The 72,089-nt window shown below is 40.3% G+C and overlaps 2 protein-coding genes across 2 annotated transcripts; both read left to right on the top strand.

Annotated features, from left to right (window-relative positions):
• The first annotated feature begins 26,202 nt into the window (after window positions 1-26,202).
• Window positions 26,203-30,238, top strand: C1H4orf36 (chromosome 1 C4orf36 homolog). The gene is made up of 4 exons (XM_010983121.3): window positions 26,203-26,322; window positions 26,712-26,848; window positions 29,586-29,740; window positions 29,972-30,238. Exons 2-4 carry the CDS (start codon window positions 26,784-26,786, stop codon window positions 30,103-30,105), a joined length of 354 nt encoding a protein of 117 aa, XP_010981423.2. The 5' UTR covers window positions 26,203-26,322; window positions 26,712-26,783; the 3' UTR covers window positions 30,106-30,238.
• SLC10A6 (solute carrier family 10 member 6) lies at window positions 30,227-68,004 on the top strand. Its single transcript, XM_010983120.3, is given in 8 exon segments — window positions 30,227-30,312; window positions 47,938-48,388; window positions 58,725-58,843; window positions 60,394-60,482; window positions 62,967-63,142; window positions 64,465-64,622; window positions 65,732-65,887; window positions 65,890-68,004. Coding segments are annotated over 7 exon segments (1,122 nt in total). The 5' UTR covers window positions 30,227-30,312; window positions 47,938-48,011; the 3' UTR covers window positions 65,937-68,004.
• Window positions 68,005-72,089: the final 4,085 nt, after the last annotated feature.

The raw sequence follows: 72,089 nt of genomic DNA, 5'->3' as shown, positions 1-72,089 counted from the left end.
ATAATAAGTCCAAGATGGCCAGGTAGCAGCCTCATCTTCCCATTCAGGGCACTCATTGTCGTGTCCCCTGGTGGAAGAGTTTCTCCCTTGGGAACAAAGACCTTTAAAGCAGCAAATCTCAGAGTCGCCAGGGTGGGAAGCAAAAATTTGTGAGTGGGTTATTTGATACAGTAGAGAGAGATGCCACTCCTATTTACACCCCTTGGTTCTGAATCCATGTGTTCTGGGATGTGGAGGCGATACCACAACATAATAGTCTCTGATTCAAAGCACATGCAGCCCTAATTACTTCCCCTTGCAAAATAAATAAATAAATAAATAAATAAATAAATAAATAAATAAATAAATAAATAAATAAATAAATAAATAAAATAAAATAAATAAGTGAAAAAAGCACACGCAGCATCTTGCAAAACAGAACCTGTCTTTAAAGGTGTTTTCTCGCAACTGGCACCATCACTGAGTTTTCAGTAAGCAATTCCACCTTTACAGCAACCACTTCTAGATGATGGAGTGTGGTAAGACCAGTTTATTCTATAGGTGTCAGTTCACTACTGCGTTTCTATGGCTGTGAAATGAATTTTCTAATTAGGTTTATTTATTTATTTATTTTTAGCGGAGTTACTGGGAATTGAACCTAGGACCTCAGGCATGCTAAGCACATGCTCTACCACTGAGATACACCCTCCCCTTGAAATCAGTTTCTTGATCAGAAGCAATGCCCTGTGGGATACCATGATGGTGGATAGGGCATTCTGTGACTCTACTGATGGATGTCCTGGCAGAATGATTATGGGTAGACAAGGCATTTGTACCCAGAATATGTGTCTATTCTAATGAGGATGTTTTTTCTGTCCTCTCAACAATGGAAAAGTTCCAATGTAATCGGCCTGCTGCTGATCAGGGTGGCTGCTGATCACCCTGAGCAATGGTGCCTTATCAGGGGGCCAGTGATGGTCTCTGCTGTTGGCAGATAAGGCACTCAGCAGTAGCATTAGCCAGACCAGCCTTGGTAAGGAGAAGTCCATGTTGTGGACTCCATGGCTAGCCTCCATCCCTGACATGACCATTTTGTTCACGGGCCACTGAGTAAGCATTGCATGTCTGCAGAAAGAGGTTGTTTGACATCCACAGAGCATGTCATTTGTCCTCTGGATTATTAACAGCCTCCTTTGCAGTGAATCTCCTTTGGGGAGCATTCACTTAGGTAGACACAAATATCTTTATGATCTGTCCTTTACAAGAAGACCATCAACATTCCTCTTCTCCATATGTCTTTGTCACCAACCTTTCAATCCGTTTCCTTTCCTAACTATCCAAACAGTTAGCAACCACACATGAATTAGTGTACATACATCTGTCTTCTCACATCAGACAAAGCAGATATATTAGCTTCCTAGGGCTGCCAAAACAAATGACCACAAATCAGGTGGCTGGGAACAACAGAAGTTTATAGTCTCATAGCTCTGGAGGCTAGGAGTCCGAAAACAAAGTGTCAGAGGGCTATGCTCTCTCTGAAGGTTCTAGGGAAGGATTATGTCTCACCTCTTCCTAGCTTCTGGTGTCTGCTGGAAATCCTTGTGTTCCTCGACTCATAGATGTATCACTCCAGTCTCTGCCTCTGTCATCACGTGGCAATTTCCCTGTGTATCACATCTAAATGTCCCTCTTATAAGGACACCAGTCATTGGGTTAGGGCCCACCTTAATCCAATAGGACCTCATCCTAACTTGATTACATCTGCAAAGATGCTATTTCCAAGTAAGGCCACGTTCACAGGTTCTGGGTAGACATGCATTTTGGGGGAGAACACTATTCAACCCAGTACAGCAGACAGTCCTACTGGGAGGGTTTTCCTTCACCACTGTCCCTTAGAGTCATTTCTGTGAGGAGCTTTGTCTAAGCACATTACCATGAAGTTAAAATTTAATTACAAAAGGATAGATGCAATTTTACATATTTGAAACATGTATTTCTGAATAACCTTCATGTTAAAAAGGAAAATGCAAAGTAAATTAATACTTGGAAATCAGTAGCAATGAAAATAATACATGTAAGTATATATATTTATTAAGAAATAAGATAGCTTTAAAATGAAGCAGCTAAGCATTTAACTATGATATTTGAATAAAAGTAATATCCAAGGAAACAGAAAGGAAGCAAAAAATAAAAATAAATAATACAAATAAAGGGAAGAAATAAAAGCAACAATATTTTTTAAAAGACAGAAAATATTAAAGAAATATTAAATGAGAGGCAAGTCCATGGCAAAATTGATGAAGAGAGAGAGAAAGAAACCACAAATAAATAATAATATGAAAAAATGGAATTAACCACAGTCTCAACAGAAATTAAAACTTAGCAAAGCAGTATTATGAATAATATAATATGAAAATAAATATGAAAACCTAAATGAAATGGACAAAACTGAAGAAGAAACACAAAACTGCAAAAATATTGCAAGGAGAAAAAAACTTGACTCGATCAATAAATATTAAACAAAACAGAATAAAACCTCCAGGCCTAAATGTTTATACAGAAAATTTCTACCCAAGTTTTAAGGTATAATTAATGTGTAGTTTATTCTTATCAGCAAACATGAAAACAAATGGAGAAATCTTAAATATATTCCTTTGAGATCAGGAAAAGGGAAAGAGTGTTCAATATTCCTGGTAATATTTAGTATAGAATTACTGGTCTTGACCAATGCTATTAGGAAATTTTGTAAAAGGTGAAGAGATATAAGAGAAAAGACTAAAATGTCATTTTTCCAGATAATATGATTATTTATAGAGAACAACCAACAGAAACAAATCATAAACTTATTAGAATAGGAAAGTTGAACAATATTTTTGATACCAGCACAACAGACACAAATTAATTGCTTTTCTCTACAGCAGCAATAATGAACTAGACAATGTAATTTAAGGAAAGATATCATTTAAAATAGCAGCAATACATCTATGAAGAAAAATGTAAAACTGCAGTAGAGGACCCAGAGGATGACCGGAACAAGCGAGAGGACATTTCATGCTTTGGGGTGAGATAACAATATCACAGATATTAATGTTCCCCAATTAGCCTATAAATCCAATATAAACCCAATCAAAATTGTAGTTGAAAATTTAAGGAACTTGATAAACTCACAGGGAGGAGTAAAAATTTATAAATACCCCCTCTCCCATCACGCACTGCACGTTCGTGGGGAACCTGGCGCTAAACCATTCCTAGACTACCTGCTTCTGGGCTGGGGTTTCTTACATAGCAGAGCATCTCCCTCAGCCCTTGACACAAGGGTTTGAAAAAGAAAAAAAAAAAGAAAAAGAAGAAGGGGAAGGGGAAGGAGGAGAAGAAGAAGAAGGGGAAGGGGAAGGAAGAGAAGGGGAAGGGGAAGGAAGAGAAGGAGAAGAAGAAGAAAGAAAAAAAGTCAATTTAAAAAATATTTTAAAAATTAAAAAGGAAAAAAATTAAAGTAAAAAACAAAAAAACAAAAAAAAGAAACAACAAGGTTCATAAATAGCTAAGTCAACTTTGGAAAAGTAGAATAAACAGTAGGTTTTGCCCCGTCAGATATTAGGGCATATTACAAAGCTATAGTAATAAATACTGGGTATTGTTGGTGTTGGAATAGACAGACAGATAAATGGGCAACTAGACCACCATGTGGAGACAATAAAACTGGATTCCTTCTTAATACTATGTACAAAGGTAAACTGCAGACGATTTATGAGCTTAAATGTGAAAGACAAAACTGTATATTAATGGAAGAATATGTAGGGGAATTTTATTTTTTGAGCAGGGAACTTGGAGGGTGACAGCCAAACATAAACAGTGATGGTGAGGATGAATGGTCAGAAGGAAGCTATTAAGGAAGTTACCACTGACAGACTCCTTAACCTTCCCTTCCCACGTTTAGAGGAGACAGGTGAAGGGGTATAAAATGCACACACATTGCTATATATTATGTAGTTACGTGTCATAGATTTGTGGCACAGTGTTATAAAGGGGACAAAATTTGGAGCCAAAACCCAAGTTTAAGTCATGGCTCTTTCACTTACTAAGTGTGACCATGAGCCTTAGTTTTCTTATCTCCATAGAGTGCATGGTCAAAAAAGATAAAACTTGCAATATACAGTATGAATGTAGTGCCCAGCACCCCCCCCCTTTCTTTTTTTTACTAGCACATCCTCCTTCCTGTTACAGTTGATCGTTGGTCTATGTATCTGGGAGTCTGCTTTCTCACTTGCTGTAGATAGGCCAGTTCAAACAGGATTAAACAAAACAAAACAAGAAGAGAAAGGGGGAATTACTAGCTCTTGTAAATGTCAAGTCCATGAGTAAATCTAACTTCTGGCGGGGCTGAATTCAGGTGCTCAAACGTGTTTCAGGAGGCTGTCCCTCTCCATCTCTTGGCTCTATCCATCATAGGTCTGGTGTGCCCTGTCTGGTGTTCCCAGCAGTTTCATGATATTATCTTCACAGTTTCAAGAAGAGCCTCTTTTCTGTAAATTCTCACAGAAGTTCTGGGATACGTAAGCTGGTTGGGTTAATGTGTTTCCTTTTTCATCCTTGAGCCGATCGCTGCAGCCAGGCAAGCGGCACTTGTTTTGATTAGCTTAAGTCAGTATCACGTGGCCATTCTTAGAATTTAGAATGGAGTCAGGTGCACCCAAACTATGAGTACTAAATGTGGGTTGGGGTAGTTTCCCAAGGAAACACAGGCTTCTGTAATAAAAGAGGAGAGGAGGAGGTGCTTGGCAAAGAAAAATAAGATATTTATTGTAATATTGCTTCTCTTTCCTTTGTCTTTATTGTTCATTTTGACAAGAGAACCAGAAACCTGGTGATTAGTTCCTCAGGGAGGAACTTGACTTGAATTCAAGGATGGCTGAGTACATAAGACACCAGGTTGTGTAGAAGAGTAACTTGGAAACTGGCAAAGTCACTTCCTTGCCTCCTTATTACACAATCAGAGGACTTAAAATTTTTTTATTGAGATACAGTTTATAACATACAATTCACCCATTTACAATGCACAATTCAATAGTTTTTTGTAATTCAGAGTTGTGCCACCATCATCACGATCAATTTTAGAACATTTCATCATCTATGTACCCTTTAGGAATCACTTCTCCCCTTAATTCCCCCACCCCCACCAGCCTTAGACAGCCATTAATTTACTTTTTGCCTCTATAGATTTTCCTATTCTGGATATTTAACATAAATGGAATAATGTAACATGTGATCTTTTGTGACAATATCTTTCACTTAGCACAATATTTTCAAGGTTCATCTGTATTGTAGGACATATCAGTACTTCATTCCATTTTATGGCTGAATAATATTCCATTGTGTAGATATACCACATTTTAAAAAGTCCCATTCATTAGTTTATGGACATGTGTGTTATTTCCACATTTGGGAGTTGTTTTTAAGTGAAAATAAGTTTTCATTTCTAAGGGTAGACTTTCTGGGTCAAATGGTAACATTATGATTAATTTTTTGAGGAACTGCCAGACTGTTTTCAGCAAGGGTGTATAAAGGTTCCAACTTCTCTACATCCTAGACAGATCTTTCTATCACCTGTCCTTTTAAAAATTACAGCCATGTAAGTAAATGTTAGGTAGTATCTTGTGGTTTTGATTTGTATTTCCTTAATGGCTAATGATGTTGAGCATCCTTTCCTGTACTTTACTGGCCATTTGTTTATCTTCATTGGAAGAAGGTCTTTGTGGATATATATATAATTTTCAATAATTTTTTCCCATTCTGTGGGTTGTCTTTTCGTTTTCTTGACAGTGTCATTTGAAGTACAAATATAAAATTTTGATGAAGTCCAATTTATCTATTTTTTTTTATTACCTGATTTTTTTAAAATGCCACCCTTGCTGCTTCTAAACCTGGTACTTTATACAAAAGCTTATCTCTGTTTATTTTATACATAAGCTCTCACAAACACTTTAGGCAAATCCTAAGAATATTATTTAAAAAATATGACTCACCAGCACGGGACAGCAGAGCCTGAATAAGGTGAGGAGGACATCCATCTGGAAGTGGCCAGATGTGAGGTGAAGGCTCAGAACCCACAAAGGGCTAGGAGGACATCCATGCATGAGGAAGGCCCAGCTCTGAGTGCTGGAGCCCAGAAAAGGGAAGAAAGCATCCACGTAAAGGAGCAGCCTGACATAGGGAATCAGAACTTGACTGAGCTGTGAGTTCATGCAGGGGACAGCTCAGCGCATGTGAGAGGCCAAAAGGAGAGAGAGGCTCTCACACAGGGTGTGGGGTGGCCTGGCATCGAGTACTGGAACACAAGTGAGATGAGAAGGGTTTCTGCATGAGGAAGAGGATGGCGTTGGTGATGGGAGATTGATTATATTCAGGAAGAATTATCAAATATTAAGGATAATGAAGGCCAAGTTTGTCACTACTGGAGAAAGGACTAAAAGTATAGAAAGGAAGAAAAGTATAGAATGAACCTTATGGTGTGAATTAGAATTGGAGTTATTGGTGAGAACTCATGGTTTTTAATATTTAGAGATATAGAAATAAAGATGTAATTAGGTATATATACACTTACACATATGTATTCTTATATACATATTCATACATACATAAATACATACATACACTCGTGTTGATTAGATCTGTCCTCTGCAAGAACCCGGAAGCAGTGACATCTCAATAGCAATGAGCAACACTTGTACCCAGATATTGGTTTCTAAATACCGTCTGAGAGCAGGCAAAGCAGCTGGCTTGTAGATGAAGGAAGAAACCCGTTCATTCCAGGACGGCAGAGAGTGAAGTCACAGTGAGAGGCCAGGGGCCTGCAGTGGTTTGGGGACCAAGCTTTGGGTCCACACCAAGAGAGAGGAGGATCCTGGCCCTGGATTTGCAAAGTGATGTATCGGCATCAAGTTCTTAACATTTCTGAGCTGCAGCTCCTCATCTATAAATAGAATAGCATAAGGGTAGGAAGGGAGGATGTGAGTGAAATGCCTGGCATGCTGTGAGCACTCAGCATTCTCGCTGGGAACACCGGGAAGGTATACTGTAGCTGCAAAAGTCAATCAAAGACATAAACAAAAAAGCAGAAACTCTGTGAAAACTTTCCAAAATCTTCATCTAAGTTCAGGCCAGGAAACGGGTGCAGTTCCAGGGGCTTTCCAGTCCTGTATACCAGCCTTGAAATTAGTATGTATAATTGCTATTAATCCTTTCATGTTAATTAAGCCTATTAATACAACTTGTCACAAGGCACCTCACCGGTGTGGTGGAGAGTCCCAAGAGTGGGGAGTTGGACAGGGGTGGGATGGGAGGAGTCATGCCAATTTGATTTCATTCCACGAAACTAATGCGCTGGGGAAATTCCTGTGAAAACGGGCTGCCGCTGGGATCTCACCACTGCTCAAACCAGAGTCTTCTCAGTTTCCTGCCTCTCCCAGCAGTGCTTACATCCAGTGAGTCACCAAGACTTCCTTCCCAGTTTCCCCACAGCTGTCCTGTTTCTCTTCACCTCCACTCTTTGGTTCCAGCCCTCAGCTCTGACTTACGTTGTGCAAAACTTTCCAATTGGTCTTCCTGCCCCTAGTTTTGATGTTCCCCAAACCATTCTCTTTCCCCCCATGTAATGATTTCCTTTTTTCCAAGGATTAATCGGATCATGTCACACCCACATGGAAACTCCCCAAATCCTATTTCTTCCAGAATAAATGTTGCACTTCTTAGATATCATTCAAGGCCCTCCTTCCATACAATCAGCTAAAACCAAGGTCCTCCCTGTCTGTTCTTCATGATGTTTTCACATTTCCACCTCAACTCTACCTATCTTCCTTCCTTTTCCTTTTTGCAATGACAATTCCTTTTTATATCCTGCTGTCAAATATCTTTAATCACAGTTTAAAGTGCCCATAGGAAAACAAAGAGTCTAAGAGACTGTGATGTAAGCACAGGCCCCTGCCCCTGCCCATCACATTCTCCCCCTCCTCAGGGTTTGCAGCTTTTACTCTTGTTGGTTTTTTTTTCATGCTTCTTCCATATCGCTAAATAAAATGCTTATGTTGCTACTCCATTTTAAAATTTAAACTTTCTATTTCAGAAAATTTTGCTCTTTTACACACACACACTCTCACCCTTCCTGACCACACATTTTGCCAGTAAAATTATATTACAATTTTGCAGAAATAAATATTCATGTAAATGCTAATCCAAGTTGAGACGTACTATATTATGACAACTTTTCCTTTTCTGCTTAATTTCTCCCTTTCCTCAGTTTTCTGTCAGTTCTGTAAAACTCCTCCCACTATATTCAGAGGCATCACTTTTCTTTTTGGTTTGTTTTAAATCATTTCATCTCCTTGTGCTTTGCCTCTTACAGAAGTGCCCTCAAAGTTTGTCTGCAGGTCTCTCGATTTATTGGCCTGTCGTGCAGTGAGCAAAATAAGAGCTTGGACTTGGTAGCATGTTGATCTTAGGCCTTTGTTACAGGCCATTCATGATGGTCTCTGGGAAGGAATCAATAAGATGAAGGGGCCAGTTTCACTAGGGGTGGCTCATTCACATCCACGTTCCCCGGAAAAACATGGACCCTGAATTATCAAATTCAATAGTCTGTGAATGAGCATCAGGGAGGTGCAGAGGGGAAACTCTGACATGACTCATCAGGCTTATTATGGTCGGGGTGCTCATTTGTAGATAGGCCACAGTGGCTTATAGGAAAGAATGCTCTACCACCTGACCGTGAACAGAGCAGGGACATTAAGGGACTGGGTTTTTCATGGGAGGAGAGTGACAGGTCACTAGGGACTGATTATCCAGGAGAAATAATGCAGGGGGCAAGTTGGTCACTTTCTCCATTGGATGGCAATAGCGGTTGTATATATTTATGTTCAGAGAAAAAATTAGTCTTATTCTTGGAAACTGAAGAGAGTCCATTTATCTTGAGAGGCAAGTTTAATCAGAAGAAGCAGAATAGCATGTGTATGTGTATGATTCACGTAAAACTACTGCTATCAGCTTTTGCTACTGTGGTATCCAGAATGTATCATACGGCTCCTGCTTTAATTAATAACATTTAATCAATTTTGTCACCCCCCAAAAAAGTTTGTCTACAGCTATTATCCTGGGACCTCTCTTCGCTTCTCATGATGGAGGGCTTGTCTAGTAGATCACATGTCATCTTCTTTTTTGGTTTACTCCCTCCTTTTGGAAAAGCACATTATTTTTCGTTTCCTAGAGAGAATTCAGTGTAGGTATATATTTTTTAAACAATTGATTTTTGGGGTTGGGGGTAATTTATTTATTTATTTTTAAATGGAATTACTGGGGATTGAACCCAGGTCCTCATGCATGCTAAGTATGCGCTCTACCACCGAGCTGTGCCCAACTCCACAGTGTAGGTATATTTTTTGAAACCTTGTGTGTATTAATATATTCTCATTCCACTTTCATGCTTGAATGATCATTTCACTGGGCAGGAAAATTTTATATTAAAAATATTTTCCTTCATAATCTCATCATCTAGCTTTCAGGGTTGTTGCTGAGAAGTCTGATTCCATTCTGACTCCTGATTCTGTATGTAGGGTCAGCTTACTTGACTTTGAAGCCTTAATTCCCTCCATAGCCTGTTTCAGTTAGGATGCCTTCAGCAGTAAGTGAGTGAAAATCAACTCAAGGTGGCTTAAAAAATAAGAAAATGTATCTCATATAAGAAATCCAAAGTAGGATGGCTCCCAAGATAGTTGATTCATTGATAAACAGCATTATCCTTAAGCCTAATCTTCCCATTTTCTAGCTTTTCCCTCCTGTGTTTTCTCCTTAGATTTACTCTCCTTCTGGTCATGAGGTGGCTCCACCAGTTCCAGGTGTAGCAAATGTCCAGACATGAGAGGATGTATAGGAGGAAAAGATAATCCCTTCACAGTATCCTTTCTAGGAGTGAGGAAACCTTTCCCAGAAACTCCTAGTCAATTTTACTTCATGTCTCATTGGTGAGAATGTTATCACCTGCCCAAGGGAAAATCAGTCAGTGACAAAGTGAACGGAATTACCTTGATTGATTTTGATTAAATCAGGATTCACTCTCAGGAGCTGACGGAGTAGCCAGCATCCACACAAGACATGACCAAGTGGAGGAGGGTAGACGCCCCACCAGAACTGGAGCTGCAACAGCAAGGAACAAGGGGAAATGGTTTCGGAAGACAATGTCTACTACACTCCGGGATGCACTTTGTTTCATTGATCCTGATGTGATTACAGTTCCTCCCGTGCTCATGTTTTTAGGCTCTGATTCTGCATTGGCTCTTGCTGTTTCTGTCACTGTCTTCAGAAAGCTGAGGGGTAGGCTTGATATTTGGAGTCTCCCTAGGAAGGCATTTATCTCCATGCACTTCACCGGCATTAGTCTTATGTCCCCTGTGAGTGTTGATATTGGGTGCTTCCCTATTCACTGAGTTGGGGCCCTGGCTGCAGGTTTGCACTGAAGCTCCTCCAATCACTACCAAAGCTAACTGGTTCAAGGCGAGGACAGGGAACTCAAATTTAACCAATCAGATTCTCTCCATACTTGGTTTTAGAACTGAAGTCTCCATTTGCTTCAAACTTTAACTTCAAACTCAAGAGGGGCAGCTGTATTCCATCTTGTGCTTTGAGGGGTACAAAAATCAGCTTGCAGGGAAGGGTGCGAATGCACAGAGAGAAGCAGAAACGCGATGGAGTGGAGTGCTCCTGGCTTTCCACTTCTTAATTTCAGTCCTCGTCTGAGGGCTCGCTGCATTCCTACACTTGGGTCTCATGAGATAAGCCAATATCTTCATTACAAATCCCCCTTTCAATTTAAACTAGTTCCCTGGAAGTTCTGCTATTTTTAACCAAATTACAACTAACAGGATGTCCAGTCTTTCTGAATTAAGGCTAAAAAACCTCAGAGCTTGTGACTTTATCATGTGGCTCAGGGCCTCTCTCTGCCTTATCACCAGGTTTAATTTATTGTTACACTTTGTGGGGACTCTGGTATGGTTGGGAAGGGGATCTGAGATTTTGTAGGCAAGATCTGGTAGAAAGGGTGTGTGTCTGGTTCATGCAGAGACTAGTAGATGTTTCCTTTTTCCTTTCACGCGGCACACAGTAAACATTAATACATATTTGAACAGACGAGCATTCTATACCTCATAAATCTGAATCTGATGAAAGATTAAATTTTGAAGCGATTGTTAACAGCTGTTGTGTTACATGATCTAAAAGCTCAGCAATTATTCTTACCTGTTGCACCTGTGGTCTCTGTGTTGTGGTATTGGCCTTGCACCCTTGGGTTATGCAGCCAATTTGCCGTGGGGGGGACAATCCTAGGGCTGACACAGGAGACCACTGAGAGAAGGCCTGAGGAGTTACGAACAGCTTGGCACCCATCTGAACAAGCACTTTGGTTCAGAATCTTGACATAGATTTTGCCACCTCTGATCATGTGTTTGCCTTCTGGCGAACTTCCATTACTTTTTGACCCAACTCTTTATCTACATAGTGTTTTGGACAAGTTACAACTATGGTCCCAGGATCCCTTTCCTTGTGTGATCTGTGTTAGAATTAGAAAAAAAAAAAAGCTGGCATGAGATTTGGGATGTAGCAGTGAAACCAGAGCCATGCTCTGGGAGAAGTATGCAGAGAGGCTAGCACATCCCAGCTGGTCGCCATCCTCCACTAGACTGGTGGCAGGTCCAGAGGTCCTTGTTATCCCCTGCTCCACACCCCAGTCTTCTCTCAAGTGCAGACCTTGCTGGCCAGCAATGACTCCAGGCCAGGTGGTTTCACTCTGACAGCTGAAGTGCCTGGCTTTCCAAATGAATTTGCAAGCTCCATCCTGCCCACCTGTACCAGCACTAACGAAGGCTGGTTAGTGACTTTTCCCTGATCCTTCAACTTCTGCTTTCAGACTCTTCATTTCCCAGCTTCTCCAATAATGTGGGTAGTAACTATGTCTTGTTTGCTATCTGTGAGCTGGTCTTGAGATGAGTTAAGGCCGTGGGACCCAAGGCCACGATCGGAGCATGTTTGTAGGATGCAGTAAATAGTTGCTCCACGCATGCGTCAATTATATAAGATTTAGAACAAAGAAAATAGAAGTACGCATGTGCTAGAGATGTTCTGTAAGCCTAATGAACAAAGAAACTCAGACCACGCATGTGCTGACAGAAAACAGATAAAAGCAGGACAGGTGCATCAGAGAGGCACCTCCCTGTGGCAATAAAGTGTTGTTAACCCCATGGTGTCTCCGGCTGAAGTCTGTCTGGCAGTATGGCAACTCCTCCTGCATTTTTTCTTTTGGGCCGCTCACCTCTTAGAACCCCACATCAGCCTCCCTCAGCTGACACTATCCCACAAGTCATTCTAGCGTCTAGTATATAATGAACCCTCAGTGTACATCTGCTAAATAAATGATCTTTAGTTTGTAGGAAGAAGGAAATAAAAAAAAGAAGGAAAGAAAAGGAAATTACTTCTCTCATTGAACTGGCCCAGATGGTGGAGATTCTCTTCTGAATAATTTTGGCTAGGAGGAAAAGGGGCTTTCCAATCTCTTCTTACTTCTTAAAATAATTCCACAAGGCATATTCCTTAGGAAAAAAAAAAAGGCACAGTTGAAAGAGAGAAATGAAAGTAGCTTGCTTGAGATCCTGGGGCCAGAGAGGAAGTAAACCAAAATTAGAACTTGTACTTACGTCTTTCCTAACTACGGCTGAAGTCTACTCAGGAACCCTTTAAGTTTTATCTCCCTGCCTTTATCAAACCCACTTTTGTTCACCACCCTTTCCACCCCCTTGCCCACATACACAAGTAGACATGTTCAAACACCACCACTAAAAAGCCTACGAAAGTATGACTCTCCCAAGTGGAATACATTCAAGTCATTTTCATGGGTATTTATTAAGCATCTTGAAGTGGGGAACCTGTGCTGCAGGCAAAGCAATGAAGCATAGAGGGCAAATGTGGTGTGCTGCTCCTGCTGGAGAAATTTGACAAAAAAATCTTTGATGTGGAAACATTGTCGGTTGTTACTTAATTCCTGTTCTCAGCACCGTGTCTCTTTCTCATTCCTCACTTGAGTCTTGGGGTTGTGGTTTCCTCATGAACAGACATCCAAAGCAGCTTAATAAGATTTGGCAGAAAGAGGTCCTCCAGCCTGAGAGAACACTTCGTTATTCCCTAGGCAAGTGGTTCTTAAAACAAGGTACCAGTAAACCTTCACCTGGGGAGCCTCTTTAAAATGCAGATGACTGGCTTCCTTCCTCGTTTTCCTCCTCTAACTCTGTCCCTGCAGATTAAAAATTCAGGATATTCATGACATTTGTATTTTTCACAGGACTCCAGGTGCTTACCTGATGCAGTGGTCCTCAGGCCACTCTTTGAGAAATGTCCAAAAGCACATGAAAGAGAATCACCTGAGCGTTTATTTTTGAAAAGATGATTCTTGACCATCTGAATTAGAATTTTGGCACCAAGGCCTGGGAATTTGCATTTTGAATTAATTACTCTCTTGATTCTTAAGGGTCCACAGATCCCCCTTTGAGGAGTATCACCGGGTCTCCTACTCTACATTGAAAGTGCAGTTTAGACACAAAGCCCTTTGGAGAGAGAAAAAGGTAAAAAGGGAAGGTCTTTCTCTCCAACAAACATTGATTTTGGATTCATCCTTTCCTAACTCTTAGAATCCGTCGCCAGTTTACTGCCGATCCGAGCATTTCCTGGGAAGTGGCTGGGTTCCCAAGGCCAGGCAGCCCTCACAGCCTCTGGGGTGGTCAGGACTGCTGATGGGCCCATCCCAGCTAGTCCTGATTTGCAGACCAAATATTATCTGCAGCCCCATCAAATAGTAATGGGAACCTCAGAAGCCTAGTAGGTGTGGGGAAGTCAGGAGAGCACTGAAGAGGTACTTTTCTGTCCTCCTGACTCACACTTCCTTTCAAGCGCATTCCTGCCTCTTCACTCCACCCCTCCCCCTCCCGGCTCCCGGACCCATCTGCAAATTTGAGGAGGCTTTCCTGAGCCACCCCGCCCCGCTCCCCGCTTTGTGGAGGACACTCTGCTCCATAAGGCACTACTTTTTCTCACTAGCTTCTCATAACCAGAGCTGCCACTCCGTCAACTTTACTAACTATAAAACCTGCTTCTAGGACTGAACGGAGCTAAGCACTGGGAATGCGACAAATGCCTGGACTAAAGCTAATGCAGGAAAAGTGCTTACGGCAGTGCTTGGCTGGTTTAGTAATTAGAGCCATTACTCACCATCGCTTTGCTGTTTATCTCTCAGACCCTGGAGAACGCGTCCTGACTGCTGAGCTGCTGCTCTTTGCAGGTGAAAACCTGAGGCTCCAAGAAAGTTTAGTCACTTGCTTCTGATCACACGGCTACCAAGTGGTGGAAGTGGAATTTTCACCCAGTTTACAGACCGCTCCAAAGCCATGCTTTTTCAACTGCAATTATTAAAACCTCAGTCTGAGGACTTACATTCAGAATAAACATAGGAAAACTTTAAAAAAGTTAGCTGGAGATATATACACATTTGTGTGTGTGTGTGTGTGAAATTAAAATAACTTATCAACGACTTCAAAAAAATTACCCACTTTATATGGGGAAAGCAACAGATTAAACAAGATTGGAAATGTGTTGATAGCTCCTGACTATCACTGGATATGGAGATTCAGTACATGAATCTCTTTGCTTTTGTATCCGTTTGAATTTTTCTTCACTGAAGAGTTAAGAACTAAATGCACTTTATATCTGTCCAAGATCTTGTGATTACAGTAGCAGATTATCTGTAGGCCCTAAATTGGTAGTTGATAGACTTCCCAGTTAGTGAGGATTCTCTTGTTTTGAAAGATTTTGAATACTAGGTTTTTATTTTTTAACTAACAGCCATGAGAGTCCTGCGATGAAGGTAATGCTCCCTTTCAGGTGGAAAACCAAGGCAGTGAGGTACCTTCTTGAGGGCTCCTCGCTGCCATGGGAGGAGATTTTGAACTCAGTTTGTCTCATGTGCACACATATTATCTTGCCCTGTTTGAGGGCACCACCTTGAAGCAAATATTCATCTTACATATCAGTTAGGAATGATTTTACCACAAATAACAGAAAACCATACTAATCATAGTGTACATGGCTTACGCAGTAAGGAATGTTAATACTGTCCTAACCAGAAGGTTGGAACAAAGCAATTCAGGTTTGATGCAGTCACTCAGTCACGGCTCCCAGGTTCCAGGCACTTTCTGTCCTGAGGCTCAGACACCCCCTGCACCATACCTTTCCATCTTTAGGCTTGTCTTCTCATTGGCATAAGACGCTGGCCTCACACAACCTTTCAAGACACGTAAGAGTGGAAGGAAAGTCAGGGGCAGTGCTGGCAAATTCTTAAATGTGTTTCTTTCCTCAGCGGGAAACAAAATATTTCTCGAAGCTCCCAGGAGACTTCCTCTGTGTCTCCCTGGCACAGTGCTTTGTTTGTGGCCACCTCAGTTATAAGAAAAACTGGGAAGTTGAGTAAAAAAGGATAAAATGACTAGGGTTGACTTAGATAAGTGGTCCATAAGCTTGGGACACATCGAATCACTTGGCAGTGTTAGATTACTATTATTTATTATTATTTAAAAAATGAATTTTTACTTAGTTTTTCAGGAACACTGGGGAGAGATTTGTAACACATAGCCCAGCAAAGTTTCCTAAATATACCTTTGAGCATCTCTCTGTCCCCAAAGTCCCACTTCTTGTATCAGTTGCCTTAATCTCACCCTGTCTTTCCAAAAAAGTGAAAGCCTTCGAAATTCTCCTCACTGCACCCTTTCTACTTCTTTCTCCTAAATCCTCATTTCCAGACCTTTCCTTCTGTGTCTCTTTATTTCTTCCTCATGTAAGAGAAATCTAGCCCCTTGTGTTAGTTACCTATTGGAGTAACAAATCACTCCAAATTTAGCAGCTTAGCAATAAACATGTTCTTTCAGGATTGCTGTGGGTCTGGAGCTTGAGAGCAGCTGAGTCGGATATTCTGGCCCAGCGTCTCTCCTGAGGTTGCAGGCAAGATGCTGGCAAGGGCTGTGGTCATCTGAAGGCTTGGCTGGGGCTGGAGGACTCACTTCTGAGATGGCTCACTCATGTGGCTGTTGACTTGAGGCCTCAGTTTCTCACTCCATAGGACTGCTCAACATGGCAGCTGGCTTCCCCCAAGGCAAGTGGTCTGAGAGAAGGAACATGCAGGGAGCCCAGGGCCTCTGATGGTGGAGTCTCTGAGTCACACACAGTCACTTCTACTCTGTTCCTTTTGCTAGAAGACAGTCACCAAGTCCAGCCCATACTCAAGTGGAGGGAAATTAAGCTCTTCTTCTTGAAGGGGGGTGTGTCAAAGGATTTGTGGTTATGTTTTTTTAAACAACCACATCCACATATCATTTAACTTCTTTATCACACTGCAGTGAGTTTTTTGAGGGGAGAGGGACAAGGGAAAAAAGGTACAAAGGAATGGGAACATGAGTTGGTAGCTGTGTTAATCTCCTGGGACTGCCATCACGGAATGCCACACACTAGGTGGCTTAACAACAGAAAGTTATTTTCTCATAGTTCTGGAGGCTGGAAGTTCAAGATCAAGGTGCTGCCAAGCCTGCTTTTCGGTGAGGCCTCTCTCCTCGGCTTGCAGACGGCTGCTTTCTTACTGTGTCCTCACATGCCCTTTCCTCTGTGTGCATGCACTTCTGGCGTCTCTTCCTTTTATGAGGACACCAGTCCTATTGGATCAGGGCCCCACCCTTGATCTCATTTCACTTAATGATCTCCTTGAAGTCCCTTTCTCCTAATACCGTCACATTTGGGGGAGTTAGGGCTTCAATATATGAATTTGGGGGACACAGTTCAGTCCATGACAGTAGCCACGTGTGGCATGTTGCTGCTTTGCCCATTACTGCCACTAAGATCATTTTAAAATAAAATGGCTTTGTGGCTTTTTTGGGCATTATGAATATATTGTACAGTTTAATATAATCGTAAAGTTACAACAGTTTTATAAACAGTATTTTAAAGTAACATCTTTCCCTGTAGGAAAACCATGAAAGAAATTCTTAAAGCTTTTTATTGTAGAAAAATAGTTTTTGCAGAAAGATGCATAAAACACAAATGTACAATTTAACAAGTTACAAGGAAGAATCATCCCTTTAACGGCTAACCAAGTTAAGAAATAGAACACTGCCTGCAAGTCAGAAGTGCCCTGCACGTACTTCACAGTTACCTCCCTTCTCCCTCCAAGCGTAACCGCTGTCTTGCATGATACTCACTTTGTTGCCATTCTTTATGTTTTTACTACCTAAATATTCATCCCTATGGAGTGTTCAAGGGTCTAGGGATACAGTAGTGAAAGAAATAGAAATCCCCCCCCCGAAGGAGTTTATATTCTGACACTAAATAATAATAAATAAAATGTATAAACTGTGTGGTATGTTAGAAGGTACGAAATGCAAAAAAAAAAAAAAAAACCAAAAAAAAAAACCCCCCAAAAAAAACCCAGAAAACAAAACAAAACGCAGAGCTGGAATTTGCTTGGCTCTCTCAGCAGGTAATGATTTCAACATCAGAAGGGAGATAAAGGGAGAATTAAAAGTATGGAGGGAAAAAAATAAATGCAAAGAAGGAGAAAGGAATAAAGGGGAAAAAGAGAAGAGGGAACAACAGAAGAAGGAGAAATAGAATGTCAATGGGGAAGAAAACATAACAGATGTTAAGAAGAGGGAAGGAAGGGAAGTAAGAATGAGGCAGAGAAAGAAAGCTGTGAGGTTAAAAGTTCTCCCTCATCTGGAGAGTTACAGAAAAGACCCTGAGCTGGAACCACTTTATTTACATTTTGGTGAAGCTAAATTCTTAATCCGAGAGGGCAATTTCCTATATTTTCCATTGCTTCCATTTGTTTAATATAAATTTATTCTTTGTCAGCTAAAACTTAGCTTTCGTGAAAGCACTCTTTAATACTTTACAAAATTCAAGCGGCTATTTTAGAGATGGATGTTTTACAGCCCATAATAGATGACTGGGCTGAGCAGAGGCTATGCAACATGCCTGGACTTTGTAAGAATTGACAACTATTAATAAAGCATTTTTCTTAAAAAAAAAAAAAAAAAAAGCAGAGCAAGGTAAGGGGATTGGCAATGCAGGGGCGAGGGTAGGGAACACTAGAGTGTTAGGGAAAGTCTCCTGGAGCAAAGGCTTGATGGAGGGGAGTGCCATCCTGTCTGGAGAAAGTCTGTTTAAAAGCCTCAGGTGGTGTATTTTGTTTCGTAGGGCTGTTCTAACAAAGTACCACAAGCAGGGTGGCTTAAAACAACAGGCATTTTATTCCTTCATGCCTTGAAGGGCCAGAAGTCTGAAATCAAGGCGTTGGCAAGCTTAAGTTCTCTTTGGAGGCTCTGAGGGAGAACCTGTTCCTTGCTTCTTTAACTTCTGATCCTTGCTGGAAAACCTTGGCCTTCCTGGGCTTACAGACACATCACTCCGTTCTTTGCCTCTCTTGTCATGTGGAGATCTTCCTTTAGGTCCCTGTCTTTTTTGTAAGGACACAGTGATTGTATTTAGGACCCATGCTAATCCAATAAGACCTCATCTTTTTTAAAGAAAATTTTTATTGAAGTGTCATTGATTTACAATGTTGTGTTAGTTTCAGGTGTACAGCAAAGTAATTCAGTTATACATATTGTGTGTATATATATATATTACATATATATAATATAGATGTATATATTCTTTTTCAGATTCTTTTCCATTACAGGTTATTACAAGATATTGAATATAGTTCCCTGTGCTCTACAGTAGGTCCTTGTTGATCTATTTTATACATAGTAGTGTGTATCTGTTAATCCCAAACTCCAGTGTATCCCTCCAGTACAATCTCATCTTAACTTCATTACATCTGCAAAGACTCTAAATAAGGTCCAAACAAGGTCACATTCATACGTACTGGGAGTTAGGACCTCACCACATCTTCAGGGGACACAATTCAACCCGAGACTTGAATACACCCTGCGGGCTTGGGAAACAGCAAGGAAGCCAGGGAGGCTAGAGCTGCTTAGATACATTTGAGAGAGACTTTGCTTAACTGTAGGGTAGAGAGGAGTTCGTTTTAGCATTGCTTTACCTCTATTTCTTTCTCGAGTATATAGTATATATGGGATCAACCTTAAAATTTAAAAGCATATTAGTTTGCAGGGCCTACTAATGAGCTGCAGGGGGTGTCCGTTGATTTATTGTTGGTACCGTGAAAGTAGAAATGGAACCTGAGAGACAGTTAAGAATTGGTGACTCTGGCTGATCATTCAGGATTGATTTTAAGCAGATCACTCTGGCTGCTGTGTTGAGAACTGTAATGTCCAAGATTCATAGGTCTGATGCTAGTTAACCTAGTAAAGTTGACCGATACCCAGCTAATCAGAGGCACGGCAGGGATTCAGACCCACGCAGTCTGGCACCAGGACCCATGCATTGGACTTCCACCGCACTGCTACCTGCAGGGTGCCTCCACTCCTGGTGTTAACCCCCTGTGTTATCTCAGGCACCACTGGCAGAATAATACTCTCCTTGCTGCTTTCAATTACTTGCTTTTGACGCCAAAACCCAGGAGGGAGCCAAGAACAGGGGAGAGCCTGTGTTCTGGCCAGTGGAGCCAGAGAAAGAGGAGTCTGGTCTTTCTGTCAAGCACAGTAAATCCTATTTCCTCTCAAAACTCACACAGGTACATTGTTCAGTAAAGGAAGTAGAGCAGATCTTGGGCAGCCAAAAAAAGAAAAGGGAAAGAAGAAAAAGAAAACACACACACACAAAGTTAACTGTGTTAACTATGTGGAGTGATGGATGTGTTTATTACCTTGATCCTGGCAATCATTTTATAATGTATATGCATACCAAAATCATCACTTTGTACACTTTAAATACATACAATTATATTTGTCAATTACCCTTTGATAAAATTGAAGAAAAAGAATTTGTCTTAGGGGTTTAGGCAGACAAAACAATTAAGGAGTTAAATTCACAGACAGGTTTAACATTAGGAAGTCAGTGTTTGAGCATGTATAACAGATCCTACACTTCGAAATAATTCCTTTTTTAAAGATCCTGAATTTTGGTAGATTGATATTTATTGCCTATGGGGGCTTATATGAATTCTAATTTTAGATTTTGGCTTAAAAAAAGAAACTTAATTGTTTTAAGACAACTTTTACAACTGACAAAAAGAGAGGCAATAACTTCTTTTTCCACATTTCTCCAAGCTGAGAATGTATACTTTTCATAATTGACTTAACTCTTCGAAGGAAAAGAGCTTTTCTTACACATGGGGGGAGGGGGGAAAAGGGGGAAGTTTAGACTGCAGGGGCTGATCACAGAAACTTGCATACAGAAAAGTGCTCAATAGATATGTGTTAATTGGCTTAAATTTAATTGAATTAAAGCTCAGGATGGAATATGGATCTCTGAAATGAATAAAATTAAGAACATATGAAAGATGTTTTGAACAGGACAGAATATCAAAGCCAATTATCAAGGACCTTCTGGTATGGACCAAATGTCTCAATGGACACTTTGGATATGATCAAAGGTCCTGCAAAGTTAATGAATGTTTCATGTAAGTGGGTAATATAAAAGCTTTAAGTTGTAAAAAAGAAAAAAAAAAGAACATATCATATGGATATGGTAAACCTGGGATATATATCTCCAAAAGAAAAGATTTTAGGATTAAAAAAAATGGTATCCTTTTGTACATTAACTATAAAGAATTCTTTACATAAATATACCAAAACACAAAATAGGTAAAATTATTATCATTTACTAACTTATTAAAGACTTAGTGCTGTAATATTTATATATAGGATTTAGACAAATTCATGGAACCAAGCATAAAAACATTTCTGAGATCTATATATTAGGTTTCATAAATGATACAAAGGCTTAGAAATCGTTCATATTTACGGAGTCTCCAGCCCAGGTGTTTTGGCTTCCTAGTTAGACTCTTCCTATCAGAGCACATCACCTCTTCACATGGTCTTTCTCCTCAGGAAAAGAGTTCAACTGATGTGATTTATAATGTATTTGAAGAGTCAGTAAAATGTGACTCATTTTAACAAATGAATAACTAGACATCTATTGTTTTCTGATTGCTCCTTCTTTCCTACCTACTCTTAAAGTAACACTATAAATAAGCATGAAATTGAAATGTCAATCGGGCTGAAGCAGATAAATCCTTTCATTAGAACTTTATAGGACGACACTGTTACACTGCCAGAGGCCTCATATACTAAGCTGGGTAAAGACCTTTCTTCCTATTCTTACAACAAATGCTTTATGCTTGTGCAATGGAGGAATTCAAGTGTCACTGTCAGGGGCTGAGTCCTCCTGATGTAAACAACTGCATGGCAGATGCAGGATAGTGGTGCTGTCCTGAGACCAGCCAGGGATCCCCACCAGGGATCCAGGTTTTGTACTGGGGAGAATCCTAGGCTGTAAATCACATGCCATAGTCTTGGATCAGGATAATGGATTCTCATCTGCTTTGCCTCCCGAAGAACAGAATGGGTACCTGAGAAACTGTAACTTCTGCCTCTAAGGGGAGCAGCGAAGACTGGACACTAGCTGTGGCTATTAATTTCTGTTCTGGTCAGAAAATAATGTGTTTAAGGTACAGAAACCTACCCAATTGACCTCAAATAAAATGGATGTGTAGTGAATGTTGTTGCTAGGATGCAATGGAAATCTCACGGACAAAGGGACATATAGTCCACCCAGAAGATCCAGAGAACTCAAAGGAGGTAGGTCAGGAGTGAAACTGACCTGGGTTAAATTTGGCTCTGCAACTTACTAGTTGTATAATTGTATGTAAGTCATTCTGTAATCCTATAAACTCTTTTCCCCTTAACTGTACTAGGGAAACCATTGTCTTCTTTCCTCCTAAGCTGTGAGGGTCAGATGTCATGTCAGATGGCCAAGAATGATGGCTGGCATGGAGTAGGCGCCCAATAATATGCTTTAAAATGATTCAGTGCTCTAAGTGTGGCTCATGGGAGAGTCATGGGGCAACCCTGGAAATAGAAGAGATGGTTTAGGGAGTAGGTGATGAATTATATTTTGGATATGTTGAAATTTTCACTGAACAGGATATTCAGGTAGGAAGTTCCCACAAACCATGCAAATGCAGGATATGAATTCAGGAAAGAAGGCAAGGCTGGCTAGAGAATCAGATTTGGGGCCCATGCAAAGAGAAGTGAGTTACATCAGCAAGAGGAGAGCTGCTGAGAGCACTGGTGTAGAATAAATAGGGGAAGATGGGCATGCACAAAATTAAGGGGAAGAAGAAGAGGAGGGAAACCAGGGAAGGAGTGGTTAGAGAGGTAAGAGAATTAAGAAGTTGCTTGTACAAAGGGGTTGAGAATATTTAGGGCTTTCAGTGCTGTTAAGTTCTTTGGTGATTTTTTAAAAAGTACATTAAATCTTCATTAATTAATTAGGATGTTAAATGGGCAATTACTGTTTTCTAAGAATTTTTTTTATTGAAGTATAGTCAATTTACAATATTGTGTCAATGTCTGGTGTACAGCATAATAGTTCAGTCATACATATATATACATACATTTGTTTTCATATTCTTTTTCAGTATAGGTTATTACAAGATATTGAGTATAGTTTCCTGTGCTATACAGTGTAAACTTGTTTATCTATTTTATATATGTATCTTTGATGATTTAAACACTTTTGCAGATGAATTGCTTTATCATTGTCTTAGAGCTGGTGTCATTCCTACAGAAGTTTTGGGGGTAGCCATGAAAAAGTGTATGCTGCATCTGTAATTTATATATTAAAAGAAATAAAACATTGCTCTTTTAAATTAAAAGAGAATACATGAGAAATTAATAGAATGTTTGAAAAGGGGAGTTGTAATAATATTTACAAGTATATACTCTAAAACCTTGCCCTAATTACTAATTACAATCTTGGAGGAATGTATAGTGTGGTAGAGAAAGCAAAATATCAGATAGTGTTGGGTCAAATCCTGTGATCTGCTTGAGGTGCCTGTTTTTTCCTTCTCTAATAACGCAAAAATCACATCACTAAATTAATAATAGCATCTACTGATGTGATAATTACATGAGACAATGTATATGAAGTACCTTAAACAGTGCCCAATGCATAGTTAATGTTATCACACAAGTATTGTTTTTGTATTATGATTATTACACCTCCTTGGCAGTCCTCCTTGTACTTTAGTTTTACCACTAGGTGGCAGCAATGCTCTCTTAACCAATTTAAATGAAAGGTGGCAACTTTCTAAAATAGTTGAGATCAGTGAAGATCTTTCCTTATTCAATAGGAAGATGTGTGTAGGGCACCAGAAAAACAGGGGGAGAGAGATTAGAGATCGAGATCGAGATAGAGAAAAAAGGAGAGAAGGGAGAAAGGGAATGAAGGGAGAGGGAGGGGAGGAGAGAGGAGAGATGTTTAGAAATAATTTCATATTTCATAAGAAAATACTGAAGTAGTGATTATGGGCAGGGGGAACAAGACCCATATTGGATACCCTTCCACATTCTGTAGAATTTAGTGTTATTTTTGTTTACAAATACACATGGGGGAATGATGGTTATCATATACTGCTGACCCTTGAAAAATGAAGGTTATACATACCACATCTTCTTTTTCCAGTCATTTGTCAATGGACATTTAGGTTGTTTCCATATCTTGACTATTACAAATAGTGCTGCTGTGAACATTGGGGTGCATATATCTTCTTGAATTAGAGTCTTCTCCAGATATATGCCCAGGAGTGGGATTGCTATATCATAGGGTACGTCTATTTAAATGATGAACATTTATAATCTTATATTTTCTGAGGGCCGTGAATCATGCAGTGTCTTACCATGTGAATTTCTCCATAAGTTGGTTTGTGTCCTCCCCACATGGCAGCTGACCTCTTCCAGGGTTAGTGATCCAAGAGAGACGACAAGAAGGTTAAGCCACAATACCTTTGATGACCAAGTTTCAAAAGTCATACTCTAACTGCCACCATTTTTGTTTGAAGTGAGTCACATAGGAAATAACTAAACACAAGTGTCAGGAATAATATAAGTATACAGAAATGAAGTTCCCATGTAGACAAATTAGACTATCTGGTCTCTCTCAGTGTGATCCTGAACCCACTGCATTCTTTCTCTGCATCTTGATTTCTTCATCTATAAAAAGAGAACAGGTCACGACACCATGGCTACTTCAACTCTAAGGTGGCCTATCTCTGCCCCATCTGAGTGTGACTTCAGTTAATAACTTGGTCTCAGTTTTTTCATTTCTAAAACGAAATGATCCTAGAAGTGGCTTTCAAACTTTTTAGATCCACTGTAAGAACTACAGTTATATTGAAACAGCGCATACACACAGGCATGTGTATGAGAAATGAAAGTTCCACAAAACAATTCTTAAAAATACTTATTTGCATGTTGTACTCTCATTCCCCTCCCCCAGGCTATGCTAATTAATTTAAAAAATTCAGGTCAAATCCTACTATGTTGATTTCACAATCCAAAGATAGCGTCACCATTCTTTGTGTTAAAATACTAACAGCCCCTTTCACTCCTGGCTTCTCAGGGGAGTCCTCATCTTCCAGTTTCTTGGAGGCACAAAAGTACCCTCTACAGGTGGGTCAACCCTGCCAGCCTGTTCTAATTAGGCAGGAGCTAGTATCAGAAGTAGCTTGTCAGGGTGGAAAGGGTATTGCGTTTACCTTCAAAAGTTGGCCCTGTAACTCACCACTATCTGACCTTGGGCAGTCCTTTAGCCTCTCTTAGCGGAATCCTCCTCTCTACAATTCAAATAGTAAGTACTCCCTTGCCCATCCCGTAAAGTTTTCCTAGGTTCAAAATTAGATAATTGGGCACTTATCCTGTGGCAGAGAATATTTACAGACCCCATCTTTGACCCACACAACCACCCTGTAAGATAATAGAGTAGTTTACTTGCTTTATAGGTGAAGAAATGTAGGCCTAGAGAACTTACGTAGGCAAGATCTTAAAGTTAGCAAGTGGCAGACCTAGAATTCCAAACCAGTCCTTACTCCAAAACCCTCATGCAAAATGGAGGCAAACTATTTTCACCTGACGTTAAGTCGTGATCATCTGACATATCAAAATAGCAACACATTCTGAATCCCCCCGGTGTAATGACTTCAGAAAGGAGTCCGTCAGGCCTTGTTTTCTGATCCTATTTTGCTCTTAACGCGGGCCACGAGTTTCGAGATTTAGCGTTTAAAACGCCTTGACGCACCAGGACGTGTGACCTCTAACAACGCTTCCGCTCCTCCAGAGGCACCCGTGAGACTCGCTCCCGGTCAACACGTCGGGATTGGGCACATTTCTGTAAGTGGTGCCCTCAGACCTCTTCTCACAGCCCCCTCACATCTGGAAGTGTGGTTTTCATGCAAAGGCCTCGCTTACAGCCCTCTCTTTCGCTGTGGGCTTTGCTCCGTCAAGCGTGACCCGGTCCTCGGCCGTGGGACACGGAGCACCCCGCCCCCGGCACCGAGGGGACCCCGCGGGGGCCTTATCCCGGGCCCGGCGCCCAGGCTCTCTCGCGGGCGGGACCCGCACCACAAAGCCCTTTATTGAGGCCCGGCCTTGACGCGGGGCCGCCCGCGGCTCCGGGCGCGAGCAGAAAAGAGGCGTGTGCGCGGCCATGTGCGCCTAGATGGGCGCGCGCTCTGCCCTGGATCCGCGCGGCACCGCCGCCCCCCAACTCCCCCAACCCGCCAGACCCCCTAGTGCCGGTAATCAGGCGCCGGCCCTTTCTGCGGGGGTCCTGTCTCGCGAGGCCCGAGGCGCACCCCCCTCCCCGGCGTGTGGGGTGCGGGTGGGAGGAGGAGCGAGGCGGGACGGCGCGCTGGACGGCCCTCCCCTCTCTCCTTCTTTTCCTCCCTCTCCTCCTCTCCCCTCCCCCTCCTTTCTTTCTCCCTTCCCCCCTCCTCCCCCTCCCTTCCCCCCTCCTTTCCCCCCTCCCCTCTCCCTCCCCCCCTCCCCTCTCCCTCCCCCCCTCCCCTCCCCTCTCCCTTCCCCCCTCCTCCCGTCTCCCTTCCCCCCTCCTCCCCTCCCCTCTCCCTTCCTCTCCCCACCTCCGGCCCTGCGGCGGCCGCCGACTCCCCCGAGCCGGTTTTTACTGGAATTTGCGCATCCCGCGGGGAGGAGACTCCGAAGAAGCATGCTCATGAGGGGAAGTGGTAGTGGTACTTAAAGTGGGCCAATTTTCAAGTTCAGATTTTTGAAAAAGGGAAAACCTGGGAAGGTTTGTATCCTTTAAAAGGCTCGGGCGGGGGACGGGAAGTTCCTGGGCCCTGAGAGCTATTTGTCGCTTAAGATTGCTCCAGTCAGACACGTTTTGGTGGTAAGGTGTTGAGCCAGTTTGGCTGGCTTAGGCAGTGACAGAGTATCAGGACGGAATGCCGATGTATTAACCTGGCATTTTCTTCTTACTTGGGAAGAAATGATAAAATGAGTTCGTGGAAAGTAAACGAGAACACAGTTCTACATTAGGAGTTCTGTTCAATGAACATTGATTAGGGACGTTCTGACATTTAGAAGTTTTGGGGGGAATCTTTTTATTATTTGAATATAAAACATAGTCAAGTGCATATTTTATTTTAATAGTAATTAGATGTGTTGCAATCATTTCAGGCAAAGTGAACGGAAGATCTGAGTCATTACATCAGGCACCTGTGTTAGGAAATTGGACTGTAACAATTCACCATGGCTTGTGGTTTGCCAAGAAGGAATACAGTGAAAACCATTTTACGGAGCAGTTGTTACGAAGTGTAAGTATTTTTTTCACAGTAAAAGTAAACACTGACCGTCGTGGAGAGTGTTCTTGTTAAAATAAAAGTACTGGGCATGTTTACACTAGGCTATGTGTGGCATTTTCAGGGGTTGGGGTATTGATTTTTTTTTTTTAAAGAAGATGCTTTTGTAAGGATATATAAATTTTCTTAGTTGGTCTTTACAACAAAACAACACTTTAAAATGAGGAAACTGAGGTTTGGAGAAGTGATTTGATCAAAGTCCCACAGTCATGTAGTAAGGAAGTGACTGGTTTAGAAGTCTGAGTCTTCTTACTCCAAAGCAACATTTTCTGCTGTAGACAACCACCTTAAAATACCTCTTTAGATAGTGTAAATCTACCTAAAATGCGTTGGTGCCAGGTACATCTTAACAGGACACTTAATTAGCAGATATAGACAGTTTTGCATTCTGTAAGCTTGGGCAGGCAATGTATGGACAACATGGGCTTTGCAGTTAAGAAGACCTGGGCTCAAATCCTGGCCTTACCCGGGCTCCCTCTGTGGCCTTGATTAAATTACTTAACTTCTCCGTGCCTTGGCCTCCGTGCCTGTGACGGAGGCCTATCAATACCTGCCTATGCGGTGTGGACTACAAATGAAGTGATGTATGTAGAGTACTTGCACGTTGCCTGAGGTATAGCAGGCCCGTAATGAACATGGTTTGCTGCCATATAGTAGTATCACTCTGTAGTATTGTCGTGCTACTTTGTTTTTAATTTTTGGATTTTTTTTTTTAACGTCTCTGCCACAGTCAATGACATATTCATTGATGTGAGTCAATTAAATGTTACTTTTTGACAGCGTTCTAAGAAGTATATGGATACACCTCACGGAGTTGGAAAACCAGAGAAAACTCACCATCATATTCTATTAAGATTTATCAGTTCAGTATGTGATTAGACCTTCAGCTGTAGGCAGGTACCACTATAGTCATCATTATAAACGTAATTTTTATAACAAAGATATTCCTGTGTCTGAAGAATGATTTAAAGCTCTGATTCTGTGGTTTTGGTTATACAGAAATTTGTATCATAAATAATATCTTCAAAACCAGTGTCGTCTTTATCATTCTCACAGGAAGGTATTTGATATCATACTATTTACAAGAGCAGCTAAATTAAGAGGAGAACAGTAGTAGCACTCTTTGGAGTTCGTTTGCTAAAGCAGCTCATCACCTTGGACTTTTCTTGGTTGAGTGTTTTTAAAAGATTAGTAAACAAATACACTAAAAACATTCAAACAGTATAGAAGCATTTGGAAGGAAAATAAAAATGTTATCTCTCATATCCCTATTCCCATCCCCCCTCAGTCCCACTCAGGTAAGATGTTTTATATTTTTCTAGAATTTCTGTCTGTTATACAAGATACAACACACTGACACGTACACACATGTGTATGTACACATGTATTTACTTGTGGGATTATATTGAACTTTGCTCCCTCTCCCCACTACATATCCTGCACAGCCTAGTGGTTAAGAGCACAGATTCTAAAGTCTGACTTTCTGGGTTCAAATTCCAAAGCCACGATCAACAGCCTTATGATCTTGAGCAAGTTCTCTGTTCTTGTTTCCTAATCTGTAAAATGAGTATAATAACAGCACCTGCCTACTTCACGGGGTTACTGTGGCAATTAAAAGTATTTATACGTGTAAACTGATTAAAGCAGCATCTAGCAGATAGTAGGTGTTAGGTAAGCATTAGCTGTTTTATTGCTTATCTTTCCAAGTCAGTATATAAGGATGAACCTCATTCTTTGATTATGTGTAATACAGTTTGTTTAATAACCAGGCTCTTCTTGATAGACATTAAAGCTATTTTGTGGGTTTTGGGAGGACAAACAATGTTACATTGAGCATTCTTATAAACACATCTTTGTGTGTTTGTTCAAGTGCATGTATAATTGTAGACTTCAAGTCAGTCATTAAGATTGGATGATAACGTAACAAGGAAGCTGGAGGAGGAAAGCAGACGGCATGTGTGCAATACCCTCACTTCCCCTACTTGTACCAAAGCAGGTCGTCCACCTTTCCTCATGCCTGCAGATGAGAAATGTAGCTGATAAGTTAAATTTCCAAATTAGGATACATAAACAAATCCATTAAGATTTCATTGATTATTTTAAAATATTGTAGCTTAGGATTTCATTCCCTTCTCTGGTTTTCCAAGGCTTCTCTTGGTACTAGTGCTTCTAAATATACCTTGGGTTCATACCAGCTCTGGTTCTCAGTTAACTTCTGAGTCTCTGTTTCTTTGTCTACCTCCATGGTGGTTGTAAAGATTAAAATCAGATCACACACTCGAAGACTTAGTGTGTGCCAAGCATCCTGCTCAGTGCATGATTATTCCCTTTGTTCCTTCTGTAATGTGACCATATTTTTGATCAGCCAAAAAGGACTTGGAGCTTATAGTTCTTAACTACATCCTATTTAAAGACATGGAAAGATTGGATTGACTCCCAAGGAGGCTGTTTTTTGAGCAAATGTTCCTGTCATTTTAACTTATGTTCATTTTTTTAGTATATCTCTACATTAGTTAATATAAAGCTCCTTCTCCTGACTTGATTTGCAACTCTGGGAAATCCTGAATACTCTCCTGTAAATAAACCAAAATGTGTAATGGAAAATGGAACTGAAAATTAAGATGTCATCTCTATATCCTGCAGTAGATGTCAATAAATATTTATTGACTGAATTAATGAACTTTTGCTTCAGACAGGAACCCTGGGAACTTGCACTGCTTACGAAGACCTGGCACACAAACCTAGCCAACATCAAGTTGCCTTTCTTGGAAGAAATTGCATTTGGTGGTTCCATACGCCTCAAAAAATGTAAAACCACTAAGGATGGTCTGGTCCCTTCAGCAGAATGTAAGTTCTGTTAAAACTACTTTAATAAATTGCAAATTTTGTGTGCATTATTTTGATTAGAGAAATGTTCAAATCTGCTCATTCACACCCGTACTCCCTTTCTATGTAGCCCTGTCTCCTTGTTTCAGATTCAAGAATGTGAGTTTTGCTGTGTGGTAAATATTCATTTTTGACTGAATTATGCTTGGTAAAAAATGTCAGTTGGATTGCTTCATATATTTTATTTTTCAGCCATCAAACTTGAAAGGGAGTATGAAATGAAGCGCCTGGATAACCTGAAACGTCAGGAAAATGCGGCTGAGGAAATTAGGTTTTCCCTGAGGGAAAAGCAGATTGGTTTGAGAAGACCTCTTCCACCTAAGTGACAGTCATCTTGTAATTGAATCTGTACTCTCTGCTTCCTACACCCAAAGAGGATGAAGGGCCCCGACCTTTCACTGTGTGAAGTTTGGTGCAGACGTCCGAATACCCGCTGGTGGATGGGCCAGCTCCCGCCGGTTAGCAGACAGCTCTGACAGATCTTCTGGGGTCCTGCCATGTGCTTGTACCTTTGTATCACAAGCGACAGCACTGTAAGTAGATGAAAATGTAGCCGGCATTGAGTAGTCATTTGTGTTCTTGATTTTGGTTTTTGTAAAATTGTACTAGGGAAAGAGGAAACTCCTTGTCAGAGACATTATTTTAAAGAATATCTTGAGTGTGCATCTTTGAGGCCCCCAAGGGGGTACCAGAAAAGAGAGAAAGAAATTGCTTTTAAAATTTTAAACTGTGAAAATTTTTAATGAAACATTGTAGGTTTCATTTAGTAACTCTCCAGTTTCTAGTTTTCAGTGAAACATCCTTTACTATTCTCTTGTGGTACTTTAAAGTGGCAACTAGAACTTACTTTGTTTTTGTTCTCCAAAAAAAATTGTCTTTTTCCATTTGCCTAATTTCATATTGTCTCCCTGAGATGCCTCTTGGAGCATGTGGAACACATATACGTATGTGATAATGATACAAAAATACAAAGACTGCATTTGTGAGACCTGTTCCTTGTACAGAGGGGTTGGAGAATGGAGAATTGATTAACTGGAAAGAATTGGATTTGCATCAACCAATTTTCCTAGAATTTGAATCCAGGAAAGCACACTTGGATATGAAAGTTACATTTAAGCACAGTTTAGTGTTTGTTCGATGATTCAGCAGGCATTTTACGATCTTCTGGTATTTTCGCCTCATTATGAAAGTCATAATGGCACAGTATTTAAGAGTCCATACTTTTGACCTGGCTGCTGCCTTCTTCAGATCCCAGCTTGGCTGCTTAGAGTGGTGTGACCTGGAGTGAGTTTCATTTTTCTTGCATGTGAGATAGAGAGAATACTGGTATTTACTTCCTTGACTTGTCACGAGGATTAAGTGGAAACCACCTGGCACACAATGGGAATCACTGTAGTTTTAGCTGTCACTGTGAGCATCCCTTTGTGTGGCTGCGATCTCAGTACTGAAGAGGATGATATCAGGCTGACTTTGTAGACCTTTGTGAGACCAGAAGTCTTGAGTTTTCAAAAATTTGTTTTTTTAAAATATATTTTTATTGAAGCACGGTCAGTTTACAATGTTGTGTCAGTTTCTGGTGTACAGCACAATGCTTCAGTCACCTTGGAACATATATTCATTCATTCTCATATTCTTCTTCATCATAGATTACAGGGTATTGAATATGGTTCCCTGTGCTATACAGTATAAACTTGTTTATCGGATTTATAAGAATCCTCCCCTGTTTTGAAACGAGAGCCACTCTGCCAGAGTTCAGTAGGTGTTCTGTGCGATTCAGTGGGTTTGTAGATGTAATTCTTGGTATATTTGTGGGAGAGGGTGAGCTGTGAGTCTCTCTACTCTGCCATCTTGGCTTCACCTCCTCAAAAGTTTGGTTTTATTCTTGTCAGTGTATATGTCCCTGCCAGACCATATGACCTGATTTTTTAGTTCAAAATCTGGCCACAGTACCTATGGCACGTCCTGATCATTTCTGTTTATGAACAATAATCTCTGATAATTAGCTTGTCACTTATGCCCTTCTCTTGAAAGGAGCTTGGAACATTTGTGTGCACAAAGTCACTTTTTAACTCAGAAACATACATAATGGTTTATGTCTGCTCTTGGGAGTCACCAGGGAACCTTAAGCATCTTGCTCATCCCCTCAGAGCCGTTCACCTCTAGTTAGTGACATTAATTGAAGGTGTGAATTATATGCTTCCATCCTTCTTCAGAGCTGTTGTGCAAATGAATGAAATATGTATCTGTTTGCAAAAAAGGTTTCCAGAATTCAACATTTTAATATTCCTTGGGAAAAGGTGATATTCGAAAAAATTTTAGTTTCCTGTCTTTCTCTTGGTAGAAAAATGCCTGCTTGCAGCTTTAGGGTTCTTCTAAATTCTAGGATTCTTATGTTTTCAGGCAGATATTTATGAACTGGCTTTAACCTGCACATATTGAAGTAAAATGACATCACAAAATAAATGTAATATGTTGTGCGTATGTCTCTCTCCTCACATGACACAGGACTAGGAATAATTTCCCGCTTATGTTAGCGCTCCAGTGCCTTTTCTCCATGCTGAACTCATGGAGCCCCTCAGTGTACATTTATTGATTATTGATTGAAAGTTTCCTATGGTCAGAGGTTTATAATGGAAAGTACTTCATGGTTGTGTCCCTACTTTTTGTGTTGGGTTAGTTTTTATGGAGGGGTGGCCATAATGTGATTGAACATGGGCTCAAACAGTTCAAGGCAAAAATAAGAATGAACAAATACACAATTTTACATAAACCGTCTTAAAGTTACACAAATTTATTTTAAGCTGTAACAATTAGCATTTCTTACAGGGCAGGTCTAGTGGTGATGAGCTCCCTCAGTTTTGTTTATCTGGGAAAGTCTTAATTTCTCCTTAATTTTTGAAGGTCACTTTTGCCAGATGTCGTATTCCCAGTTGGCAGTTTTTTTTACTTTGACACTGAATATATTATCCCACTCCCCTCTGGCCTGCTCAGTTAAGGAGGTTTGCCCACCCTTCACTGGGGTCTGCAGTCTCTTGTTCCCACTGCGGTCTGCCTGTAATGGTGCAGTGTCTCTGTGCTGTAACGAGCTGCCGTGCTTTTGTGTGTTCTCTGTGGCCCCCAACCTGTATCCAAACCAGTGTTCCATCAGTGTTCTGAGTCAGGTAAGACAGAAACCAGGTTTTTGAGGAGCCCCTGAAAAGAACATTGGATGTACACTTTACTTTTCTCTTCCCTTCCTGAGGGAGAAGCTGGGGGTTGGGATTTTTCTTTTCATCATGCCAGACTGTGCCGGGGACACGGAGTAGCTAGATCCCAGAATTCTGATAGGAATCAAGGCGGAAGACTATTTACATCTAATATAGCATAGTGATTTAGAGCACTGGGTGTAAAGCATGGGCCATCGGGGACTGAATGCCAGTTTTATCACTTATTAGCTGTGTCATCTCAGACAGATTATTTAACTTCCCTGTGCTTTAGCTTCTACGTCTGTAGAAAGTGGATAGTGATAGTTGTGACAAGTGAGTGAGTTAATATGTACAGCACTTACAGCAGTGCCTGGCGTAGAGTGAGCGCGAACACTGAACATTAGCTCCTCCACCGTCACCCACTGTGCTTGGTACTCTGCAGGCTTTTGCAGTTTGGAAGTTCATGTCCCTCAGTTCTGGGAAATTACTTTAAATTATTCCATGGCTATTTCCAGCTTTGCATTTTCTATATACTTTCTAGAGTATTGTCATTCGTATACTGTAACTTCTGTACCAGCTTTCTAATTTTTTATCTTTCTTCCTCCTGTCTTCCATCCCTTTGTCTTTTGCTCCAGTTCTGAGAGAAACTCTCGGTTTTATCTGCTAATCATTACAAGCTTTTCATTTCTGCTATCATGTTTTTTCCCTCTGAAGACGTACTCCTCTCCTTTAAAAAAAAAAAAAAAAAGGAACCTGTTTTATTCATAATTGCTTAGCTTATCTTTCTGAGAACACAAAATAGATTTCTTCTCCCTGTATTGTATGCATCTCCTCAACATTATTTTTGTTTATTTTTATTTCTTTTATGTTAAAAGCTCTCACAGTAATCCAGGTGTGACAAAGTGCATAACTTAAGGAAATAATGGTGGAATGTAATACAGGTCTGACTCAGGAGTCATGGAAGAAGTAGAAACCATAGGATAATGTCGTCAATTGGATGTGTCTGAGTTAAGAAATGTGGGAATTTAGGATGACTTCCAGATTGTGAGCTTAGGGAAGGAAAAATTGTCTTAGGTGTGTAGGAGATACATTTAGTTTTAGATATGTTGGTGTTTGAAGTTCTTGGGAGACACTTGAGTGACGATCACCAGTAGTAGTGGGCTTTATGGGGGGGCTGCTCAGGAAGGAGACTGTGTAGAGATGAAAGATGAAACCACAGGTGTCTTTGAGCTCATCCAGGGGGAGCAGACAGAATGAAAGAGGAGAGATAGTGAACATCCTGAAACTTTGGTTGGCAGTGTAGAAGAGGCAGATATTTAGGGCAGAAATGGATTAGATACCTAAATCCTAAGTGAATTGCATACTGCATTTTATTTTTAATGAAAAATATTCTGGCATAGAAATTTAATAGTAAATAATAGAAATTTTTGGAGAGAATCTTTCTTTTTTTCAGCTGACAGATCTTCCTCAATGGAAACATTTTATCATGGGTCAGAGGAGGAAGATGGAAAGGAAGAGGAGAGAGAAAAAAACCATTTGCTAAGAACTTAGATGCAAAAACTCTTCTAGGTGCTCTATTCATGTCCTGTAGTCCTCACAACAGTCCTCTGACATCAGGGAACTAAGTCTGGGGACAGGCCTGGGCCAGGGCCTTGGCGAGGCAGAGCTTATGCCCTAGTTGACAGGGCAGCAAGTATGGAGGAGAAAAAAAAGTCTTCTTTTGCTTACTGTCTCTAGGTACCTTAGGGCCTTGCTTTCACTCAGTTTCTCTGGCCTCTTTTCCTCATGGTCTTAAGAACAGTTATCTCTTTTCTATTCCAGGAAATGGCACCATTTCCATTCCATTTTTGTAGTCCAGAAACCTACGAGTCGTCTGTCCTTCCTCTGTGTCCTCATCTCCTCTTCCCTCCCAGTCCAGTCCGTCAGCAGCTCTTGCTGGCGCTGCCTTCAGAGTGAATCCCAGATGCACTGCTTTTCTCAGCCTCTTTCATCCTTGTCCAGACCTCCATCATCTCTTACTTGGAATATGGAGAAAGCTGCTTAACTGACTTCACTGCTTTCATTCTGGCCTTCCTACTGTAGTCTATTCCCAGCTGCCAGAGCGATTTTTAAAAAATGGCAACCATGTCATTGCCAAAAAGATCATGTCCCTCCCCTGAGTAACACCCTTTCCCATGGCCTGCGAGGCCCTGCGTTATCTGACACTTGACTCCTTCCTTGACCTCATTTCTCCCACTCATCATCCAGCCCCGCTGGGTGCAAGCGTGCTAACCTGCTTCTTGTTCTCTCACAGATCAGACTCGTTTCTGCCTTGGAACCTTTGACCTTGCTGTTTACTTTTCCCCAGATTCTCTTCCCTCAGATTTTCAGTGATGTTTCCTAATTGTTTAGGATTTAGTTCAAATGACATCTCCTGAGGGAGACCTGTGACCACCCTCGATAAATAGGTCTTTCCTTTTACTTGCTGTCCGTAATAGCATTCTGCTATTAATTCCTTTATAGCACTCATATCATTATCCACAGTGATTTATTTCCTTACTTATTTGCCTATGTTATTTTCTGTGGTGTCTCTACTGTCTATTTATAATAGTACCTACCCATAGATGCCACTCTGTCAGTATTTGTTGATTGAATGAGTGTATTACCTTAAAAATTGTTGAAAGGGTACTGCTTTTTAAAATCAATGTTTCTAATGCTTTAAACAAAAAATTTCTTTTTATTGAGGTATAGTTGATTGAAAAGGTGCCACTTTTGTAGGGTGATCGGGGGATTTGATTTTTGCTGTCTCTTGCCTATATATGCTTAGATACATATTTTTCAGTTTTATTGGGGTGTGATTGGCTATACCATAAACTGCACATATTTAAAATACAGTCTGATGAGTTTTGACGCCTGTAGAATTGTCATCACAATCAAGATAATGAATATATCCACCCCCTCAAGAGTTTTTCTGTGCCTCTTGTAATCCATCCCTTCTCGCTGCTCCTCTCCCTCCCCCAGGCAACCACTGATTTAGCTGCTTCCTGGCACTATAGATTGATTTGTGTTTTTGAGAATTTTATATAAATGGAATCATACAATATGTCCTTTTTTTTTGGGTCAGGCTTCTTTTCCTCAGCACAATTATTTTGAGATTCATCCGTGTTGTTGTGTATGTGTTCCTGTTTATTGCTGAGTGTATGGATATACTGCACTTTGTTTATCTGAGAACTTGCTGATAAACATGTTGAGTTGTTTCCAGTTCTGCGTGCTTACAAATAAAGCTGCTGTGAGCATTGTGTGGGCACATGCTTTCATTTCTCTTGGGTGTGTACTTCAAGGAGAGGAATGACTGAGTTGTATAGTAGGTGTATGTTTAACCTGACCCATTTTCTTTCTTTTTTTGTAATTGAAGTAGAGTTGGTTTACAATGTTGTGTTAATTTCTGCTGTACAACACAGTGATTCAGTTATATATGTATATTCCTTTTCATACTCTTTTTCATTATAGCGTATTACAAGATGTTGAATATAGTTCCCTGTGCTATACAGTAGGACCTTCTTGCTGACCTATTACATATAGAGTAGTTAGTGTCTGCTAATCCTGAAATCCCAATTTATCCCTCAACTCCCCCTTTCCCCTCTGGTCATCTTAAGTTTGTTTTCTGTGTCTGTGAGTCTGTTTCTGTTTTGTAAATAAGTTCATTTGTGTCATTTTTTTAGATACCACATATAAACGATATCATATGGTATTTTTCTTTCTCTTTCTGGCTTACTTGACTTAATATGACCATCTCTAATTGACCCATTATCTGATCCTTGTTTTAGTTCTGGAGGAATCTGGGGCTAGATGAAGGACTTGTAACTCCCCCAAGGTGACACAGCTTTGAAAGAAATGGACCATATGCTGTGCCACAGAGCACGTGCTGAATTACAGAGAGCGCGAGCTCTCTCACTCAGAGATTAAGCTACGAGTGTGGACATACCTCAGAGATATTGTGGGTTTGGTTCCAGACCACTGCAATAAAGCGAGTATCACAATAAAATGAGTCACGAATGCTTTGGTTTCTCAGTGCATGTAGAAGTTCTGTTTACACTATACTATAGTCTGTTAAGTGTGCAATAGCATTGTGTCTAAAAAATGTTCATACCTTAATTAAAAACACTTTATTGCTTAAAAATGCTAACTATGAGCCTTCAGCAAATCAGTCTTTTTGCTAGTGGGGTTGTGCCTTAATGTTGATGGCTGCTGATTGATCAGGGTGGTGGTTGCTGAAGGTTGGGGTCACTGTATCAATTTCTTTTTTTTTTTAATTGAAGTACAGTCAGTTTACAATGTTGTTTCAATTTCTAGTGCACAGCATAATGTTTCAGTCATACATATACATACATAAATTCCTTTTCATTATAGGTTACTGCGAGATACTGAGTATGGTTCCCTGTGTTATACAGAAGAAACTTTTTTTTTTTAACTCTATTTTATATATAGTAGTTAGTAGCTGCAAATCTTGAACTCCCAATTTATCCCTTCCCACCCCATTTGGCAGTTTCTTAAGATAAGACAACAAGGAAGTTTGCTGCACTTGGCACTTCCCTTCACAAACAATTCTCTGTAGCATGCAGTGATGTTTGGTAGCATTTTACCCACAGTGGAACTTCTTTCAAAATTGGAGTCAGTTCTCTCAAACTGCTTCAACAACCACGTTTATGTAATACTCTAAATCCTTTGTTGTCATTTCAACAGTCCTCACAGCATCTTCATTATTTTTATTATAGACAGTGCTTCAGTGAACATACTTAAGCATGTCTCTTTATGCACATTGTATGGGAATTTCAATCTAGACTGTATGGCTAGAAGTGGAATTTCTGTGTCACAGGATACATATTTTCATTTACAAAACGCCAAATTGCCCTCCAAAGTGGCTGCACAGTTTATGCTTCTTCCAGTGGTTTATGAGTATATTGGACATTTGCCTTTTTGTTTGTTTGTCTGTTCATTTTTGGGCTGCCCAGAATCTAACCTCATTTCTGTGGTTTTGTGAGTTGGAAAGCCAGATTCTTGCTCTGCCTGATCCCTAAAGCCTTGGCACAAGCCAAGATATGCCCGCTGGATACTTCTTCCTGGGACGTTGAATCTGGACTGAGAGAGACGCAGAAGCCAAGCTGGCTTGGCGTTCATTTCAGTGACAGTGTCACGGCATCCGGTGTCTGGTGGCAGAGGTAGGAGTAACATCAAGTTACTAGTGCATCTTAACAGACCCCGTCCCATGTCAAAATTTTAGCTGTGATTCTGTTTCCTGAAGTCCTTGAGCCTGTTTTCTGAATCTTACTCTCTTCTTATTCATGCAGTGCACACTGTGACCTCTCCAGTAGCCTTCCAACAAATTCCCTTTCTCCTGCTAGAATTGAGTGTAGTACACTGTTTTCATATGTGAATCACAATACATTGGAGGGTTGTGAAATCAATTTACTAGGTATGACCAACATTTAAAAAATGAAATAGTATAGAATAGAAAATTGGAGTTCACTGACTGTGGTAAGGGTAGGGATTGTTTCATAAAACATACACATATAAACATGTATGTGAGTGAGGGTATAGCCCAGTGGTAGTGTGTGTGCTTCACATGCATGAGGTCCTGGGTTCAATCCTCAGTACCTCCACTAAAGCAAAACAGAACAAAAAATGTGTACAGATACATACATTTGTGTACTAAGTTGCTAAGTGAAATGCTTTTCTTATTTTAGTTTATGGTTCAAACATTTGAAAAAGTAGTGATTTGGTGGTTAAGATCTTGGGCTCTGAAATCAGCTTGTGTTCCAATCCTACTTGCCAGCCCTGTGACATTGGACAAGTTACTTTAGCTCTGAACCTTGCTTTCCTCATTTGTAACATGGTGGAGACTGCTAGTTTTCTACCAGAATTATTTCCCCCTTCTTTCATAGCTATGATATTTTTTTAGTCAGTCCAGGCTGCTCTAACAGAATACCAGAGACTGGATGACTTAAACAACAAACAGTTATTTCTCACAGTTCTGGAGGCTGGAAGTCCAAGATCAGCGTGCCAGCATAGCCAGATTCTTGATGAAGGCCTACTTCCTGGCTTACAGATTGTTGTCTCTTGTTCTGTCCTCAGATCAGAGAGAGATCAACTCTCCTGTGTCTCATCTTATAAGGGCACTAGTCCCATTCATGAGGGCTCCACCCTCATGACCTAGATAACCTCCGGAAGGCCCTACCTCCAAATAACATCACAGTGGGGATTAGGGCTTCAACATGAATTTTGGGGACACAACATTCAGTCCATAGTAGTGTGGTAGCTGAGCACATGACTGTGCAGCTAGACCACATTTGCTGCTTGACTTAAAATTAAGTGTGGAGATGTGGCTAAATTTTTGCCAATGGAATGTGTGGCAGTAATGAACCTTGAAAAGCATCGTGCATACCTCCTCCATTACCTTTTTCCTTTCTTGGTGGGTAGAACCCTGATGTGATGGTCATCTGTCTTTGGCAATGTAGGCAATGATGATGCAGACCAAGTAGACAACAAAATGGGATGTGCCTGGGTCCTTGAATGACTGTAGAATTCTACCAACCTGGGCTACTCACATCAAGACTATTGAATATGAGAGAAATGTCTTTGTTCTCTAAGTCACTGCATTTTGGAATATCTTTGTTATATAAATCTCATCTTTACGTTAGCTAGTACTCTATCTTATGGAGCTGTTGAGGATTATTTATGAGCAATTCCTGGTGAATAATAAGTACTAAATAAGGTATACCTGTTTTGTTTTGTTTTTTAAATTAAAGCCTAGTCAGTTTACAATGTTGCATCAATTTCTGGTGCACAGCATCATGTTTCAGTCATATATACATGTACACATATTCATTTTCATATTTTTCATTATAGGTTACTACAAGATATTGAATATAGTACCCTGTGCTGTACAGTATAAACTTGTTGTTTATCTATTTTATATATGGTAGGTAGTATCTGTAAATCTTGAACTCCCAATTTATCCCTTCCCACTGTCTTCCCCCACTGGTAATCATGTTTGTTTTCTATGTCTGTGAGTCTGTAAGGTATACCTGTCATTAATTTTTTTGAAATCAAGTATTTTGATTAGTGAAATGAGGGATGAGTTTAGCTCAGTGGTTCTCTAGGAGGGGTAATTGTTCCTGCTCCCCCTCCCCCTCAGGGACATTTAGCAGTGCCTGGAAACATTTTTGGTTGTCTTAACTGTAGGGTATCATAAAGGCATCTAGTGGGTAGAGTCCAAGGATGCTGCTGAACATTCTACACTACACAGGACGGCCCCCCACAACATAGAGCCCCAGATGTCAGTAGTTCCAAGGCTGAAACCCTGATTTAGCTGATTGGTTTAAGCTCCTCAGGATATGTTGCTGAAACGGAAGTTTGGGTCAGACTGCATGGTTGAGAATCATGAGGTAGGGTATTTCCCCCAAAGAAATGCAGACCATTGTTACCATGACAATGGTAGAATGGATGCTGGGCAGCAATGGATAGATGTCTCCAGTGCCTTTTTGACTCCTCACATTCACTCACACCCTTTCCATATATGAACCCATTCACTTATTTCTCAAAATCATATCCAGCTGCTGCATCAGCTCCAAGTCCAAGATTTCAGGGTGATACACAGTCCTTTCTTTAGTTTGGATCTTGTGACCAGTGGCTGAATAATATGCCATTCACTCTAACACTGTTGTTACACCATAATGGAGAGAGAGCAGGGATAGACACATGCAAGACCATCTCTAGTTTTGCAGATAGATGGTCTCAGGTCACAGAGCTGGCATTCCTTTCTTGGTATTTGGGGGCAGATAGCAGGGGGGTTGCTGAATCTGTTCAGACTTCACTAAGCCATCAACCCACCATTATGGAGCCCAAGGTGAAATCCAATTACAATTTTCTTTTGCTTCACTTGGCAGTCAGAGGGGTAGGAGACAAGACAACAGAGGCATTGACATGGAGGCTTAGAGATGTTTTCATCGCCTTTCAGAGCAGATATAACCTATGAAAAGAACCTAGTGACCTTGGCTTGCTTTATTTACAATTATGGGCATAATCTATTGGTCTTAATTGATCCCTAGAGTAGGAAAAAGTTGCCTGTGTACCAGAGTCTCAGTCTATTTTGGAATTTTCTACTAATAGGCTCTTTCCCTCCATTCACATGCTCCTTTCAGTTTCATTCCCTCTCCTCTTCAGATCATCTACCTCCACTCTGAAGACTTGTTTTTCATTTTGAGACTTTCACAGTATTAGAATGTAGGTGTAATCTCTTTCATGTACTGCCATTTTATGTGCCATTTTTTTCCTACATCAGATCAACTCTCTGTCAAAGCAACTTCTTCCAAATGCCAGAAACAGACTCCCTCGCTCATTGTTTTAGAGAGTGCTCACCATATGGATATTTCCTGTTGGAATTTAGTCTCTTGTTCTTACCACACATGTAGAGCAGGTAAGATAGCATAACCTGAACCCAGCAAATGACCAAACATTTCCTGGGCTGCATTACCTGCACCACCTCCTTCCCCAGGAGCTCTGTTGCAGCAAAGCTCGGGTGTTTGCACGAGACTGCCTGTCAGAGCTCTAGCACTGCAGTTTAACAGTATCGAAATCACTTGACGTACGTAGTGGAAGTAGCTGACTTCATTTCCTTCAAGAGAAGAGGATTGTTTCACAGTGGTGGTCTCCTTTCATCACAGAATTGCATGACTGTTTTAGTATTTCAAAGAAATTACGAAATTTTACTAACAGAAGTCTTTGAAAAGCAAATCAGAAAATTGGAAGCAGGAGCAAAGGAGAATTTATTTTTGATACTGACCTAGTTATTTTTCTGGCTTAGATGCAACAGATGTTGTTAATAATAATAACTAACACAATAAGTAATATTTATCAAGCACTTAAAATGTCCCAGGCATAGTATCTAGAAATGGGCAGATCAAGAAGCTGGAATTTGTACCAGATGCTTGAGGTTGATCCCTGGTTTTCCTATGAAATGCTTGAGTTCAGCAGCACCCTCTATGTTGATGAATTTTGGCTACTGTACTAGGTACATGTCCTCCACCCAATTGAGGGTGGAGAAGAAATAGCCATGGCTTTAACGTTTACTGTTTTTTGTTTTGTGGAGGGGATAACTGAGGTTTATTTATTTTATTGGAGGTCCTGGGGGTTGAACCCAGGACCTCATGCATGCTAAGCACACACTCTACCACTGATCTGTACCCTCCCCTACAAGATTTCCTGTTGAAAGTATTTAAGGAAGGGATAAACAGCCACTTTTATCATGATTGTAAACTGTCTGACTTGCCTGGTTCCACCCAATTTTGGTAGTTGGTTGTTGAAAGGTCAAGGATCTATTTTGCTTACGTATGTTTTTAGGGAGGCCACTGTAAAGTAGCTTATAATCTACAATGAGTGGTACGAAATACTCTTTGTATTTAGGATAATGAACGTTTGAATCAGATAATTACTTCAAAATAAAAGAGTTATTCAGACATGTAAATTAGCATATTACCTTTTCAGCATGGCTATTATTCTTTTGTAATGTTAGTTAACAAGTTCACTGTGCACTTGTGTTCAGCACCTGGTAAGGCACACGAATTAAGGGTTTAGGAAGGTGAATAGTCGCGCCTAAGATGTGATGTTTAGTTTGAGTAGCAAGAATAATATTTTATACAAAGTGAAACTCATGAACTTTTACTATTTTATTTATTTTCATATGTAGTATGGACCCTGGAGTCAACCCCTATCATCCTGCCTTGTCATTTACTAGCTTAGCACATGGCAGGTTGTCTAACCTCTGTAAGCCTCTCTTCATTCATGGGTAAATGACGGTAATAGTGGTACCTGCATGACAGGGTCGTTGGGGGAATTAAGTGAGATGTGTGTAGGGGAGAAAAAAATGTTTCCTCTCCCCACCTTGGGTTCTCCAGCTGGGGCCTTGCAAATTAGACTAAAAGATTAACAAGAGAAAGACAAGTTTATCATCGTATGCATCTCACATACACAAGGGAGCGCTCATAAATGAGTGACTCAAAGAAGTGGTTAGAGCTTGTCCTTATATAGCATCTGACCAAAAGAACAGTACATTTTTTGGGAAGTGACAAGATAAAGGAAAAGGACTCTGAGCTTCTAGGGGTGAGAAGGCAAATGTGTGGGGAAACCAGGCTAGTTTAGCAGGGTCTGTTATGTGGGTTCCTCTGGGTTGATAAGGGTCTAGAGTTGTCTCCAGTGATTAAGTTCTGTCCTTCCTGGTAGAGAGCGGAGGGGAGACATCTTTACAAATTTATGTCCTACTTTTAGGCAAATAGGAGGAGGGCAGGGAGCTCTTCTTGTATCTGCTTTATTCTCAGTTGCCTTCTGCTCAAAATAGTCCTTGTGCCCAAGTGTCATATTTTGGGGCGGCGGGCTCTTACTAGCCTTCACACGTCAGGGGCCTGTCATAGGGCCTGGCACTTAGGAAGGACACAGTGCCTGGTAGTTGTTGCTGCTGTTACTGTTATTGTCATAGAAAATTAGGAACGCTCATGGTTGACAAACCCCGTTAATCTCATTTGTTACAATCTGTGGATTTTCTTTTCATAATTCTAAGACTCAAACTGGCGAGGAGAGTTTATGGTTATCTGATCTGATGAGCTGAAGTCGGAAAAGGTTGCTGGGAAAAGAACCGTGAGTACTATTATAAATAGCAAGGCACCAGTGCCGGATAAGCAGGTCTTTCCAGTTGGTTTTGTTGATGAGCTGCTGCATTTTCCCTACTGGTTATTTTGTCTTGAAGGTGGAGCAGGTGCTGTTTCAGGCTAACCCCTCTGCGAGCCCATCACCACCCTTTCCTGCTCCGACTCGGCCCATCAGTCCTTCTCACGCCCACACATTCCATCTTCTGCAGGTGTCTCTTACCTGGAGGTTTGGGTACTTGTTAGGCTTCCTAATAAAAACCGATGAACAAAGACAATGAGTGAGTCACCTCAGTAGTCTGGCTCGATAGTCTGGTTGTTATCAACTTTTAGGGAGCTTCTTGAAATAACCACAGCTTACTCTGTCTTTATTCCTTTTTTTTCAATTCCTTTTCCCTGACAATAAAAAAATAGTGATTCATAGCCGTTTCAAAGATGGTAGGTAGTACCAAAAATATAAAGAAGAGAAAAGTCATCCACAGTCCTATATACGGAAGCAATCCCCATGAAGATTGTGGAATCTTTCCCTTTGGTCTCTTTTCTGTGCTATTTTCACATGGCTGGGGGCACTCGATCTGGGCCATATGATCTTGATTTCTTTTGCTTAACCTTCTAACGTAAACATTTCTCACATTTTTAAAGAACTCTGTAATATCTCATTTTGCCATAATTTACTTAAATTAGATTCACTTTAGGCATTTGGGGTGTTCGCAGTTTTCTGCTTTTATAAGTAATAATGCTGTTGTAAATAAGAATGTGTTTATAAAGAACAATGCTGTTATAAACAGAAACATTTATAATAATAATAATAAATAACTTTTTTTGCCAGTACTGCAGCTGATTTTATTAAGACTACTTAGCCCTGTAATAGCAAGGCTGTTGGTACATATTGCCAGACGCTTTCCAGAAGGGTTGTGTGAATTTTCAGTGCTACCTGCAGCATGTGAGAATGTCTCTTTCACTCCGCTCTAACGAGGGATATTCACCTTAAAATTATTTTGTTCTTAGAAGAAACACATGTTATCTTAATGTCCTTAAAAATTGTTAGTAATGTTGATTACTATACTTAACTGTTTTGTGTATTTTCTATTCAAGTATTGGGTTCTTTTTTTTCTGTGAGGTGACAGTATTTTTATTTTTAAGATTTGATTTTTATGATTAGGCTTTTTATCTGGTGTTATGTAACAGTCTGTTTCCTCACCACCATTTCCCTTTAATTTTGGATTAAATAATTAATTTGGATTAAATAAGTAATTTTGTTTTGGATTTCTCTCTCTCATCAGTTTACCTAAATTCTTCTGGAATCTGTAGGATTATGTTCTTCAAGCTTCTAGAAGTTTCTTGTGCTGATTTTCAGAGTTTGGCAGTTTCTTAGCCATGTTTAATTACCTTTCTTTTTGGCACTTCCTCTTCAGCCGTTACATTCCCAAGGTGAAGAAGCCAGGCTTCTCAGTTGGTTTTTGTGAAGAGTGCCTTGACCTCTAATTCTGTCTGTAGAGAATAGAAATGCATGAGATAGCTCCTGTGATTTGTAGGGCTGGATCTCAGAATTAAGCTGCAGATATGTTGAACATACTCAGGTGCATTTTAAGCTTGTGAGCATAGGAAGTAAATTTAGAGATGAGGGGTTAGTTCGTTTTTTCCTCCATCTTTATGCCAGATAGCAGTGTTTACCCCTGAGGTGGGTCTGAGGATTGCCAGCATGATCCAGCATGATCATGCTGTTGACTCCGTTCATTGCTTCCACCTCTCTGTGCTCCGGGGAAATGAGGACAGGCTGAGAATTAGACTGGGATTTAAATCCCAGGGTTACAACTTGCTTAATAACCTCGGACAAATCACATAGGCCTGTCTAGGCCTTTGTTTCCTTATCTGTGAGGTGGGGAGTGATAGTCCTTACCTCTTAGTATGGATGTGAAGATTAAATGGGACCTCACTAGCTTGGGGTATGAGTTCGACTTTAAAAATTTTCTAATCAATCACTTGAATCCCTCCACGTCAGTAAGTGTAGGATCCCCTATTTAAAATCTCCTTTACAGTTGACCAAGAACTCTAGGGGCTTACTCTTCCAAAGGAGCCTCCTCCTCGACTCCAGATGGAGAGAAACTCAGAAAAGCCTGACCAGGCCACTGGTAGGCCCTGGTTTTCAGCTGCTGTTGTTTTGTGGGGACCTTTTGAATAAATCGGTTCTACCCAGTCCAGTGGGTCCTTACCCACTGCCGCTGTGCCCCTTCTGGTCCAGATCCGTGCACACAAAGCGGTGGTGCCAAGCTTGGCCTCTCAAGGTTACTTCTTTTCAGGTTACATCCACCTACTCAGGCACTGTGTGCTGTATCACTCTGTGCCAAGACAGCTGGTCCCAGAGGTACTTGCCACTAGTCCAGACACCCCTTCCTTTCATGATATGTAATTAGACTTTAGCATCTTTTCCTACCCAGTGGACCTCAGTTAGAATCATCCTAGGAATTCATTTGAGAAATTCTGATAACGCTGAATTTTAAAAGGCAAGTGGCCAAGGTCACCTTCCCCTTTGGAGACTCCTTAAATTCACTATGCAAATTTAGCCCCCTCCTCCCAGCTATCAGGGCTGAGTACCAGACAAGTCACCAAAGTTCCTAGCACATCCTCCTCTATCAGGAATGGAATATTAAACTTAAATTTGTACAACTGAGAAGGGCCATTCAGGTGATTCTTTCGAGAACAAAGAAGGTCTCCCAAGGGACTATTTGGCATTCTCCAGACAGAAAATAATCTGATACCTTCTTTCTAAAAAAGTTTTTTTAAAAAAAAGTTATGCTTCACCAGATGCAGCCACATATGTGTAAAACACCTAGCATGCTTCTGTCACAGAAAATGTTAGTTGTCTCCTTCCTCCGTTCCTCCTCAGCTCAACCGCACCTTGCATCATTCAGCTGGGGACACGTAGCCTTCCAGAGACCTAACCCACTCCTCAGTGTCCATTTCTCTGCTTGCCTCTGCATAAACCCAGTGCAGAGGGTTCTGCATTGCCTCCTGACAGGCTCACCAAGGGTAGTGTAAATGTTCGCTTGTTCTTGGGTATAAAACAAGAGTTGGGGGCAGCAGGTCCTCATAGTGACCTCTGATGGCCTCCAGCAAGGTTTCACTTTCAGAGCTGCTTTTGGGGGTGGGGGGTTTGCCTGAGGCAGTTCATACTTCCTGCAAATAGTTAGATTTCATTTTGCATATGTATTCAGCTTGTTTTTTATACAGCGAACATGGCCAGAGCATTTTGTCATGGAAAATAATTTGCTAATCCAAAACTAAACAATGCATAGCTGTTGTCCCTCTTAAGGCAGGTGGAGCGTTTATAAAGTGTGCCTTGTCCCAACCTTTGTCCCACAAATAAACTTCCTGCTTTCTGTGAGGAGGGGTGTGGCATCTGCTTTTTGGAGCTTTAGTTTCAGGGAACCGTATTTTCCTTGCCTGGTTTTGCCAACAAAACATGTGTCTGTGTAGTTAAGGCACATAGAGGGGCCCCAGGCCATTGCAGTCAGAGGCTGACCTCAGACTGTCTTCAGACTTCCAGACAAGCTCTTTACTGTGTTTCACTGCCGAATTCCCAGACCTCACCACGAGACCCAGGGGTGTGGCATCTCAAAGCCGACTCTATATTCTCCAAAAGAAAGGGACAGCTTCATTGAATTATTTTGGGTTCAGAAATGAGTTTCCACATGTTTCATGAGACAAATCAGGTGTTTAATATATTACTCTTACAGGTGTTTAATTAGGGCTTTAGACACAAATTCTCATAGAAATAGAAGAAAAAGGTGAGACTAATTTCAAAGCTCTCTTGAAATTATCCCTAGATCTTCCTGATATTTCCTTACCTGGAGTTCTTTTGCTTTAGTATCTTCACAGGAATGTTTTACTAATACCATGAGGTGTGGCTTTGGCTTAGCTGCCTTTGTTTTTTCCAGAGTTAGCCTTTTCTCTCCGCAAAACATTGCATCCTGGCGCTTTGAAATTCCCATTGAGTTCGGAGAAATTATGTCTTGGCAGCCAACTTGCTTTCCTGGAACACAATGTGTTGCTGACGACATACCAGTTGCTCCACTTGACAGTGGGTTTTCTTGTCTGTTTCACTTGGGTGTTCAGTGGTGAGTAAGAACTGAAGTGGAAAGCCGTACTTACCACAGTTTATTAGATGGTTCATGCCCACGGTAATTACTTTCATAATGCCACTCATGAATAGATGGATCAGATTAAGGTGAATCAGCTGGCCGGCCAGCAGCTCCTGGAATGATTCTCCATGCGTGATTTTGTTGTGTGGTTACAGAACGTGGCAGGATGGAGCTGCCCGGCTATCACGGCAGAGGCTCATTTGTAACGCTGCCTTAAGGAGATAAGAAGATGAGACCAAACTGTTCCAGCAGCTCAGCCTGCCCTGCCAACAGTTCGGAGGAGGAGTTGCCGGTGGGGCTGGAGGCGTATGGAAACCTGGAACTTGTGTTCACGGTGGTGCTGGCCGTGATGATGGGCCTGCTTATGTTCTCCCTGGGATGCTCCGTGGAGATCCGGAAGCTCTGGTCGCACATCAGGAGACCCTGGGGCATTGCTGTGGGACTGCTCTGCCAGTTTGGGCTCATGCCTCTTACAGCCTATCTCCTGGTCGTCAGCTTTTCTCTGAAGCCAGCCCAAGCGATTGCCATCCTCATCATGGGCTGCTGCCCAGGGGGGACCATCTCAAACATTTTCACCTTCTGGGTTGATGGAGATATGGATCTCAGGTGAGTTACACTAGGGGCGCTCATCTGCCTTCCCCTGGTAGCACTCTGCCTGGGAGGATGACTGATACTTCTGTGTCCATCTAGGTGGAGATTCCAGTGAGAAACATCTTACAGAGGCTTGTTCAGGCTTGGGAGCGCTTTCCTGGCTGAGCTTAAAATTTACTTTGCTGTCATTGTCCTCTGTTTCACTGGCAGCTCCTTTTCTGAGTTGAGGGGTTTGGTTCATTTGCAGCAGTGAAGGCAGGTCTCCTCCTCATCCAATGGCCCTTCCTAGGTGTGAACTCATTGTCACCCACACTGACAGCGTTCACAACAGTCCTGGTTTCACAGTCTCCCAGGATGGAGGTTCAGAATCCCAGAAAGAGAAGGATAGTGGTTGGCAGCCATGTGATGGTGGGGGTGGGGGTGGGCATAACCAATGAGGCTCTCGAAGCTCTAACCAGCAAGTGCTGCCTGAGGCCCTAGTTTATGAAATCAGTATTTTGGGGAACTGGATAAAGGAGCCTTTGGGGAATGCAATGAACGTCTCCTATTTTAAGTGGCCTATTGAGTTGACTTGGGGAATGACATAAAGACCATGACTAAAATTGTTTCTTGTTGCTTTGCAGATGTTTAACATTCATTACTAGAATCTCGTTTCTTTCACTTAAGCCAGTGACCTTATTCCCAGTTATGGTGTAGATAAATACCCCTGGGAGACATTAGGCTTTATCATTCATTTACATTTTAATGAGAGTGAATGCTTCAATGGGGGAGAAAGCATTTGAGGAAAGAATAGAGGAGTCACAATTGGAAAAATGAAAGGGCTAAAAACACAGTGGTCTTTCTAGAGTCTTTGCTTACTTATGACCAAACTGTTGCACCTTTTGCCCAGGGAAAGAACTACTTATAAATTTAATTCTTTGTTCGATGTGTATGTCATTTTGGTGAGATTTATTGTACAATGAATGAATGACTCAGGTGCTGACTGTGCTGGGAGTTGACATTTGTGACTCAGCTGCAGGTATGGGTTTCTAGTTTCCTGCATGTGCTGAATGTGTAGCATATGGAACTTATTTCACCTATAAATTTTAATGAGTTCGTGCCAAGCAGACCAATAATTAATTTTCATGTGGCTATGTTTTTAGTTCCCCACTTATCAAAGTGAAATGAAATGAATCACTTGCATTGCTAATTCAAAAAAACACCACGAATAGGTATTGCTGTTTCAAATTCAGTAAAGTTGATCACTAACGTAATAATTGGGAAATGATAAATATTCTTTACACAGAGTGCGTGTAACAGTGATAAATTCCAGGACCTGAAGGCTTTTGGAAAGAAAAGGAAATATAGGTATTAAATACCCCGACAGGCATGGGGTCGATGCTTTCATGTATTCTCATTCTCTTCTTTCTTGACTCTCATAATAACCTTGTAAATGACCTTTTATTATCCTGAACTTTACAGCTGAGAAAAGTTTGACTCGGATTGGCTAAGTAGGTTGCCAAATGCTACAGATGAGTATGGCAGGACACACATTTAAAGTCACATCTGTTTCTCATCAGTCTGCAATTTAGGCACTTTCTTCAATGCCATTTATTAACACAACTGGATCTTCTGTTCTGAGTAGGAGCATAAATCTTTAAACAGTGTTCTCCAGCACTTCTGTTCTGGGAAAGAGAACATTTATTATCTTCATCTCTTTTTGGCCAACATTATAGTAAAAATAGCAATTAATAGGAAGTCTATAAAAGATTAAGTTCATTTTACTTCTCTTAATACGCTTTTAACTTTGGTCAAATTATTTAACCTATAAACCTCATCTCCTCATTTGTAAAACAGGATTAAAATTACCTATTACAAGACTGTATTTTAAAGGAAGAATATATATGCAGAATAGCAGGCACATAGTAGGTACCCAATAGATATTAGCTATCATCCCCTTTCTCTTACAAAATTTTGATTTTGAACCTCAGAAAATAAAAACGAAAACCAAGCAAAAAATTAAATTCTAAGAAATGCAATTTAAAAATGACTAAATATTCAATTTTCAAAAGCTTATAGAGACAAGAGTAATAGATCTTAAATCTCAGTAAAAATTGCAAATAGGAGGAAACTGAATATTATTGAGTGAAATAATATCCAAGTTCATTATGTTTTTCTCACTTGATTACCAACAAAAATAACTTTTAAGCAAAACTCAGTAGATAGTCATTGATAGGAATTCTGTTTTTCATGCTGGATAAGATCCAGGAGGATTTAGTACAACATCTTCGTTTTACAAACGAGGAAATTTAGACTGAGAGCTCTTCAGACGACCCCAAATGTGTTTCATGCCTTAACTCCGTGCTTCATTCAGTTTACTTGTAGTTCTCCGTGTACTCACACAGAGAAAGCATTTTCGGAGTTTGCACGTGTGAACGAGTTCCTGCACTCTGCGTGTCCGACGCTGGCACCAGTCATCCTCCCACCAGTCACCAGGGCTCACCATCCCAGCAGCCCGTGTGCCTCCCATCAGGCTTCATGTCACCATAGCTGTTGCTTCCTATCTCTCCACTGCCATCACCTCAGCTCAAGTCCCACCATTTCTTTCTTGTCCAGTTGTGGTATCTTCACAGTGTTCTCCCTACCTTCAGTCTTTCCGTCGTGGTTTTGTGGTAGGTGAGTAAGGCAGGCTTTGGGGTCGGGTTGCCTGTCCTTGTATCCTGACTTAGGACCTCTTTTCTGTAACTGCAAATCATGGTACTTCCTTCATGGCATGGGGAAGAGAAAAGGAGCGTGTTATACATATACAGCTGCTCAACACCTGCTACATCGAGTAGAAGCTAAGCCGGGTCTGACAGACTTCTGCAGGTGTATTTCCCATTAACCCCTTGAGCACAACTGGTCTGTAGTCAAAATAGATGATTAACTGTTCTTTAAACATACCCCACACTTTCTCAACTTGCTTTTGCCCATTGTCCTCTCAGCCTGCAAAGACACCTGGCCTGGTCTGTCGCCTCCACTCATCCTTTGTTGTAACTGTTCTGGAAAGCTGTTGGTCCATGTGTATGAAGAGCCTAAAAATCATCCTTCCCTGGACTGAGCACAGCAGATCCTGGCAGGGTCCTCTCACATGTTTGGGGGCTGGCTAAGTGTAGACTGGGCTTGGATGGCCTCACTGGGGACAACTGGGGCCTCCTCCATGTGGGCTCTCATTCTCTGGCAGGCTAGCCTAGACCTAATTGGCTGGGTTCTGAAAAAGAGGAAGCATACAAGGTCTCTTGAGCCCTGAGCCTGAAACCGGCTCATTGTTACTTCCACCACATTCTACCGGCCAATGCGAATTGCAAAGCCAGCAAATTACGAGGACTGGAGAAGTCGATTCTGCCTCTTGATGGGATGAGCTGCAAGGTCACAGTGCAGATGTCATAGAAAAGAGAAAATATCTGGAGACATTTTTGCAATCTACTGTGCTAACGATGGACAGAACTCTTGTTTTGGACAGTAGGACATGAAAACGTGGCAGTACAGTGTCGTTAAGTGCACCACTCTGAAGAAACTAACCAACTATCACTTACCAACTGGGTCATCTTAGCAGGTTATGTAAATGCTCTGTGCCTTAGTTTCCTCCCCTCTAAAACAGGGAGAAGCATTAGCTACCTCACGGGTTGTTGCAAGGACTGAATGAGCTAATAATAATACATACACAATGCTTAGAGTGTTACCTGGCACAGCATGCTGTGTGAGTTACTACTACTATATGGAACAGGCAAAGGAGCCCTGCGCCAGGGGTCTGTTTTAGTCTCTGCTCAAGGAGCTGTGTGCCTTTGAGCAAGTTACCTCTCTGGACCTCAGTTTCCTCATTTGTAAAATCAGTAGGTGAGACTCTTGAGGTCCTTTTCTCTATTATGGTGCAATATATACATAACATAGCATTTCCCATTTTCCCGTTTTTAAGTGTATGGTTCAGTGGCATTAAGTACATTCACATTGTTGTGCAGTCATCACCACCCTCCATCTCTAGAACGTTTTCATCTTCCCAAATTGAAACTCCATCCATTAAACAATAATTGCTCCTTCCCTCCAGGCCCTGGCAACCGCCATCCTATTTTCTGTCTGTGAATTTGACTACTCTGGATATCTCATATTAGTGAAATCATGATAAAACACTTGTCCTTTTGTGTCTGGTGTATTTCACTTAGCATAGTGACTTCAAAGTGCATCTGTGTTGTAACGTGTCAGAATTTCCTTTCTTTTTAAGGCTGAATAATAATCCATTGCATGTATATAACACACTTTGTTTATCCATTCTTCAGTTGATGGACACTTGGGTTGCTTCCCCCTTTTGGCTGTTGTGAATCATGCTGCTGTGAACATGGGTATGCTGCTAGGAACTGTTGGAGTCCCTGCTTTCAATTCTTTTGGGTATAAACCACAAGTGGATCTGAAGTTCTTTTATGCTTTAAGTATTTTGTGACAGTAGGAAAATAAAGTAAAATTATGAAGTCTAAGTATGTGCCTCTCCCTCCCCAGTTTTTAGTGTTTCTCCTGAAACTATTCGACAGAGGTGCCCCTCCTTGCTGTCCCCAGAGCACTAAATATGCAGTGTTTTCCTGTCTATCGGAGGGGCCTCGCCCGCTAGGTCTCTGAGCTCCTCCATGGCTTGTTCGTCTTTGTGTGCTCAGTACCAGCCTGGTGGTGGCAGGCACTTGATAGACGTGAGTGAATGACTGAAGGAAAGTTTCTGATTGCCTGTGTGTGTTACAAAAACTCTTGAAATGCTGTCAGTTTATTGGTACAACTCAGGACAGCTCCCACTGTCTTTACTTTGATAACTTTTGGTGCACGAGGTCTTTTCCTCCCTAAGTATGCGTTTGTGTCTTCAGTGGCAGAGAAAGAATTCTGACCACTAGTGGTGGTGGAGCCTGAGGGGTTCAGTGGCCAGTTTTGAGTTTTGGACTTTAAAGAAGCTCTTGGTTCTTCAGCAGAGACCCTGGAAATAGGACTTGAGATTTTTCAGGTCCGTCTAACAGGGCCTGGTGGAGAACTGACCATCTTGAGAGACAGAACTTAGATTGAATCCATGTGACTTAGGGTACATTTTTTTTTTAAACTTTCTTTTATTGAGTAATAGTCATTTTACAATTAGGATACAATAATTCTATGTACCTTAGTTTTCTTGTCTATAAAATAGAAAGAATACCTACATGTAGGATTATTGTATAGACAAAAAGAGAAAAATGTATGTAGTGAGGTCTGATACTTAGCAGGTCGTGCTCAGTAAATGCTGGTTATTGTTCTTGAGAAGCAGCAGACAGGAATAACATTTACATTTGAGGATGAGAAACCTGGCCTTGAACTCTTCTCTAGGGCCAAATCTGTTGATCTGATCTTATAGCTTACTCCATGTCCATCTGACTAGCTAGATTTTTTTTTGAGTTAAAAAAAATTTTTTAATTGAAGTTGATTTACAATGTTAGTTTCAGGTATACAGCAAAGTGATTCAGTTATACATATATATATATATTTTTTCAGATTGTTTTTCATTATATGTTATAAGAAATTGAATATAGTTGCCTGTGCTATACAGTAGGTCCTTGTTGTTTATGTTTTATATATAGTAATATGTGTCTATTAATTCCAAACCCCTAATTTATCCCTCCCTGCCCTTTCCCCTTTGGTAACCATAGTTTGTTGTCTATGTCAGTGAGTCTGTTTTTGGTTTATAAAATAATTTGTATCCTTTTTTTTTAGATTCCATATATAAGTGATATCACATGTTATTTGTCTTTCTCCGTCTGACTTACTTCACTGAATATAATTTCTAGGTCTATCCATGTTGCTGCAAATGGCATTATTTCATTCTTTTTTATGGCTGAGTAATATTCCATTGTGTGGAATGAATATATACATATATATATACACCACATCTTCTTTATCTAGTCCTCTGTCAGTGGACATTTAGGTTGCTTCTCTGTCTTGGCTATTGTAAATAGTGCTGCTGTGAACATTGGGGTGCATGTGTCTTTTTGAATTATAGTTTTCTCTGGCTATATGCCCGGGAGTGGGATTGCTGGATCATATGGTAAGTCTATTTTTAGTTTTTTAAGGGGCCTCCTTGCTGTTTTCTATAGTAGCTGCACTAATTTTCATTCCTACCAATAGTGTAGGAGGGTTCTTTTTTCTCCACACCCTCTCCAGCATTTATTATTTGTAGACTTTTTAATGATGGCCATTCTGATTGATATGAGGTGATACCTCATTGTAATTTCAACTTACATTTCTCTAATAATTAGCAATATTGAGCATCTTATCATGTGATTGTTGGCCATCTGGCTGTCTTCTTTGGAGAGATGTCTGTTTAGGTCTTCTGATTGGGTTGCTTGTTTTCTTTTGATATTAAGCTGTATGAGCTGTTTGTATATTTTGGAAATTAGCCCCTTGTCAGTCATGTCATTTGCAAATATTTTCTCCCTTCTGTACATTGTCTTTTCATTTTGTTTGTGGTTTCCTTTGCTGTGCAAAAGCTTTTACATTTAACTAGGTCCCATTTGTTTATTTTTGTTCTTATTTCCATTACTCTAGGAGCTGGTTTGAAGAAAATATTGCTGAAATTTTGTTAAAATGTTCTGCCTATGTTTTCCTCTAGTTTTATAGTATATGTTCTTACAATTAGGTCTTTAACCTGTTTTGAGTTTATTTTTTGTATGGTGTTAGAGAATGCTCTAATTTTACTCTTTTACACGTAGCTGTCCAGTTTTCCATGCACCACTTATTGAAGAGGCTTTCTTTTCTCCATTGTATATTCTTGCCTCTTTTTTCATAGATTAATTTACCATAAGTGTGTGGGTTTATTTCTGGACTTTCTATTCTGTCCCATTGATCTCTGTGTCTGTTCTTATGCAGTACCTAGCTAGGTAATTTTTAATTTTTTTCCAGTGAGGAAGCTAGTGTGTACTTTCATAGTTTTGAGTGTTAGAGTTCCTGAGTTTACTGGTTACAAACCAAAACAGTATTTGATAATTTAAACTCCAGTTGCAAAATGGCATACTTATTGATGCTACATTTTACTGTAATGCATATATATGTAATTTCCATGTTTTAAAGGAGGTTCAGGATTTACCTGTTTGTCCAGACTTGCTGAATCTGTCTCATTATTCTCTGTAATAGTTGGGGGTGGGATGTCATTCTTCTTAGTGCAAGTGGAATCTTGTTATATTGAGGTCAGATTTTGCCAACAGTTTTCCTGCATGTGAGCAGCCGAGAGATCCAGCTAGCCACATCCTCTGTTTACGCTACATTGGAATTTCATGGCAGTAAAACAAAAGGTGTGACTTTCCAGTGCACGCACACGTTCACTGTGTGCTTTTCCAGCTTTGTTGGTATTTATAAAGTTGGCGAAGCACCAGGGTCATCTGTCCCCATCCTTGACCGTTGCTGTGAACATTACAGGCTTGAACAGTTGTATAAAGAATGGAAGTAGTAACCTATGTAATCAAAGATAGAGAATCAGTCTGAAATAAACCTCACACTTTGCTTCCTACTGTCATGGATCTTAGCTTTCTGCTGTTTGAGCCAAAGCCATACAGGAGGGAAACGCTGTTCATGAAGTTCAAGGTGAATGTGACGTCATACAAATTCCTTTCAGGATGTGGTGATGCGAGGAGCCAGGAACGTAGCACTGCCACAGACTAGGGGTTTGGAAAAGCTTCCCAGACACACTCTTCGTGGATACAGAGGTTTGAGAGCTGTGGCGAGCTGCTTTTCTTCCTTTATCTGCTCTCTAGTTAGGAAGAAAACTTTGCTCAAAGTAAGCATTCTTAATAGGACAAAATAATTTTAAATTTCTATGGAAAAAATCTATACAAGAAGTGCTCAGAATAGTTTGAAAAGAAAAACTTATGTGGAAGTATCTGCTCTGTCATATACAGAAATACTATGAAAACACTGTAATTAAAATAGTCTGGTATTTGCTTAGGGAAAAAGAACATTTTGAATACACTTGAACGTATATTTAATACATAATGAAGTTGGCACTTCAGTCTAGTGGAAAATTGTTTATTTGGGAAATTTAACACACTTGCCTCTCTATATAGAAGACAATAGATTAATTTCATACCTTATACAATATAAAATATAAATTTTAGATGAGTTAAAAATATAAATACAGAATATAAACCAATTAAAAAGTAAAAAGTGGGGGCAATATTTGAATAACCTCAGGAGAGGGGTAAGTCTTTAATAAGACAAGAAACTCAGAAGCCAGGAAACAAATGGACAGATTCAACTATCTCAGTGTTAATTATTTATTATGGCAAAAGTCATAAGCATAGTAAAAATATAAAGTAAGCCTGGTAGAAATATTTATGTTATATCTGATGACATATACTTTAAATTTAAAAGAGCTCCTACAAATTGAGAAAAGAAAAATCAGACAAGCAAAGCTGTTTAGAGGGGACACCCATGAAGCTAATAAACATGAGAGAAAGCACAACCTCGTAGACAGGTGTCTAACCAAAGAGGGAGATGCGTTTTCCAGTGTTCTCATGAGAAGTAAAAGGATTGATCACCTCCAGTGTGAGCAGGATTGTGAAATGCAATGAGCTTTTTAGAAGTGAATCTGGCAGTCTTTATTAAAATAAAAAACACAGACTTTTGACATAGTGATTCAAATTTGGCATATCTGCTCTACAGAAAGAAAAGAGTTATTTCAAGTGAAATATGTACAAGAATGTTTATTATAGCAGTGTTGATAATAGAAGAAAAAGCAATTTTTCATCATTAATGAAGTGATTGAAGATATTATGGCAAATTTATGTTGTACTTTGCAGTTCTTTAAAAAATGAATTTAAGTTACACGTATTGTCCTGAAAATATGTCTATGATATTAAGTGGAGAAAAAAACCAGAAGCATCCAAGCTGCAGAGTAGGTTGTCATGTGTGATTGTTTTAAAAAGAAAAAAAAAAAAACCCAAAAAATAAACCTCTATTCACTGAACAAACAAGTATAAAACAGGACTACTTAAATGAAAAAAAAAAGGGGAGGGATATATACAAATACTTATGAATTACCTAAGTCTGGTTTTGGGAAAGGGGCACCAATCAGCTAAATATTTGACAGCACATCTTTGGGATAGATTCCCAGATGTGGAATTGCAGGGTCAAAGGGCAAATGCATGTTTAATTTTGCAGATATTGCCAAACTCCCTCCAGGGGGTGTGCTGTTTTGCATTTTCACCAGCAGTGACTGAGAGTGCAGGAGTGTTTTTAATATTGGAGTATAATGTTTGCTGCCTTGCCGAGAGTATAAACATTCTTCTGAGAGAAAATGTCACAGCAATCGCAGATAGATTATTTTATAGGCAGGGTAAGTAGATGGAACATTGGTGATTCATATCATGAGGGGATGATGGGTGACTTGCAAGCCTGATAAAGTACTGGAGGACGCTTGCTGTCTCAGGTCTCAGCCCTGCGAGGGGTCTCCTTCCTGTCCTCCGTGGGCTGGGAGGTTGCGAGCCTCTCAGTCTCTCGGCCATTTGTGCCGTGGTCACAGAGTGGGCATATCCTGTGTGCAAGGCAGTCTGGTGTGAGAACTTAAAGAATGAATATTAAACAGTTCCCAGACTCTCGGGGCCTAGTGCTGCAGTGAGTAAACTCTTGCTTCATCCCGGGTTGTGCTGTATGATGGCCCCTTCGCCTCACCTCATCAGTAGAGCAGCATTAACCATGTCAATAAGCAGCCTGTACGCACTTAAACAGATTGTGTACCTTCCCCAGCAAGTTAAATTATTTTGTTGACCTGAAGGATATCTCATTTCCATTTACCTTATTTCCCCTAATTTTAATGATTCATTCTGTCGCTGGTTTTATTGCCCAGATGGGGACAAAATTCTTTAAAGACAGAGTAGATTACTGGTTGTCAGGGCTGAAGAAGGGAATGGGGAGGGGCTGCCAATGGGGTGGAGCTTCATTTTTCAGGGGATGAAAATATTCTGGAAACAGAATAGGATGGTATATTCACATATACTAAAGGCACTTTAAAATGGTGAATTTTATGGTCTATGAATTTTATCTCAATAAAGAAGAACTGTATAAGGAAAGAAAATGAATCCTTATAGTGACTAGCAGAACGTTTAGGACAAGTAAATGCTCATCAAATATGATTTAATTGATGGATGGCAAGAACTGCTGGAAATCTTTTTCTAGACCACGGATACAGCCATCATGTGTTGAATAATAAGACAGGAGGGAGTTTCAGGTAACTTAACTCTGCGTAATCTCTAGGATCTTGTGCCCAGGAATTGTTTTCAATAAGGACTAAATTCTTCATTTCAAATTCTCCCTCTTAAGTGTATCACTTTAATTCTACTTTCAGCATCAGTATGACAACCTGTTCCACAGTGGCTGCCCTGGGAATGATGCCACTCTGCCTTTATCTCTACACCTTGTCCTGGAATCTTGAGGAGAATCTCACCATTCCATATCAGAACATAGGTCTGTATTGGGCTTGTGAAATGAAATAGTAGCAGTAATGTGATAGTAATAATAATAGCTATTGTTTTTTATGTCTCCTACTTTATATAGGGTTTTTAAAATTATTATCTAATTTAATTTTCCAAATAACCCTAGGGTAGAGATTCTGTTACCAGTTCCATTTCCTATAGTTTCAGGATTAGGGAGGTTAAATAACTCGACCAAGGTCGTGCAGCTGGTAAGTGCAGAACTGAAATTCTGACTCAGCAATCTGACTGATTCAAAAAGAGTCCAAGCTTTTTTTGAAAATAAAGCCAGAAAACTTACTTATTAAGAAGAAAAAAAGAAAAAGACAAACCAACCCTTACATAATTCACTAGAAAGCGATTATACTCGACTCACAGGTTACCTGGGTCACGGTGGCTCTATTGAGACCTTAGTTCCCCCGACTCCACCTTTAAATTGCTTGTGAGCCTTGACTTCTTTACTAATCAACGTAAATGATTCCTGTTGACTGTGGAAGAGTACGCACACGTCACAGTTGCACCCACGTAAACTCTGCCCTTCTTCTAGAGATCTCTGTGGACTTACTAGGCTTGGAAGAAAGACTCGGTGAGATGATACACCCATGCTCGTTTGATCAGAGCCTGTGGAGAGGTGGTAGGCACTGTTACTCCTCAAACTACTGTGCCAATCTGGAGTCTTAAGTTATCACCTGGGGGGCTTACAACCCATGGCCCGTAGTTCAAAACCATGAGCCATGTCCTGAAGCTCATTATATCTGTAAAAAATTTGAGTGAAGTCTTAATTTAGAAATTGTGATTTTACGTGCAGTTTTTTTCTGATCACTAAATTATTTAATATACTGTTTTGATGATATATTCTAAAGGGCACTTGTAAACAGTTAAAGCTCAAAATGTTACGGGCAACTCATATATAACTTTGGAGCCAGTATTGCAAGTGGCCAGATTCGGAAAGTGGCCCTGGAAATTGTCAGTGTGTGAATCTGATTGGCAAGTAGACCTCTGCTCTGTTGAGCCTGCCTTCAGTGTCTTTACTGTGTTAGTTAAAAGGCATATTTCCCCACCTGCCTTTGGGTTACCTGGCTACACTTGGAAATATGAGAACTTGCTCTGGTTTCTGTAACGAATGCTACTTTTGTCCCGTAATAGACATTCTTTCCTTTGTGAAGCAAATCACCCACTGGCTTCCAATAGAGAAATAATAGCTGTAGCTGTAGAGGGGTGACCCAATACATAGCAACCAAAGAATTTCATAGACATAAAGGGGTCTCCTGTTTTCTAATGTTCTTGGTTGTCTCTGAAATTCCATGTGATTGTCAGAGGGATCTTAGAGAAATGGTAGACCATGTATGGTGACATTCAGTGGTATCGTAGACCCTTCAACGACTGTCTTCCAAAGATTAAGAATAATTTTCTTTTGGAGGAAGATGCAGAAATAAAATGCAGCTTTAATTAAAACTTTTATCTAGTTGAAATAGACATAAATTGTTGGGGACTGGGCAGTTAGGGTGAGAGGGGTCCTGTCTGACAGATTTTTCTTCTCTGCAGGAATTACCCTTGTGTGCCTGACCATTCCTGTGGCCTTCGGTGCCTATGTGAATTACAGGTGGCCAGAACAATCCAGACTTATTCTTAAGGTAAGCAAGATGGAACTTAAGGTAACTCCACAGGCCAGTTAGCACATTTCAGACTCAGAAACTTGACAAATAGATGCAGGCAATGACTAGAACAAAGGGGCCAGTCAAATACAGCCCCACACCCAGCAATTTTCCTTACATGTCCTGCATTTTTGGATCCAACCGCAATATATCCTCCACTTCTAAGCCTTGCTTTGTCACCCCTGTGGGCCCATACACTGAGGCTTATGACACCCTGCAAAGTGTGGAACTCCTGCTTGAGTAACAGAAAAGCTTAGGCCTACATGTGGCCAGTGAGAGCCCATTCATTCACCAGGCCCCACACAGGCGCTCTCAAGGGAAGGCTGTTCAAGTGTGCCGGAAACGGAGCCCAGTGGATGGAAGTACAGCTGGCTTCACAGAGCAGCAGGAGGAGAGGCAATCTTTTGGAAGCATTCCTAGGAGAGTTTTACACATGAGCAAGGGCTGCTGACACATGAGTAACTGTCAAAATGAAATCATCCAGAACGCATTGACCCTAAAAGAAGGGAACTGGAACCTTCCACCTCCTCTTAACTTTCCGGGGTTGTCCCTTGTCTGCTGGAGAAACAAGCAAATGTCCTCGTTCAATGGCTTTTAAAATTAATCTAGCTAGAGAGGAGGCCTTCTCAACAGTGGTATCAATCTCTTGGAGTGTCTTCCATTTTTCCAATTATGCATTGCTTTAGAAGATACACGTGTTTATTCTGTGCCGCTTTCATGAAGATTTAAAAAATGTTTCAGTTATTTTTTTACATTTATAAAGTGGGAAACATTTGGAGCTAATTGGAGGTTCAGCTAAGAAACTTCAGTTCACTTTAGTCTGGGGTTTATGGTTTGGTTGAGTTTAAGCTCTTGGCGTTTGGCTCTACCTGATGGAACACTCATTCCATTTGCTGCACGAATGGATGTTGCTTCCCCAGTTTGGCACCAGACTGAACAACTCTCGCTATTCCTCCAATGAGATGAAGAACAAGAGAAGAGGGGTTGACAAGTAGACAGATGAGCTGGGCACAGAGAGCTGGAGTAAGGACTAAACGCTGTACATTTGGATTGCACGTAGTGACTTTACTGTCATTTCAGTAGGAGGAAATTTCAACGTGTGGTTATAATTTTGTCTATAAAACAAGAGGAGAGAGCTTCATCACGGGAACCTCTTACTTTTCAAGTACTCTATCTTGGATTTCTTAAAAGGGCATCAACAAAAAAATGATTATTTTGGTATTTCTAGATCCTCTATTTGTCTTTCAGTGTCAATGGAGAAACCAGATAAATTTTCTATATGTCTGTAAAGAGCAAATTAAAAACCCTTTGGCAATTCCATAGGAGTTGTGGGAGAAAATATTTAATAATACAGATAAATATTCTAGAGCACCTTAGTTAAAACTAGGATAATTTAATCATTATTTTGGGATGTCTTCATTCTCTATTCCTAGTCCTCTTTTGGTTTTAGATCTGATTCATTTTCTGAACAAGTTGCTGTTGGTAAATTTTAAACTTTTAAATCCTTTTCTTGGTAGAAAGTTGGAGTAGGATTTTTACAATCGGAGGCCTTTGTGTGTTCCAGCATCTTCCCGTTAGGCAGAGGCCCAGTCTGTCCTCAGATTGAGCAATAAAAACAACCGCCAGAACACATCTGTGGTCCATTGAGTTGTTTTTATTTTGTTTTGGTTGCCCATGACCATCTTCCTCCATGCCCTGAATCATTTCAAATCAAGGGTGATGCTGTAACTGGGTGCATAGTTTGCTGCCGCATGGTGTGAATGGGAGCTTGCCAAGATCCTGATTTTCCCCAATATTCTGTATTTTGCTTCCTTGCTATTTGGTTTAAGACCCAGACCTTTGAGGGGAAAAATCATTGATTTTGTTTGTTTGTTTCTTGTTGTTTCTGTTTGTTCTGTTAAAAGTAAGGTACCTGTCTGTACTCCTCACATTACACTACATCTGTCTAATGAAGAATGGGCACATTTCATTTGGAGGAGACAAGGGCAAGGATCAAAGCGGTTAGAAGTCGTCGGTGGTTGAAGGGGTGGTGGGAAGAGAGTGGTGGATGGTCAGGCAGGGGAGATCTCAGACAAGAGGCTACCAGGGCACGGTCTGAGAGGCTGTGTGTAGAAGTGTTGGATGCTTATTATCAGATTTCAGTTATTTCACAAATTTGTCCTGTCTGTGAAAAACTCTACTGCCCAGTCCTTCTGGCACAATCCTCCACTTGAAAGGGAACCATACTGATCATAAAATAAGAAGGCTTAGATTTGTGTTGAGCTTCATCAGATTCTAGCTCAGCCACGTCACTTGACCGCTTTGGACCTGAGGATTTTTCTGTGTAAAATGAGATTGGGTCCGTTGGTCTCTAAGTCCTCTCTTTGTTCTAAAACTTATAGGTTCCAAGCCTTTTCGAGCAGTGATGGACTTTGCAAAAAGACGATGATGTTTACATGAACCTATTTTATTAATTCGCCTTAGGTTGGGGCCATTGTTGGCGGAGTCCTCCTCTTGGTGGTCGCGGTTGCTGGTGTGGTGCTGGCGAAAGGATCATGGAATTCAGATACCATGCTTCTGACCATCAGTTTCATCTTTCCTTTGATTGGCCATATCATGGGCTTTTTGCTGGCACTTCTTACCCACCAATCTTGGCAGAGGTACAGTTAAATTATCTATCAGCTTTTACAAGGAGGACAAGTTAAACACACTGCCATTGGCAGGCTTTGCTGCCTGGCTGTGTCTGGAAGCATGAAGAGTTTTGGCTTACAAGGTGGATGGAACAGGAAAACTCATCATAAAGAGAGTGGAAAGAGCACAGTAATTCTTTATGTAAAGGAAAACCAAGGCCAAACTGATGGGAAACTGTAATTTGTGAAACTGGAATATTAACACCACTTGTAATCTGGACATGCTTCTCTTATTCTAATAGTTAAATAGGAGGGCGAGGTGGTTTCACTAAGTAGAGATCACTATAGGGCATGAGCACGGTGCAAGAGATGAAGCAGGAATTTATCTTAAATATTATCATGACGAGTTGGGGCGTATGTTATATAAATACCGTGAAATGTTAAAAATGATGACACTCCGTGTTGCTGTGCCTGTAGATGCGGTGAGCATTACCATACAGGGTTGGAGGGAACATAGACTGGCACAGACCTCTGGAAGGCAATTTAGTCCTATCAGTCGCCTTATATTACTCCCTTCTGCATTTTCTTCAAGTGAGGTTTTTCCCCCCTTCCTCTCCTTCCTCTCCCTCTTCCTGTCTTTCTCTGTACCTTTCCCTTCCTTCTTTTTTCTTTCTTTTTTGCAAAGAAATGAATAAAATGTAGAAAAACAGTAGAAAAAATTGATTACTAAAACCTTCATTGATTGATGATTACTAAATCATTTTAGACATTTGGTTTTTACTTGGGTTTTTTATGTTTCTTTTCAAGCATTGTTTAGTTTATACTGTTTCACATCTCTGATTCAACTGTCCATTCTCATCTCCTCCAGTCCTCCACTCCGCGTGGGCAGGCTGGCCTACAGCATTTCCAGTGCTTACTGAACAGGCCAAGCTCATACCTGTCCCTGGAACTTTAATTTCAGTAATTCTCCCACATTCAATGCCTCTTCCCTTCTTCCATCCTCTAATGCCACTCTTCCTCTGAAGCCTTCTGTAACCATCTGCACCACTTTTCTGAATTTCTACGGTCTCCCTGACTCTCGATCATACTTTGTCTTGTGTTGTTACTGAGCCTTTCCTACGTGTGTATCTTGTCTTTTCACCCAGATTCCCAGGGCATGGTTTGTAGGCCCCTATTTGGAGGTGCCTCTCCAGAGACTATGCACAGAGTAGGCATTCAGCAAATAATTACTGAATGAGTAAACACTGTTAGTGGCCTAAGCTCATAGCTTACATTTATCACTATACATAAGAGAAAACTTAAGAGTAGTCCTTATTGCTAGTATGTTACTTGAACATTTTTTCCATTGCTAGGTGCTGGACCATTTCCTTGGAAACCGGAGCTCAGAACATTCAGATGTGCATCACCATGCTCCAGTTATCTTTCACTGCCGAGCAGTTGGTCCAGATGCTTAACTTCCCATTGGCCTATGGGCTCTTCCAGCTGTTGGATGGATTTCTCATTGTTGCAGGTGGGTAGAGCCCCCATTGGGTAGATTTGACTAAAAATTATTGACCCAACTTACCAGCTCTTTTTTCAGCCTGAATATGCATGTGCTGCCCTTGTGATACATTTTCAGTCTGACATTTCTGGGGAAAATAAAGGGCATAAACAAGATCCTTTGTCACAAGTGAAGTTTCACAGAAAAATATAAAAAAAGTAAAAATGAGCTTATAATTAATTATAAACAAATATGCTTTACAAAAAATGCTATCAGAATTCTCCATGAACACTTATCTCAAAAATGACATTTTTTATGTTTTATTAAGAGCTTTGAAGTCTTCCAAATGTTATTTCACAGTACTGTGACTAAAAATTGTGCTGAGTGGCTATGAAATACTTTTCAACTATGAAATATAATATATACACAGAAATTAAAAGTGTATATGTTTATATGCTTACCTATCTCTACAGCCAAAAATACATCATTTTGGAGTCATTCATTATGTAAGTTCATAGAAGGTAAATTTAAAAAATACAGACTGATAGGTATGTACACACACATGCATCTATTTTAATCTCAGCTGTTGTAAATTCTTACTGTTGTCGTAGAACAGGTTCTGAGTCAGGCTCAAGGATTACTGATGTACGATTATATACTGATTACTGATAGAACAGTCGTCAGTATAAGGGACACTTGGGGTTTAATGCTCCCATGGGATAAATCCCAGCAGAATAAAACTCCTGGTCTTGGATCCAAGCTTTACTTCCTTCTCATGGTGAGACTGATGGAAAGAACATGCTGGGCTTGTTCCCAGCTGTCCCCCAGCACCAGGAGAGCACTGCCCACAGAGTGCTGACTGCCTGACCTCATGACTGGATGGGTGAGCCATCAGCGACCTGATCCACGGCTCAGTCCCGAAAGGTCTGTTCCAGACAGAAATAGCCCTCCTGATACACTGAATTATTTGGCTCTGGAGTTTTGTCTTTACCTTTTACTTTTACCCTTCTTTTTCTTATGTGTTTATACACACATGATCCAAAGCAAACAAACCCCCAAAGTATTGACAAGTACACAATGTCACCAAATTATAATCTTCACTAAAGTGGTTTTTAATACTGCTGTGTTTTAACACCTAGTGTATAAGATGTACAAGAGGAGACTGAAAAACAAACACAGGAAAAAGCACCCGCATTGTGCAGAAGCCTGCTGTAAGAAGAAACCCAAAGAGACCAGTGCTTTCTTGGAGGTGATTGAAGAAGCTGCTCTCACTCCTGGGCCGTCAGGGCCCGTGGATCTCACGGTGCTCTCGAGCCAACTGGCCGCATCTCATGTGCCAAGTAGGGGCTTGCTGGCTTGACGGGTCCCTGTCCTCCTCAGCGGGCAGCAAAGACAGTGCAGAGCTGATGAGTGAATCTCGTTGTCAGGGCTGATGGGAATGTTTGAGTGTCAGATGTTAACGTATTTATATTTTTGTGTGCATTGTGAATTGTCATAGGATCCCTTTTTGAAAGTCTGTTCTGCCTATTTCAGGTTGTTCCTTTGTGGGTTTACACAACATAGCTACCAGCTGCTGTGTGTGTTCTATCTTCCCATACAGTGAAGAGTGACCCCCACTGTTACGTGAAGTCATCCTCAAGTTGAGAATTTTAATGTCACAAGAGTTAGGACTCTGTATAGAGGGGATGTCACCTCATACCGCAGGGCAAGGACAGAGTCTGGACCCACCTGACTTCTTGACTTTGGGCAAGTCCTTTGTGGCATTGGGGAGGAAGCATACAGCTCTTATTAAAAATGGGGTCTTTTTGCAAATGATTGTTATTTTTTAGAGCTTGAAAATCTTTTTGGATTATAGATGTAATACATGCCTAGAGGGAATTTAATGGACATTTAAGGTTAATATTTTTACTCCGTAGAGAGAGGCACACATATATTCTTTTAACATATATTTATATGTTGTGGCATTTTAAAAACATGGAGATCACTCCATATAAACTTATGTAAGTCACTTAATGACATATTACGGAGCATCTTTATGTGTCAGTCTTTGTTGAACTACCTCATTCTTTAGAACAGTGGCTCCATAGAAATATTCCAGTGCATGGAAGGACTGTAATTTATTTAACTGTTCCTTATTCACAGACATTTAAATAGCTTTCAACTTACTGGTATCACAAGTGCTACAAACACTTGTGCCTTCATGGAGGTATTTCTGTGGGATCACTTCCTAGGCTTGAATTGCCGGGTTGACTGCACATCGCAATGCTGGGCAGAGAGCTCTCTGGCACCGTTGTATAAAGTGCCTGGGAGCACCTGGTTTCCCACAGTCGCACCAGTCTTAAGAATGATCATTCTACTTTAGGAAAATATCTCGTCTAAAGTTGCATTGTTAAAATTGTGAGTGAAGTAGAGTATTTTTCATGATCACTTACCTGTTTGTGTTCTTTGCCTGCTTTTCTATTTTTTTATTTCCTTTTTGATGGATAAATTTTAACATATTAACATATTATATAGATCATGACCCTTTATCCTGTTTTGTCAGTATTTTACCTAGTGTTTTGTCTTTTGTTTTTGTGTGTCTTTTGCTGTATAGAAGTTTTATATTTTTTACATATTCAGCTTTATTAGTCTTTTAAAAAATGTTTTTTGCCCTCAGTGTTGGTCAAATGTTAGACTATTTATATTTTTGTATGGATTGTGAATTGTAAAAGGATCCCTTTTTGAGAATGCATTTGGCCCCTTTTCAGGGAGTTCTTTTTGGAGCTCTGCACACATGCTTATTAGCTGCTGTGTATACTGTCTGGCAGTAGGTAAGACCCATCCTCTTTCTCTATTCTTACAGTATTAAAATCCCATATATTTTTGTTACTTTTATGTATTAAATATGTACATGTTTATTCCATTTTGAATTTCTTTTTCCCTGTGTTAAGAATCTAATTAATTGTCCTAAGATCGTATATTGAATCATTCATCTTTACTGACATGAAGTGCCACTTTTATCACATAACTTCCTATATAGTGTGTTTTTGTTGGACTCTGGTTCTGTTTTTTTTTCTTATTTGTAAATTTTGAAATCTGTGAGAAACTGTATTGTCTGAGATTTAGTGCTTTACAATTTTATTTTGTAAGTATACTTAAGAACTTGCAGGTTTTATATATATAATGACAGTGATTACTATGGAAAGAGGTATGGTAGGACAGAAAGAGCCCCCTTAGGTGTCACAAGTATATTTATGTGGAGAAGAAGTAAACACATGTGTGCCATGATTGTTAATTCTCAGCTGCTGCAATGAACAGTCAGGAGAGTTGTATGTTTAGAGATCCTCAGTTCTAAAATGAGCTTTTAAAGAATCCTCAAAATAGGGATTTCTAAATTATTTCTCTATATAGGCACCTAACACGAAATGGTAAATTCCAGTGCACCATTCTGAAAGCATTAGCTGCATGGTCAGTATTTGCCAGTCAGGACAGGTCTGGAGACAGGTCTACCAAAAGCTATCCTTTAAGACAGAAACAATCACAAATCAATGTAAGGGTTTCAAAGTAGTCACATCAGAAGACTGCCATCTCCAGAGATGGTTTGTTAACATGTTACTAGAACAAGAAATGGTCAAGTTGTCCAGGAGGTCATCCATTATCTTTAAAAAGAATAATGTAATTTAAAAAAAGCTCTAATGGAATAAATTATAGTCTAGCTGATCTAAATAATCATACATTCATAGTAGCTGGGGCCTACATGCAGCTCAGAAGTGGGGCCAGAGAAATAATGTGAAGCAGAATGAGTCCAGTTCTGTGTCTGGAAAAGAGCCAGCTGGAGAGCTGAGGCAGCACAGCACAGTGGAAAGAACACGGGCACTGGCAGGGCTCCGTGTCGTCGTCCACTTAAAGAGCTAGAATGACTCAGGAGTTGTGGGTTGAAGTCAAGCAGTCCTAGAATTGAAACTCAGCTTTGTTATTTGGACAACCTTGAGCAAGTGACAGTCCTTCTGCACTTGTTTCCTTCCTTATAAAGGATGATACCCTGCCCACCTGTGGGTCAGTGCCAGCCCTGGGCCCCCTAGGTACTACCGTCAGCTGCCCGGGGGCCAGGCCCACCTCCCAGTGGGCTGGCACTGGCTCTGGGATGCCCTAGGCTGTGCAGCAAGCTGCACTGGGCCCCAGCGCTGCCCGCCAGTGGGTCAGCAGCCGCCGCAGTAGGCAGGGCTGGGCAGGCAAAGGCTGCGGTCAGCCCTGCCTGACAGTGTGCCCAGCGTCGCTGGCCCTGCCGCAGAGGAAGGGCCCCTGCAGCCCTTGTAGGGGGAACCCCTAGAGTATATGGCTCTGGTGACCTGGTGGGAGTGTGCTGCTGGGCCCCACAGTACATCTCCTACCTAAGGCCACTTCTCTTGAGATTGGGAAATGTAACCAACCTACCTAATGTATACAAATAAACATGGAGAATTAGGCAGAATGAAGAGAGAGGGACGAGTATGTTCCAAACAAGGAACAAGACAAAGTCCCAGAAGAACAAAGTGTAGATAAGCAGTTTACCCAATAGAGTTTAAGGTAATGACCATAAAGATGCTCAATAAACTCAGGAGAACAATGGATGACCCAGTGAGAAGTTTAACAAAGAGAATATATAAGGAACCAAACAGCTGAAGAATATAATAACAAAAATAAAATATATACTACAAGGAATCAATAGTAGATGAGATGATACAGAGGAATGGATTAGGGAACTGAAAGACCAGTAGTGGAAATCACTGAAACTGAACAGAAAAAAAATAATAGACAGTTTGAGACTTTCAGGACATCAAGTGTACTAACAGTCACATTATAGGGGTCATAGACGGAAGGGAGAGAGAACATACATACCTGAAGGCATTAATAGCTGAAAACTTCCCTAATCTGGGAAAAGAGACATCCAGGTCCAGGAATCATAGTTCCAAAGAGGTCCACATTAAGATACATTGTAATTAAAATGGCAAAAAATTAGACTCTTAAAAGGAGCCAGGGAAAAGCAACTTTTCCCTGTAACTACAACACACAAGGGAATTCCCATGAGTATCGGCTGACTTTTCAGTAGACACTCTGCAAGCCACAATGGTGTGGCATGAAATATTCAAAGTGATGAAAAAAACCTACAACAAAGAACACTCTATGCAGAAAGGCTATCATTCAGGTTTGAAGGAGAGAGAGTTTTACAAAGAAGTAAAAGCTAAGAGTTCAGCATAACTAAACCAGTTGTACAAGAAATGCTAAGGAGATGTCTCTAAGTGGGAAAGAAAAGGCCACACTAGAAATATGAAAATTATGAAAGGAAAAATGTCATTGGTAAAGGCAAATATACAGTAAAGATAGTAGATTAACCACTTATAAAGCTAGTAGGAAAGTTGAAAGACAAAAGTAGTAAAATCATCTATAGCCACAATTAAGGGATACACAAAATAAAAAGATGTAAATATGATGTCAAGCACGTTAAATGTGGGGAGGGAAGTAAAAACACATGGTGGTTACAATGCAAACTTAAGAGATCAACTTAAAATTATATACATATATGTTTGTTCCTATATGTGTGTTTATATATATATAGTGTATATAATTATATATACACTATATATATATACACTCATGGTAACTACAAACCAATAATCCGTAACAGATAGACACACACAAAAGAGAAGAGTCCAAACATAACAATAAAGCTAATCATCAAGTCATAAGTGAGCAAAAGAGGAATGTAACAAAAAAAAGAGCTTCAAAAACAATCAGAAAACAACGAAAAAAATGGCGATAAGTACATACCTGTTAATAATTACTTTAAATGGATTAAATGCTCCAATCAAAAGACACAAAGTGGCTGAATGGATTAAAAAAAAGACATATATGCTGCCTATAAGAGACTTATTTTAGATCTAAAGACACACAAACTGAATAGAGGACTGAAAAAGGCATGCCATGCAAATGGAAAACAAAAGCAAGCTGGGGTATCAATATTTATATCAGACAAGATAGACTTTAAAACAAAGATTGTAACAAGAGGGAAAGAAAGGCATTACATACTGATAAAGGATCAATTCAACAAGAAGATAAAACAATTGTAAAAATATTGCGCCCAACATAGGAACACCTAAATACTTACAGCAAATATTAACAAGCAAAAGGGAGAAATTGACAGTTACACAATAACAGTAGGGAACTTTTAACACCTCACATCAATGGATAGATCATCCAAGTGGAAAATCAATAAGGAAACACTGGCTTTAAACGATGCATTAGATAAGAGGGACATGCATATACACGCACACATACAGAACATTCCATCCAAAGGCAGCAGAATACACGTTTTTTTTTCAAGGGCACATGGAAAATTCTCCACCATAAATCACTTGCTATGCCACAAAACAAGTCTCAGTAAATTTAAGATTGAAATCATATCAAGCAAGTTTTCTGACCACAATGCTGTGAGACTAGAAATAACTACAAAACAAAAACTGCAAAAACCACAAACATGGCGATTAAACAACATGCCACTAAACAACCAATGGATCACTGAAGAAACCAAATAGGAAATAAAATAATACCTGGAGACAAATGAAAACAAAAATACAATAATCCAGAATCAATGGGATGCAGCAAAAATAGTTTTAAGAGGGAAGTTTATAGTGATACAAGCCTACCTCAGGAAACAGGAAAAATCTCAAACAACCTAATATTACAGTTAAGTAAATAAAAAAAGAAGACTAAACAAAACCCAAAATTAGTAGAAGGAAGGAAATAATAAAGATTAGAGCAGAAATAGAGACAAAAAAAAAAAAAAGGAAAGAAAAAAGATCAATGAAACTAAGAACTTGTTCATTGAAAAGATAAACAAAATTGATAAAACTTTAGCCAGATTTATGAAGAAAAAAAAAGGGCCCAAATAAAATCAGAAATGAAAAAGAAGTTACAACCAAAACCACAGAAATACAAGGATCATAAGGGATTACTAAGAACAATTATATGCCAATAAAGTGGACAACCTAGAAGAAATGGACAAAGTCCTAGAAATGCACAATGTCCCAAGAGGAAACAGTAATGAAATTGAATCAGTATTTTCAAAAATCCCAACAAAAGTCCAGGACCGCTTTACAGGTGAATTGTACTAAACATCTAAAAAAGAGTTAACACCTATCCTTCTCAAAACTGGTCCAAAAAATTAGAGGAAGGCATGCTTCTAAACTCATTCTATGAGGCCATCATCACCTTGTACTAAAACCAAAGACACCACATACACCCACACAAAAGAAAATTACTGGCCAATATCACTGATGAGCATCAATAAAAAAAATTCTCAAACAAATTCAACAGTACATTAAATGATTATATACCATGATCAAATGGGATTTAGTCCAGGGAAGCAAGAATGGTTCAAGATCCACAAATCAATGTGATCACCATATTAACAAACTGAAGGATAAAAATCATGTGATCATCTCAGTAAATGCAGAAAAAGCTTATGACAAAATCCAACAT

The sequence above is a fragment of the Camelus dromedarius genome, chromosome 1, assembly GCF_036321535.1.
Source record: "Camelus dromedarius isolate mCamDro1 chromosome 1, mCamDro1.pat, whole genome shotgun sequence".
In the NCBI taxonomy this organism is placed as follows: domain Eukaryota; kingdom Metazoa; phylum Chordata; class Mammalia; order Artiodactyla; family Camelidae; genus Camelus; species Camelus dromedarius.
Note: the sequence above shows the minus strand (reverse complement) of the source record. Positions and strands in the feature narration are given on the sequence as shown.

Bases quoted from the DNA above. Each gene is read 5' to 3' on its own strand.
- C1H4orf36 (XM_010983121.3), top strand. From the start codon at position 26,784: ATGGCTTGTGGTTTGCCAAGAAGGAATACAGTGAAAACCATTTTACGG. The intron at 26,849-29,585 runs GTAAGTATTTTT...CTTTTGCTTCAG, and splicing joins CGGAGCAGTTGTTACGAAGT to ACAGGAACCCTGGGAACTTG. The intron at 29,741-29,971 runs GTAAGTTCTGTT...TTTATTTTTCAG, and splicing joins TCTGGTCCCTTCAGCAGAAT to CCATCAAACTTGAAAGGGAG.